We start from the raw sequence: 72,089 nt of genomic DNA on the forward strand, positions 1-72,089 counted from the left end.
CAACTAAAGTACATTGGTTTGTTGATTGTTCAAGTAAGTCACTTCTATTATCTCCCTAACATACCCTTTTTTTTTTTTTTTCCTTTCTAGGAATGCCAATTTACCAAGCCACTTGTGAGCAATTAGTGTTCCGCATGATGATAAGGGCTTGCTCATTTTAGCAAATGACTTAGACTTAAGAATTGCAAATTAGCAAGACTTAAGAATTGCTATACCCACCATGTCCAACTCATTTTTACATAAGCATGTTTGTATATGTAATATGTAATGTCCAATCATCTCTTGATACTATTAAACTACTCTACCATTTTGTTTAGTAAATATAAAAATAAATCTAATGGAGGAATTATTATGTTTGTTACTTCAAATCAAATTTATAGCCGAAGAAAACAACAATAGTCATCGTGAAAGTAATATAAATCATAAAGCTCCTTTACCAACTTGAAATTGTTCTGGACCTCCACCTCATCTTTGGCCGACCAGATCCTGAGATATGGCCAAGATGAGCAAAGGTTGGCTACGACTATCCTGAAAGAATTCAGGAAGCAAGATCTCAATTCAGTTGGTTGTCCCAATTCAACAAGATGACTATTTCAGATGAATAAATATTCTCACAATTACAAAAAAATCGAATGAAGAAGCCTTAACTAATAGGATTCGATCACATCCTATAACAGCAACTATTAGATGATTCAGTATCGCAAACATAGAGTGTGATTCTCATTAGCACGATGTATACATATCTTTCAGGAATAGCCAATGCCCCTAGCGTATACAATTTTTACTCGTCCTCTATAAATAAAGAGAAAAAGGGACATCGGAGGAGTTCTCGAAAGGCTTAAAGGCGCTCTGCTACTTTTTCTCTATGTTTTTCAAGTTTCATTTAATTTGAGCATCGAAGGATCCTCATTAGAAAATCATTCGATCAGAGACTTCTTGTAGGCTCAGCTCTAGCACCCGAAAGGGATCTTCTTCAGTACCTCATCTCCAACCGAAGAGTCCACTATTTTGCCTCCATCTGAAAAGATCAAGTCTAATCTCATTAATTTTAAATTTGACAAAATTATCATTAATCTTGTAATGGAGCCATTATCAAGGAGCCCAAGCTATAAAATTGTGCAAGTTCACGTACAATCTACGTTTGATGTAACCACTCACTTAGGATTTAGCTCAATCATGGCCGTAATCACTATGATTTATAACATTGCATGTTTGCTACCCTAGCTCCTTCGAGGGCATTCCAATGATTAGAGTTTTTGCCCAAATTTGTCCATCTTGATCCTATCTCTCTACAGGAAAAGAGAAATATATGAATCAATTAGAAAAAAATATGTATGGCTTTATGGATCTTCAAGTGCACCTTAAGGCAGATTCTATGGGTCCAGAAGTTCTATTTTGAAAACAGTTTAGCAAAAAAAAAAAAAATCAAAATTTGAGAAAACATAAAAAATTTAAAAAATTATAAAATAATAAAAATATTATTAAAATTCTAATATAGTTATTCATATGAAAATATCTCTCTCTATCTCTTCTCTCAAAAAATTATTTTCCTCTCATACTTATCTATCGTTGGGTTGATCACCACATACCTATTCTTCCTACAATTTTAATCTCTCCCTCTCTCTTTCTCTCCCTCCCCCTCTTTTTCTTTTTTTCTTTCTCGACTATGAAATTACAATTTTTTTTTAACTTCAACATATGATTTTTGAAGGTTTGTGTCCTCTCAATCTTGAAATTGAGTGTGAAAAATCTAGTTTTTGATAATAAAAAATCTGTGCATCATTAAATGATTCAAGATGGATTAAGATCTATTGTTCATAAATTGTGTGAGCAGCGGGTCTTACGCGATTATAGACTATAAGAAAAAAAAAAAAATGAAGGATATAGTATTTAGAGCAAGCCAGGCTTCTCCAACTCAATCTTAAATCGAAGAAAATCTTAATTTTGATATTAATATTAGAAATTTTATCTAGATGTTCTAGAAATCATTTTTTTTATATTTATCATTATTTTTTTGTAAATTTTATAACATAAAATTTTGTATATTCTTTTATAGGTCATTATGGTTTCTGTTCGATATAAATGTGAATATATGTTAGCTGCTAATTCGCCGCCCGGTGCCTCTGGTATCCCGTCGTAGAAAACGGGGGAGGGAGGTAAAAAAACGTTTCCCATTTCACACTAACGCTGCCCCACTCCAGAGTCATTGTCGCGAAACTATTAGCACATTATGTGGATCATACGGCGAGACTCCTCTGTCCTTATAGCTTTTCTCCTCTCCCACCAAACCCCCCGGCTATTATTGTCCCTTTCCCGCCGTGCTCCAAGATCCCCGGATGGAAGCACTCGCCCTCGCCACAGCGGCCGGCGGGAGCAGCCCCACCCTCCGGTTCCTCCTCTCCCGAACGACCAGACCCTCTCGCTATTTCTACCATTCCACTCCACCAAAACGCCGTCCCAACTCCCGCCCAAATCCCCATTCCCTCTCAATTCTCTCCAACAACTCCCTCTCCCCTTCTCTCCGCTCCCGCCGTCTCCTCCCTCCCTGCTGTGTAGCCTGCAAAGCCCATGGCCATGGCGATCACGACGACGATCATCACCACCACGACCACCACCACCACCATGGCCACGGTCACGGCCATGGAGGGGAAGGGGAGCTTAATAGGGCTCAAGAGGGGATCATTCGATTTGCCAAGGCCGTAGGGTGGGCCGACCTGGCAGATCTTTTGAGAGAGCACCTGCAGCTGTGCTGCTGCTCCATGGCGCTGCTGCTTCTCGCCTCCGCCTGCCCGTATGTCCTCCCTGATCGAGCCGCGAAGTCCTTGCAGAATGGTCTCATCGCCATCGCGTTCCCTCTTGTCGGGGTAAGAATTTGCTAATCGTTCTCGTGTTTCTTGATCAAACGAGAAAATAACTAGGATTCTTTGACAACACAGAATCGAAGAGGAATCGAAATTTTTTTCTCTGAAGTTATTAGGGTTTTACGCGTGCATAAACATAAAGGGGTCATTCTTGCTTGAATTATGAGTGCTGACCAGAATTCGAGATATCTCATGAATTTTAATCTGTAATTGGTATATTTCGATGACTTAATGGACATCACTTGCCTAAACATACCTTGTTAGTTCTTCTATGCTGGAATATACTAATATTCGTTATTACTTCTCCTGGAGGCAGACTCCTCAAGTCTATCTTTGTTTTGCTCCTTTGATTTTTCTTTTCCAGAGATCTGAGTCATTTACTTATTTGTAGAACTTTGACCTGTGCCCTTCGAACAAGGATGTGATCTTGTAGACAATAAAATGGTTTGAGTGCACATGTGTTTCGAGAAATTAACAATGTTTGGAATCTTTTATTGACAACATTGGAAACATGCATTAGGGATTAATAAGTGAGACATGCATTAGGAAGCAGTGGTGTGAGAGCCCGTTATATTCACATTTGTAGCTTTATCGATACCAATAGAGTAAACCAAAGGGTGGGCTCAGGCCCTTGTCTCTATTGTCTTTAATAGATGATCTGAAAATTGATGTTTGGTGTGGCTTGTGTCATATGCTGTATTCTGCATATGAGCGATCTGGTATTAATTGAAGATATGAGAATATGGTTGCATGCTGAGGCACTTTGGAGGATATTGTTGAGCTGATCAATTTAACTCTATTATTGCATATTGTTTGCAATTTATAGTGGAAATGTGAATGATATTCAAGGTCTCACATAAATTTAATGGCCTCAATATGTCTTAGCTTATTCTCTTTATCATCTTGAATTCATTATTCAATAGAATGGTTCGTAAGAATTTAAGTGGGGCACATGTCAGGATTGAGCTTCATCAAGTGTTCTTGTGATTCCTAATTGGTAGCCAGACCCTATGAACTACAAAATTGCACGAAACTTGACAAGAAAGCTTGCTACTTCTATTGGTGGTGGATGCCAGGTCTTATGGGAAAAATATCAACTAGAGATGTGCTGTAATTTGACTCAAAGTCTCGCTACTTCTGCTATTCCTTCTAAGGCTTGAAATAGGGTGACAAGGCCTTGACATTGACTCTGCACTGGCTTAACTTGTATTTTCACCGTTCACCCCAAGATGCTACTCTACTTGCAACTTGCAGTTTCTTTCACCAGCTTGTTTCTCATTGACTTTTCCAAGAATGATTCACCATATTAGACTTTATGTATTCTGATACAATGCACACGAATGCATTTCCATTCTAGACTTAGGCATTTTTTTTATCAGTATTCATAGCATTTTGTTTTTTTGGCACCAGTTACAAAATTTGTTATTTTGATTGTTACAGTGGCAGTATTCTGCTAAATACGAGAAAATAAATGCTTTGAAAGTTTCTTAATTGTTATAGGAAATTGAATTGAATTTTCTGGATTGTACTTGCTTTTTAAAAGTCGAGAATGTAAATTAATGACTCTGGAATGGGACAAGGTCCAGCAGTTGCTGTTAACATAGTCTATCAGGTAAAAGAGCCGGTATGCTGGACTGTGTTGTTAACTGCTATAACTTTATTCTGTAGCATTTTGTAAATTCATATGATTACTTCGAGTAGCCTTAATTTCCTTTTCCTGAGTTACAGTCTGTAATGCTTCAATCTGAATCCTTTCTATGCCCATAATCAAAAAAAAATAAAAAATAAAAATTCAACAACCTTTTATATATCAAGGGCTTCTTTTTTGTAAATTGGGAATCTCTGAGTCCATTTTGTTTTCTATATTTTAGGTTTCAGCAGCTCTTGATGCTGTTCTAAATCTTGCTGCTGGGACAGTAAATATCCATGTTCTTATGGCTCTTGCAGCCTTTGCATCAGTGTTCATGGGAAACTCATTGGAAGGTGCCCTGCTTCTTGCAATGTTTAACCTGGCCCACATTGGTAAATGATCAGTAATTAGCATCGAGCTCCGATGTTCTTATTGTCCTCCAAATAATCTAAATATCTGAAGCCTCTGATGTATTAATGAATGGCATTTCTCTCTGCAGCGGAAGAGTATTTCACAAGCCGATCAATGATCGATGTGAAGGAACTCAAGGACAACCACCCAGATTTTGCACTGCTGCTGGAAGTGAATGGCGATAGACTACCTCAATTCTCAAAATTGAATTACACAAAAATTCCAGTGCATGACCTTAAAGTGGGTTCTTATATTCTCGTCAGGGCTGGTGAGGTCCGTGTGCAGAAATCTTTTGCATGTTTGTACTATAACTGGATATTTCTAGTTTATAGTTCTCCGTTTCAGATATGGCACTAATATTGTATGATAGGTTGCTGTCGAGCATCATTATGCACACACCATTATACCAAATGCTAAGTGCAGATACTGTTTCTGTATATTGGTTAATGGTTATTAACACCTTCTTGTATCAACCAATGCTATAGGCCCATATAAATTTGATTATTACCCTCATTAAAAGGTTGTTGCATAACATGCTTATTAGCAGTATAATTTAATTCTTAAATGATATTTGAGTTAATTTGAAGCATTTTCAGCAATGGAGAGAGAGCATTGTCAATGGGTCTTTATTGCCCATTTCACCAGTGCTTTGGGGTGCTGCAGCATTGATGTAGGTTTTTTCTAAATTAGGATTAGTTAATTTGCTAATTTTATTGAGTCTTGAGGAGTAGGTTAATATCTCTTATTTTCTTGCAATTTTCATAATAATTTTCAGAGATATTTTTCTAGTGAATTTCTAGGTCCTTTTATGGGTAGAATTGTCATCTATAGGTCCTACTTTAGGTCTAGGATAAGTTAGAAAAGATTCAAAGTCATCAGAACTGTGATTTGGAAAGATTTGATGATCTTTTCTTTGGGATCCATTGGGACAACAGATGTATTAATATTAGAAAGTCCTTAATTATCGGTTTTTGATTTGATGGAGTTTTGCTTTGATCAGGAGTCCTATTTTGAGTCAAATAATGGAAGTTAGTAACCTAGGTCCATTATAGAAGTTTGAAGTCCTTGTATGACTAGGAAAGTTTGTTGTAGGGCTGTTTGAGTGCTTATAAAAATGGGTCCATGAGGAATGACAATTTATGTATGATTTATGAATTTGATTAAACAAAGTGACTTCTTCATGGAATTTCATCCTCTATTATTGTCTCTCTGCTCTACATTTTTTCTTCTCTTCTATTTGACCCCTTCTTCATCTTTTTCCTTCTACTTTCGCGCCAATTTGTCTATTTAAAAGGATAAATATGGAGATACAATAAAAAAGGGTGTACCTTGTTCATGAGGCTCTCACCTTGGGATGGCAACAGGTAGGGTACCCACAAAATTTGCCCTACTTGTATCTGAATATGTTTAAAATCTTACCACCCAAACTCATCCACAAACTTGATTACAAAATTGAGCAAAAATGCCAAACCCATCCTATTTAAAATTGGGATACCCACCAGGTATCTGAACCCATCCGATTAACCCTCATTCATATTCATATTATCATGGGAATAGAACTCCATAAATTGAATATTTTCTTTCTAGCCAAAGAAGAATCCTTTCGATTAAAAATCCCCCAACCCTACAAAAGATAATGCTTCTACGAAGATTAAGCTCTCAAAACCTCGAGGGACCAACTCACACCACCACAACTCACGCAAAATCCCATATGCTTGAGAAAAAAAATCCCAACCAGAACCTAGGAAACCCCTCCGATCTCCCTTAGGTGCTCTTCTTCCCCATAGATCTCCGAAAAAGAGAATGAAATGAAAAGAAAAAGAATCGAATACAAAATGATCGATTTGTGGCAGAAGGTCTTACCTTTTAATTTTTTCCATCTTTCCTTTGTTGTCATTGATTTTTCCTATGTTTTCCCCTTATTTTTCCTCTATTTTTTTCCATCCTCAAGAATCTCAATCAGGTGTGGAGCATGCAGTGGCAGCCGAATAGGGAAGCTTGGACAATGGCTGGGGTTTTGTATTGGTATTTATATATAAGAGTTCAAATGGTATAAATATATTAACAATCAATTTATAAACATAGCGAAACCTTATCCCGTTTGGTTAAGGTAGTGGTTAGGTTATTCAAGGATTTGGAGTTCAAATCCTCTCATCTTCCTATTGTACATATATTTTATAAAATTTATAAAATATATATAATTGGGTTCGGATAGCGGATACCTAAGGGGCAAATCCCAAACCTGTCCCAAAACTGAACAGGCTTAATTTTAAATTCCAAATCCTATACGGCATGTGAAATATGTACTATTGGGGTTCGGGATGGGTCGGGTATGTTAGGGTTCGGGATGGGTCGGGGCAAATCCCAAACCTGTCCCAAAACTGAACAGGCTTAATTTTAAATTCCAAATCCTATACGGCATGCGCAATATGTACTATTGGGGTTCGGGATGGGTCGGGTATGTTAGGGTTCGGGATGGGTCGGGTATGCGGAAAAACCTGCCCAACTACCATTCCTACTCTCGCTGTTGCAAGGTTTGGGGAGGGTTAGATGTGCACAGCCTTAGCTTGATGTGTGGAGAGTTTGTTTCCGAACCCACACCCAGATCACAATGGAGCAACCTTCCATTGTGCCAAGGCTACCCTCAAATAATCAGATCTAATTAGGTTTAAAATTTGTTTCTGCACATATCTATATTATGCGTAGACCTATCTCTAAGGAGCTGCATCAAGCATACCAGCTATGATTATTTTGTTTCCATGGGCAATTACTGAAATTGTTGGAGTTTGATCTTAGCTCAGCCAGGTGCCATAGTATTCACCAGATAGCAAAAGGTGATTAGGGATTTAAGAAGATATTGTCAAGGTAGGTAGGTATATTTGTTGCTTGTCAATATTGGGGTTCTCTCTTTCTCTGTCTCTCTGTGTTTGCCCTTTTGTCTTGAGTGAACAACAATTGAAGGACAAGAATCTCAAAAAAAATATTCAGAAGTTGAACAATACATCATTAAGCTTAGTTTTGCCACACCTTCGCTGAGTGGCTTTGTGCTTCTCAAGTTTTTAAAAGTGGACATGGTATGTGGGTAGTTGGGGGTACTGCATAGTGCATATGCAGATATTTTTGAAATATTCAAGATAAAAAGGATAAAAATAACAGAAAATTAGCAATCAATAGATAAGTATTGGAAAAAATAAATTGTATATTTCCACCTGCTTATTGAAAGCCAATTTTAATTATGTTACATGGTAACCTAAAGGAATCGACAATATGCTGCTGTTTTTTCTGTGCTCAAATTTCAAGTATGCTAGTGCAATGAACAAACCTACTGATTACAAGTGAAAAGGAGAGAGAGAAGAGAAGTGAATGCACTCACTAGCATAGGGCTCAGGCTGCATGTAAAGGCTACCTGAGCCTATGCGAGCATGTAATGCCCCACGATGTGGTTCAACCACAATGCAGTGTGGTCATTAGACTACATCCATTTATGCAGCCACATGGACGCCATTTTGAAATAGCTAGTGATCCTTATCTTTTGATCGAGTGAAAACAAAAATTTTCTGACTGGTACATTATATTTACTTGGGAAAATCAACATGGCAGTGCTTATTTAAGGATTTAAAAAAAATTTCTCTTTATAAACTTATGGGGATGGTTTTTTTTGACTTGCATCATTTTTACTCTTTTCAGTGCTGTCTTCTCTATTTATTAGAATGATTCCATTTGGCTTAAGCTTGCTTCACGATAGCAACATAAGTTATGGTCCCACAAATTGCTGTCAAGATCTTGCTATCGACAATCCAGATCATACAATCTGGATCAAAATGGCTCTCAGCTATCTGGATTGGATCCCTGGATCAAGATTAGTATGTATTGTAAGATTGAGACTTGGACTATTCAACTAGTGGATCATACGATCCTTTGGATCTTAGGATCCAAATCCAGGTTATGTTTTTACACATTAATGTCCTTAGTTTGTGCACTTAATACCAATCAGTTTCTTTAACTTTTACAGTGATTAATTCACATTCAATCAACTTCCAAAACATCAACTCAGCAATCTCCTTTATATCTTTAACTTTTAAGAATAAAGAGAAAATAAAATTAATGTTTTGGAGCTACACCTATAATTATCTCTTCACCCATTTTGAAAAAAAAAAATAATTCCTTCTAAAATCTCTTACTTTGCAGTAAAATCGAGTTCAATAAGCCTATGGCTATATACATTTCTTTTTGTACTGTTGGGGATCGATAAATCAAATTAAGATATTCTATTGACCTATATGATGAAAAAGAAAAAAGCTAGATTAACTAATTGGACATGGTGCTTGTTTATTGGGCATGGTAAAAAAAATGAGCATGTTGTTTTTGGAAAATCAGGTTTTTATGTTTCTATATGATGGTTTGTTGCTCTTTGTTTTTACTGTTTTAATGTGCTTTTTGGCTTTTCTATTGTTTCAATCTTACTTTTTTTTAATGTTTATAAAAAATAGGAGAGTATTTTGCATTTTACATTTTGCGGTCTGATCCAGAATCCGATCCACTTCAACTCCCTTTATGACTTATGATATGATCCCAACACCCAATCTTGACCAAGTTGATCTCACAACCTAAGAACTTGGTTCCACACTCAAAAAGGGAACTTAATCATCCAATCACAGCACTCAGCCAACCATACTTTGAAAATTAGCAATATAACCCTCTAAAACACGAATAAATAAAATGTGGACATCTAATAAACAGAGCAATGCAATTAATGAGATCATTGAGATGAGATAAAATCAACACATTTCCAGTGCCCAAATCTTCCATTTGCATGTCTCAATAGCTTGGTTGCACAACATTTGTAGATATTCAATAGTATGTTTTGAGAAGGTGTATTTTCTTCTTCTTAGGGACTATCTCAAGAAAAAAGAATGCCTGTTAGATTACAAAAAAAAATGGGAATAAAAAATTCAAAACAAGTTTCTTATTCTTGTTTATCAAATAATGCTGCTTTGACCTCTTATCCGTTTGTTGCATGTATCTGAATACTATTACTTGTGTTTCTTTTTAAATGCCATCCCTTTTTTTCCATCTGTTGTTTGTCAAATACAATGTATGTCACATCGCCTTTCTGTTTGAGAGTGCCATTAATTTTAATTCACATAATTGTTGATGAACTTTCCAATCACAATGACGATAAGATTCTAATATACTAAGCTATTGATATTATATGTGATATTTTCATTGATTAGTATGGAGCATATTATTTTTTCGAAAATCACCATTAAATTAGTGTGCATATATATGCAAAATATAAGCAGAAATCATATTGGATGGTATCTGCAACAGTTTGGACTTTGGACTTTCAGCTTAACATGGCTTGCTTATATCTTGGGGCGCTTTCTTTTTATTCACTTATTATCAGATGGCATGGCTTAGTGTTCATGCATTTTGATCTAGTTTGGTCTACATTATCATTTTGATCAAGTTTCCATGTCTTGGAAGTCTATCATGATAATTTTCTGTCATGGAAATTCGATATAATATGATTATGAATAATCAGCCCCATTGATGCTCTTAATTTTTCTTATAATATTTTTTCTACAAATAAAACAATGCTGGAAAAATTACTCTCTGTCATATGTTGCTTTTATAGTTGTGTGAAGTTGTTGATGCTATTGTTTTGCTTTTGTTATCTTTATCAGCACCAATATGCTTGCTGAAGATAATTCTTGTTTTACATTCGATTTTATTAATTTAACAATTTATTAACCAATTCCATCCTTTGTGCATCATGAAAACAAAATATATTGAATTATTTAATACATACTTCACCATCTTTGTTTTCTTGTTGTACCTAGCATGACACTATTTTTCCTTTTTAGAGGACTGCCATCACAAAACATGACATGTTACGGTATTCTTGTTCATAAATGGCCCATATGGTTAGGAGTTAGGACGCATGGTTCTTTCACACTAGGTGTGTGTTAATGCCTAAGGCATTTGCATTATACCTGAAACACTATAAGTGTTGCTGACTTGCTGTCCTCTCTGGTTATACATTTTAAGAGCCCAAAGTACTCCCTTTAGGATCATTTTAAGCTACATTACCACTCACTGCTGGGTCTATAATCTTGAGGATGCAATTTCACTTAGGGGGGTGTATGTTCATTTAAGCATCACAAGTACTAATGAAGTGATTGATACGAGTCCTGCTGTGAGTATGATACATTATTGAAACTGTAGATGGATTCCCCCTTACTTTGCCTTTGTTACCTTCCTGCGTGCTAGAGTAGAGTTTCTTAATGAGGGTATCATTTTTTCCCATATCATAGAGTATATGTTATTTTGTGGTTCATGTCTCTTGAAGTGTTTTTTGATATACATAGTGCTTATCATATATTCTTACTCAAATTTACTTATTTTGATCAGGCTGTGCCTGTGGATGGGGAGGTCTTTCAAGGTTCATCTACAATTACTACTGAACATTTAACTGGAGAAACTAAACCTCTAGAAAGAAAGGTTGGAGATAGTATTCCTGGGGGTGCTAGGAATTTGGAAGGAATGATGATTGTTAAGGTTTGTTTGAAATTCCATTACAAGTTATATTGTTATATTATTTTCATCTTAATACTTTTTTCTATTGCCTAGGTCGTCAAGCAGATATAGTTCTTCAGTGTGATGTTTTTCTTTTTTCTTTTTTTTTTTTGCTTTTGTATCTTCTAGTATTTTGATTGATTCCTTTTGAGCTCGGGAGCCTTCGGTGGAGAGGTCATTTTAAGAGTTAGCAAGAAGATAATAGATGCAAGTAATGGACATAGATGTAATGTTGCTTAACATATAATTACCATCACGAGGCACTACATTGAAAACATTTTCTCATATGTGCCTAGGTTTGTCAAACATTTATTGTGGTTATATTTGTTGCCTTGCCAAGTTGTCCCTTTTGTATACCTTCTTTATTGATGAAACAATTATATTGTTCACCTGAAAAGACAAAGCAATCATTTTTCTCCTTCAAGTGGTTTTTACAAATACTTAGTATAATTCTGTTGACTAAATGGAATTATAGATATGTTTCTAAAATGCATATAATTTGGTGCAGAGAATTTTAAGGGTTCAATATCTATACTGAAGGATATGCATATTTTCAAATTCTCTGCATGTCTGTACTGAAGGATTTGACTATTATAAGGACCCTCCTTATCTTGGGCAGTATTAGTCAGCATGCTCCCACATTAGTGTATGGCAACCCTCATTATGGTGTATTGAACAATGGTAGTTATTACAGATGTAGCTGATTATCTTTTACATTGATATATTTTTTAAGATGTACTTTCCATGTAAGAGGGTGAGCCTTGGTGCAACAGTAAGTTTGTATTGTGACCTAGGTATCACAAGTTCAAAACATGGAAATAGCCTTGATGCATGCAGGGATAAGGCCGTGTACGCCTGACCGTCCCTAAACCCTGTAGTGGCAAGAGCCTTGTGCGCTAGGTGGCCCTTTTTACTTTTCCATATATTGTTTGTATGATGGTACTTGTGGTTTGGAAACTTGATGTTGTTTAAAATTAACAATAGGCTCTTAATCCAAGTACTTATTAGATTTTCTATGTTATGTGTGTTGTATTATTCTGGATTAATAATCCAAGTACTTATTAGCTTTTCTTTTGATTCCACAACTTCTATATCTACCAGCTTTTGTCTTTAAATGTGTTTTAAACTTGGTAATTTATCTAGCTACCTTTTTCCCTTCTCTTCTGTAGGCAACAAAGTCTTGGAAGGATTCAACATTAAACAGGATTGTGCAGTTGACTGAAGAAGGGAAGCTAAATAAGCCAAAGTTACAAAGGTGGCTGGATGAATTCGGAGAGCACTATAGCAAGGTTGTTGTTGCTTTATCTTTGGTGGTTGCTTTGAGTGGACCATTTCTTTTTAAATGGCCCTTCATTGGAAACTCAGGTACTTCCCTGCTGTATAAAACTATTTTTTTGTTGTTTCTGATACTGCACACATATTTATCTAACCTGCATACTCGTTAGGTCCTATCAAACTTCTATCTCTTTCAAGTGGTTTAGTTGAATCTTTTAAGCATGCTCCATTATAGTTCCATTTACCACAAATTGTTTTAAATTGCAAATGCTACACTTGATCTATAGTGAATTCTTTCAGCACATAGTATTTGTATTTATTTGTCATATATTTTTATATATTGTCATTATATATATTGTCAACCAGGAGTTAGGACCACAAGGTCCTAAATCCTATGTGCATGTGTTATTCTCCCATTGAAAAAGTGAGTGAAATTTAAGGCACTAGAGTTCTATGGAAGTCAAACTACGAGTTTTTATTTTTCTGGATCAACTTTCCACTATTGACAGCTTATTTGCATGATGCTAGATGATAGATACTTCAAAGGCATAGTTTCCTGAGACAAAGTTAAAGGTCCTGCTCCTGCATATATGTAGGGAGGTTGCATTCAAAAGCAAATGAACACTCTAGCAAAGGCATGATACTCAACTTGGCTTAAATAAGGACCCTCCTGCATGGTTCGTTTGTAGTGGTATGCTCTTAGAAGGCCACAAGTGAGACAAAATCACTTAGCCGAGATTTTTACATGCACAAGTTTTCCTAATCTGCATGCAGCATGTGCATTAAACATATGGCATGCAAGCCAAGAAAGGAGTGCACTCGTTTTTTGTGTGGAAAGGTGAAGTGGTTGTTCTGCAAACTAAAACAACATTTAGATCTGACTCATTTCTATACCTGTCAGATTGCTCAAAGCTCTGGTTGAGATTAGGCAGTGCAGTTTCATGGCTGCCATTGCATAGTGTCAGGGCTTCTTCCTGGAACTAGTTTGCTGGTTGGTCATTGGGGCATGGGGGGCATGCAATGACAGGGGTGTGATTTCACATTTAGTGGTAAACAGTTTGTAAATTCATTTTCTGAAACTATACTGTCAAAATGAAATGTTTGATTTACTATTGTACACGCAGTCCATGGTCCACGTCCCTGATGCCACAACTGTTCACTCTTCTCTTAATATATTTGCTTCGAGGCCCCATTGATGTGTGATTATAGCACATTATGTAGAGCTTGTTGGATGATTTTATAACAATGTCTAAACCTGATATACGGGCAGAATGGGATTCACCCGGTACCAAGGCACTAGCCGGTGCCTTGTTAGTCATTTAGGGGTCTAGGTGGCTAACCAAGAAATCATACATAAAAACAAATCCAAAAAATGATATGAGTCCAAGAAATACATTTCAACATCTAAAACATATCAAAGTTGTCTTTGTGGCAATGGAGGCAGTGGTTACTCTTGCTTTCACTGCTCAGAGCATCATCAGCAGTAATGGCCTTGGTCATTTTTTCTGGTGGAGGCAGCAATAGCAATAGAATGAAAAAAGGGAAAGATTGAGGAAAGACAAAGAAGAGGAAAAGGTATAAAAATTAAAAAATTACAAGCATTTGTGCTGTTTGCCTTCACGAGCATTGGCTGAAATTCTTGGCCCTGAGTCCCACAGCCACTAAATTCCACACTGTTGCTCTCATCTTTCTCTCTTTTCCTCTCTTCGTTTTCTTGCTTAACCTAGGGCACAATGCAATAGGGTAACGTGAGGACTGCACAAATCATGCTTTACTTGCCTGACCCAAGCACTCGCCTATGCATCCATAAGATATGTCCAGGATGTCTTGGCATGTTCTAGTGCATGACTTGCCTTGATTTAGCCTGCAGGTTTAAGTGAGGCGCTGGAAAAATATGGCAAATTTTGTTAAGCCAAGTTTTCTAGTGCATCAGAAGTTACTGTTTTGAATAAATTATTAGAAGCCTTCACGGTTCATGGCAAGGCTGAAGCCCATTAAAGGAGTGAAAAAAATTCTAAATTGATTAAATTACAGCAAAATAAAAGAGGAGGCAGTTTAACATCTTGCTGTTCTCTTCAGCAGGGGACATGATACTTCCTAGTCTATCACTCCTCTTTTTCAAGTTCTTTTGCCTCAATACATAAAGCACCGACACATATGGTTCTCTTCCAAATATCTGATACAGAGGGCTTTGAAGTAAATTTTCCATATAGAAAAAAACTGACGGACTTGATAAGAGTTTACACTAACTAGTTACGTCAAAATCTGAGGTGATAATAATTGGACATATGAAAACCTGCTGTGCAAATTCTAATTGCTATCTGAATTTTATCTACTTATGCTTCTTAAGATGTGTATGCATGCCATAACTTAAAAATGTTCCTTTTTGTTGTATGGAGAAGTTCTGTAGATATATCATGGGTGATGCTTTGATCTATCTTTTTTTCTCTGCTCGACTTTGTATCTTTATAACGTTTCTCTGATAGCATTATCTCTTTTAGTTTCCAGGGGTTCAATTTATCGTGCCTTGGGGCTTATGGTAGCAGCATCTCCATGTGCATTAGCCGTAGCCCCTTTAGCATATGCTACTGCAATCAGTGCATGTGCTAAGAAGGTAATATGGTCACTCTTTAGTGCTTTCCATTGGTAGAACTGTACTGACATATTATATTCAAATAATTTATTGATTATTATGGTATTTGCTCGTAATCTTTACAGATGTTTTGTTTCTTTATTGGTATCCACTTGTTCACATATTGCTAGAAGTTCATTCAAAATATATTCTAAAATTTTTATTTCTTATGTCTGATGCATACAATATCCTTTTTCATTTACTTTCAGGCTTAGAAGGGAGGGCCAACCTCTTATAATTGTTCATGATTTTTATGCTCTCGTTCCTGCTTCTTATCTAGGAAATCTATATTGTGCATAGCCTCTCCCATCGATGTAAGTTAACTAGAAAGTAAGATCAAGAAGAATACATATTTTGAAAGAGGAGCCATAAGAAATCATCTAGCAGCTAATTACATTTCACCCTAAGGAAAAGAATACCATCACAGGCAATTTCAGGCATCATCTTGTTGTGTTTGAAATAGCCTATTGTATCAAACATTTAGTTACCACAATTTTTTTACATGGGATTATGGCAAATTTATTTTCTAACAAGGAGCTACAAATCTTGAAAATGCTTTTCCTGGATTCATGAGTTGCCCAGTTATTTGCTCGAGGAAAAAAACCTTGGTTTATGTTTGTGAGGATATGCCCTTATTGTGCTTTAAAATAACCTATAATCTCAATCATTCACACAACAAAATTTCCTTCTAGTGATTTTATCTGATATATATATATAAATTTTCTCCGATCTTATGTCTTATTGCATTCTCTTTAGCAAAGATCTTAGAACAATTAAGCAATATTTCTTCCATAACTTGTGTGACTTCTCATATACATTGTAATACTAAACTTTATTTAAGTATTATTATGCATTTTTCTGGAATTTCTAGATACAATCTGCTTTGCAAGTTGAAATCTAGGTGCTTTTTTCCTAATTTTTTCTTTAATTGTAATCTTCCATTTACCAAGCAGTGTACGGTCCTAACTTTTGGCTGGCCTCATGAACGTCAATAGTCAGGGCACTAAATGAGATGGTCTTAAAACCTGTTCCTCTTCTTTTCTTATTACTATATCACACAAGTGGCCACAAGCTTTTTAACGAACCATTTGTAGCTACAGTTGATAAACAAGGGCAAAATTAGGAATTTTCTGTTGGGGGGGGCATGTCATTGAATGGTACTTGATATTTTATACCAGTATGCTGTGTATTAATGTCACTTAATTTTACTTGAATTCTGAACATCTAATAGATTAACCAAAATTGTTAAATTCATAAATATGATATGATTCCTTAAAAGGCTTTAAATTTCTGAAAATGTACAGGTGTTACTCTCTATTATAACTTTATATTGTGACAGATAAAAATGCAAATCTATGCATTGATTTAAGTGTTAACTAGGCCTGAGCTAATTTAGTTTCAGTAACACCAAAAAAGGGTTAAAATGTGTTAGATCACCTTCCCTGCACCTGTGGAGGACTGGAACCAGCAAGCAATCACCAAAAAGGGGGGTGGCACAATGATGGAGGCGCTAGGATGCAAGGGGCGCCAAGAAACCTTAGGCGCTAGGGTTTCCTTCCTTCCAAACTTGGCAGGTGGAACAAGAGGGGGCGGCTAGGGTTTGCTGGTATTCTTGGCTGTGTGCATGGGGAGAGAGAGGAGATGAAGAGAGAAAATTGAGAGAAAAATGATCTCTATTAATTGGCTTAATCAAAACCCACACACAATGTATACTTATATACAAAGTCAATATGACTTGACTCAAAAAACTCCTATGGCTAACCTAATGTGAGATTGTGCTCATCCAAGCCCATGTACACCCATGACTTGATCCAATCACACCTCCTTTGGACTCAAACTCAGCCCAATACAAGTTAGCTTCTCAAGGCCCAAATCTTCTAGACCTCGAGACTATGAAGGCTGACAGCCTTTCACCCTAGGGCCCAAATTAGCCTTAGAACTTCCATGAATGCCTCATGGGTCATGAATCTTAGCCTTTCCCTTGGCCACCTGAGACTGGGAGCACCACACCAGGTCTTACAAAATGGCCTTAATGATTGGGGAAAACAAAACAGAAGGCCTCAATAACTTGGTCACTTGAATGGCCTTATTGCTACCCCAAACCTTTTTATCTCAATCTAAATGGAGGTGTCTTCATTATGAAATTTAAATGAATCCTCAAAATGAGAATTTTATTTGACTAAATTAAGCTAAGGTAACGTCTTCGTATTGATGTTTGATTTCATATTATTATCTAGAGTTTGCATTTATATAAGCTATCTTCTATAGAATTTGACATAGAAGTGCTGAAAAGTGACAATATATGCCGAAGTTTGTGAAATTGCTATTCAAGCTCTATCAAATGGGACCATCTTTTAACCAAAAAAACATAGAGGAACATTTCTCCATGTACTCGTACATGTACATACATACATACATATATATGGAGAGAGAGAGAGGGAGATTGGGCTACTCTCAACAGTATTTAACTCCTAATACTTCTTTTTAGCCACAAATCTGCTTTAAGATAAATGCCATGATAAAAATATGCCCACATTATACCATTTTTACTAATGCTTGCTTTCTTCCTCACCTCGTCCAATTATCTCTCCCTCATGTCCCTCGGAATGGCAATGGGTAGGGTACTCGCAAAATTTGCCTTATTAGTATCTGAACCTGTTTAAAGTCTTACTACCCAAACCTGATTACAAAATTATCCAAAAATCCCAAATCCATCCCATTAAAAAATGGCAAACACATTGGGTACCCGAACCCGCTTGATTGACCTTTATTTGGGTAAGGTTATTCAGGTACTTGAATCTGCCTGATCAACCCGAATAACTAGTGGTTAGGCTTTCTAAAGATATAGAGTTCAAATCCTCTCACCCATATAATACGTATATATTTCTATAAAAAATTATAAAATATACATATGTTAGAATTATGTTTATTTAATAAGTCCTTATATAGGAAGGACATATTTAGTATGTCTCTAAATTTAGTATACTCTAAACGTGGTATGTACTTGCTTTCCAAATATGTACTTCTTTTCTTACGTACTTGTTTCTCATCTATTTAAAGAGATGGGATCTCATTAATGAATTGAATTTCTTTTAAACTTTTCATTTCAACATGGTATCGGAGCAGGTCGCTGCACCCTCTCCACAACCCTAGCCCTCCGTCGCCCCTCCTTTCACAATAGGCTACAGCAGCCCTGGTCGTAGTAGCCCTCCCACATCATCCCTAGCCACAACAACCCATGTCGCAGCCCCTCCTCTTTGTCAGCAACCTTCAAAGCCCTCCTGCATCACCCCTAGTTGCACCAAAGTTCCAACTCCCTTCTCAAAAATTCTACTTGTCTCTACCTTTCTCAAAGCCTTTTAAACCACCGTCGTCTCCACTTTCCATCTCCTCGTCAGCCTTCTTCATTGTCTTCCATCGTCACTGTTAGAGATCTCTGGTCACAGTTGTCTTTGGTTCTTGCTGGATTCCTAGCCGTCATCTAGGACTTTGGATTTTTGTCTTTGCTAGATCCTTACTACTGCAGTCCTAAAATCAAGTTGTTCACGCAATAGCAGTTTATCCTTTGCCATCTTGGAGGTCTGATTAATACTTGCTGTTTGCTGAAATTTGCTTGTGATTCTATAAGATTGGCTTAGGGACTTCCTGTGCATCTCGAGAAGCAATCTATTCTTGGATAAATCAACATAGGTTCCTTTCCTATGCCATGCAAAAGTCTTTTGGTTGTCTTTTTGGCTGTTTACTAATCACGGAAGTGGTACATTGCCCAGGATTTCTCTGACTGTCGTATAAAGGTATCCTTCCCTCTTTTACTGTCTGGTTGTCTGATTATTTTTGTCCTCCTCTCTGACTACTAGGGCATCCTTAAATCGCAACAACAAACAACTCTCGACACCTTTGACTCTCAGTTCTGATGCTGCGACGAGGGACCTAACGGCGACTATGGTAAAGCTCAATGACACTAACTACCTTTTGTGAGTTCAATCGTTCGAACTATTTATTGGTGCCCAACGAAAGACGTGACACCTGATTGAAGATTCTCTAAATTTCAAAGATCCTACCTATGACAACTGGCTAGCTAGTGACGTTGTGTTATGTTGTGGTTGTTGAATGGCATGGAGGAAAAGGTTAGTGCTGGTGTCATATTCCTGAAGACAGCTAAAAAATCTGGGACACCCTCAAGGAGATGTATGGCCATAAGAAGAATATTTCAAGAGTTTTTGAACTCTGTGAGCAACTCTTCATATTGCAGCAAGGTGATCAACCTGAAAGTACTCCTGTTACATTGGTCTAGAGTTTTGTGTTGAAGATGCAAAATTATTTAAAGATGTTACACGATGGATGAGGTTGATAGGTAAACTCATCTATCTCACTATCATTAGACCAGACATAGCCTTTGCAGTGGGGGTTGTAAGTCAGTTTATGCAAAAGTCAAAGATAGTTCACTGGAAAGCAGTCTTGAGAATATTAACCTATGTTAAGAGTTCATTAGGAAAAGGTCTACTGTACAAGAAATATGGACATCTTAGAATTGAAGCCTACTCGGACTCTGGATATGTAGGAGATAAAGGGGACAGGAAATCTACGTCAGGTAATCCTATATTCTGGAGAAGTAAAAAGCAGAATGTTGTTGCCAGATCTAGTGCCGAAGCTGAGTGTAGAGCTATGGCACATACTACTTACGAGATGATGTGAATAAAGTCTCTGATATCTGAGCTTGATTTTGATCATTCTGATCCTATACAAGGTTTAAGGTTCCGGTGGAACGTCTCGTGGGACACTAAGATGAGGTGCCATCCTATGTATCGGGACAAGACCATCCCGTTAGTATCCCAGCATGCTGATTGGGACATTGGGACATCTCTTATCCTAAGTGTCGGGATTGGGCGGGACGGCGGTGCGTCCCTTTTCATAGAAAAATCGGAACGGTCCTATCTCATGGGATTTAAAAGCTTGATCCTATGCATATATATTGTGATAATCGGACAGCCATCTATATAGCCAGCAATCCTGTGTTCTATGAGAGGACCAAACACATTAAAGTAGATTGTCATTTTGTAAGAGATGCTATGATGAACAAGACTATCATAACATCATTCACTCTATTATCTAAGCAATTAGCTGATATTTTGACTAAGCCTCTGTCTTTGGTATTTTCAACTGTATGTGTAACAAGCTGGATATGTTTGATATATATGCTCCAGCTTGAAAGGGAATGTTAGAATTATGCTTATTTAATAAATCCTTATATAGAAAGAACATATTTAGTATGTTTTTAAACTTAGTATATCTCTAAACGTGATATGTACGTGCTTTCCAAGTATGTACTTCTTTCTTGAATTTCTTTTGAGCTTTTTCTTTCAACAATATGTTATCGTGTTCAGGTAGCAAGGAACCGAGAGTCAAATCCCAAACCAGTGCCAAAACTTGGATTTTAATTTTAAATCCTTAACCCTTCTCAAATCCTATAGGGTGTTGTTAAATGGTTTTATTAGGATTCGGGATGGGTCAGGTATCCCAAAAAAACCCATCTGACTGCCATCCCTACATGTTCCATCCCGATTCTTCTGCCTCATGATGTCTTGCAATCACCCCAAACCTACATTGCCTATATTTCTGTCTAGAGCTAGTTTGCTCCTAGATCCACTACTAGATGAACAATTGATGGGAGTGCAGGTCGGCGGCCTTTGTTATGAGCCTCCGAAGATCTCCTTTTTTTTTGTGATGATCATCAATGTAGATCATGTTTGATTTAGTACCTGTATCCAATCTATCAATGAAAATAAGGAGGGAGCAGCATCCAGCATTGAACGAAACATCAAGGGTGGGTAGGGGAGGGAAGAATGTGATGGGGTAGAGGTGGTCGAGCTTGTCCATGGCATAGGTGAGGGCATAATGGTAGTAAGGGAAGGAATAGGTAGGAAGAGCGATGACAATGTGGTCATGGATAGGGTTGCATAGGCTAAATTTGTTATGGTAGTGGCATAAGGACAAAATGGATAGGCAGCGTAGCCATGGCGACCGTCAACCAGCAAGGATGGGATTAGGGGCAGTCAGTGGGTGGTGCATAGGGGAGGACTAGAGGAGATGAACAAGAGATTGGGAAGCAGGGGGGGGTTAACGGTGTTGAGAAGCTAAAGCATGGTTCCTTTTCCCCCTTTATCATACACAAAGCTTCAAGTCTCTATCCCATGGGTGAAAAGTTAGAAATGCTATGAGCTAAATACTATTGAGCGGAGCGCCCTTACTCTCTCTCTCTCTCTCTCTCTTTCTTTATCTATCTATTTATTAAGCGCGCGCGCGCATGCACATATGTATATTATGCGTGTGTGTGTGTGTTACCTAAAAAATTCTGAATATTCCTGAATCATACCTAGATACCATAAGTTTCTTATACTCTTTTTATATCTTATTTACCTTTCTCGCATGCGCACACACACATATGTATATTGTGTGGGTGTGTGTGTGTGTGTTAAAAATTTGTGAATATTCCTGAATCATACCTAGATGCCATAAGTTTCTTACACTCTTTTTATATCTTATTTACCTTTCTCTACTCCCTAATGGTTTTGAACTTCATCAAGGTGTTTTTTAATACTTTTAATGCTTTGTATTGCATATGTTTGTCCTTGCAAGATATACCTGTAACTCAAAGCTTGATCATCTGACCATGGACGTGATATTGATGATCCATGTATTTTGGAGTTGTTGGGTCTGAAGGCTTGATTTCTTCTAGCACTGCATGTTTACATCAATTATTATATCAATGATCATAATTTAAACTGATTACAAAAAGAAGTATTGTGCTCAAGTGGAGCAGCTAGATTCTTGATTGGAAAATATTTGCAACTCTTTGGGAACTCCAAGGAAAATTGCTAGAATTGCTGTATGCATTTTGTAGTTTTCCTGGATTGCACTACATTGAGTTTTTCTTTTATTTTCCACATAATACTTAAAATGTCAATATATTGATAATGTGATTGCTTCTGTTTTTATCTTCTTATTTTCGTCTTATGAGTATAATCAATACAATTTTATTAGTGTCTGATTTTGTTCCTTTGTTTTTGTAGGGAATTTTGCTTAAAGGTGGGCATGTATTAGATGCCCTTGCAGCTTGTCAGTCTATTGCATTTGATAAAACTGGGACCCTGACAACAGGGAAGCTTATGTGCAAGGCAATTGAGCCCATTCATGGGCATTTGGGAGGAAGAAGATACGAGGTTCCATCGTGTTGTATTCCAAATTGTGAAAGTGAAGCTCTAGCGGTAGCTGCAGCAATGGAAAAGGGAACTACTCATCCTATTGGAAGGTAAAATAATAAAAATGAAGATCAATAGCAGGGGAAGTTATAGTATGTCTTTGTGTTATTGTCATTGTAATTATGTTTGTCAAAAAAATTGATGCTCGTCAGAAAGGACAATTCAAATAATTTTCTGCTAGCTGTCTTTCAATTTCTCTTTGGTGGGTAAAAGCTTTCCTATCTCTGTTTGATGGGGTAAAAGCTCAAAAATATACTTACCAGAATTTAAAGAACACATTATAAGAGTACGAGCAGCATTTTACTGGAGGAAACAGATACAAGCTAAAGTCATAGGAAGTTACCTAAACCACATTCAAGTATGCTTTCCTATTCTGAAATCTTAAAGTGTAGCTGGTGATTCTCATTGTAGTTTTCCATCCATAATATGATCTAAGGAAAGTGATTGCAACAGTTGCAATGGTGTATTAGCCTCTTTGATCTAAGTAGGATTGTTGAACCTTTTGTAATTGTTTGATTTCCTCATCATATGAAGTAATGATTAAAAATTAAGCAAAAATATCTGTTCATTCAGTCCAGAGGTCCCATGACCAGCAAAATTGAGGGGACATAGTTATGAATCACCCCCTTTCCCCCTCTCCCCAAACCCGCTTCTTTGGAAAAACTCAAGATTTGTACTACATTGAAGAAACATAATGTTGAGTTTTGGCGCACTAAAAGATTCCATCTGTCAACTTTTCAACCAAAAATTTGCCTAGAAAACTCATCTATACCTATAATACCATATTGGAATCTCATGCAAATTCTATTCAAAAAATACCATATCTTTTTCTATGCAAACTTTATGCTATTATATGATTTTTTTTGTAAATTACCTCATACCAAATTGGGAACTTCTCATTCATATACAATTTGTTGGCTTTCTTTTCTCTCCTAAATTTTCCTAATTTCTGCTAAATCATGACCATAAATCAGTCTTGTTCAACTTGACTCCTTTTTTTTTGTGTAATAAGGGAAAAAGGGTAACAAGTGAATTATATTTCCAACTTTTTTTATGTTTTTTAATCATCAGAGTCTGGCCCATAATCCCTTCCAGACTTGGAGTTTAAAATAAGTAAGCTCTTTTGAACCTCACTGCCTTGCTCGCTTTCCTCTCTTTCTCGTAATCTTCCTAATTTCTTATAACTCCCAACCATCGAATCACTCCTAAGTTTTTGACATGGATTGGCCTTTTCTATTTTTGTATGATAAAAGAGGTGAACACTATTGCACATAATATTTTCTACTTACAGATTTGAATTGTCAACCTTGTTCCAAACCATGGATTTCTTAGTCAATTCTAATTTGCCAGCTCCATTCTGTTTTTCTTAAATCTCTACTAAATACCATACCGTAGGTCACTCCTAAATTTATGGCATGGGGGTTCTTCTCCTTGATAATATATGGTATACTAGATATGCTTGTCTTTAACATGCATTGCACATGTATAGTTGCAAGTAAATAAAGTAAAAAAGGAGGGATCTGACATGAAAGTATGTGTTTATCACTTTCATGATGAACAATGTGTACCAATTTCATATTTTAGACTTATATTTTTCTTTCATTCTCTTCCATTTGATAGTACTATAGTGAATCTATCATTTGTCTAGTGCTGCCTTGGTCTGATTCTATATTCTTAATCCATTTTAAATGTTGATGGTTGTGTTATTGCTGCATTACTTCTTTCTTTGTTAAGGGAGAGTGGATTCTTGTTGATATGGAGAACTATTGTGACCTACATGGAAGATATGCACACATCGTAACCATGAGTGACAGGTTTTAGCCAACTATCACAGCTGTCTAAATTATCTTCTGTTAATTTCGGTTGAGGATTCAAAATCTCGCATAATTTCTACCATTGTTACCTGCCAGCTATCTCAGCTATCTAAATTATCTTCGGTTAATTTTGGTTGAGGATTCATAATGTTGCATAATTTCTATCATTGTTACGTCTGGTCTTCTTCACATCTTCCTAGTTCTTCTAGACAACTCCATCCTTCCATTATCAGGGCAACACCTAAATGGTGCAACTTCTATGCATCCTCCAATATGCACATATTATTAATTTCCTATAATTTTTAGATTTGCCGCATTTGTTCCTGAAGATTTTCATTTCCATGATTCTTATCTTGTCTTCCTAGACACATTTTGTTTTTTGATATTCTGATCCATGCGACTCTGGCAGCATTCCTGCTTTCATAATCTAATGACATGTCTTAAAAGCATGCGGTAGTCTCAGGCTATGTCAGAAACTTCTCTCAAGTTCAGTTATTGTTTTCTTTTTTCTGTAACTATACCTTGTTTATTTTATCTGTCTTATGGATGGAATGCAGAAAAAATGATTGCATGGTGTTTCCATTGGTAATCAATATTAATCATGGTCATTCCATTAAACTTTTGCTTCATATATTCTGGTTTTGTTCTAATGATTACTGATACATCCTCTACTTGTTTACTTTGTTATTTAGAAGCATTCAACCCAATTCTACTAAGATAAGGATTCATACATCATGCATTAAGAACATGTAACATGGAGCCTTATCTTAAAAGTCATTTCATGTATAACAAATGCAAAAGATAGCAAGTGTAAATGTGCAGTCAGAATATCCCATATCTTTTTCACAACCAAATCTAGAACCTATTAGTCCTCTGATAAATGCTTAGACACTCCAACATCCCGACTTGCAATTATCAGTATCTCATTTGGAGGTAAACATTTATATGTGTATAATGTTTTATTTAGCATGATTTCAGTGTATCTTTCGTACCAGTACTGTTACTTAAAAATGTTCTTTTACTGGTTGGCTTGAACTCAGTTAAGTTGGAATTTTCTTTTAATTTGCCTTGATGTATGGAACCATGATAGCTTATTCCTGATTGTTTACCTGCATAAGTGGTCGATATTTGTTTCACAGAAAAAGGTTTTTCAAGTTATATATGCCCATTGAAAAGCTTTATTCTCATATAGCCCTATGCCTGCTTGCTCTGCAGAGCAGTTGTAGATCATAGTCGAGGGAAAGACCTTCCAGACATTTCTGTTGAAAGCTTTGAGTCTGTACCTGGCAGAGGTCTTTTTGCAACATTGACTGGTATCAAGGTAGTAGGCTGCATCTTAACTCAGTTTAGTTAATATCAGCTATCATATTTATCTATCCAAGCATGCTCCATTTGGTTACATGCTGCATTAGCTCAGCATTTCCAGTGAAATGATTCAAGTTTAGGCTATTTATTTTAAATTTTGACATAGATCCTCAAGAAACGAAAAGTATTGCCAGTAATAAGCTACTACGAATTATCAAGTGTGGCAGGCCTGTGTGGAACAACTCTGTAGACTTTTGCATTGCAAGTCTTTGTTTCTATGCTTCAAAAGTTTTTCAAAATGCAATGTCTTGTGTAGTCTCTTATCTTTTCCTATTATGTAGCTATGGTGATTATTTTTTCTTCCACATGTAAATGTCTCAAATTTGATAATTTCTTTGCAAGCTTATGCTCATGTCCTAACTGGGCGATGATGGAAAGTTATGTCCTTTATTGCTAATGTGAATCAGGTGAAAAACTACATATGAACAGTATAATGTGGTCAGAAGAGCAGGGACTAGTGGGATTTTGCTGTACTTTAGTATAATATTTTTATTTTAAAATTTAACAGATCAGGTTTTAACAAGTTATTATTAGGATAACGTGCAATTGCTAGACATGGATCCGATGGATGGATGAGAGCAGTCATCTTATACAGTCTGGGAAGTCTAGTTGGTATTTATCTAAAATTCATGACGGCCGGTGTCCTATGATAATCAAGGTTCACCATCTTAGTATCGGACCCCATATCGATGAAATCCCACTATAGTGTTGGTACGCGGTGTGGTATGGTATGGATGTATTGATATGGATGGTTCAGTATATCGGTACGGTACCAATATGGTATGATACGCCCCATACCGCTCAATATGGCCTGATACAGCGAACCATGATGATAATGCTTACTTGATTTGGAGACCCACCTAGGGTAGAGCAAATAACTGAAATTCGAAGAAACCCATCCAATCCGACCTAATAAACATCGGTTTCGGTCGGTCGAAAGACAAATCGAGTAGAATCGGGTTGGAGTTTGTAAAAAATCGATTATTTACGGTCAGATTCAGTTCCTACACTTTTAACCCCTATGAAACTGAACACAACTGATGTAATTATTCACCAAACTCACTTTTATTTTAAGACGGCGTCGTTTAGACTTCAATACTTTATTCTAAAAAATACCCTATCATCCATTTGGATTCATGGGAATATTAATGTTGAATTGTTGATGGAAGCATATCAATTTGAGACAATTCTAAAGTGAAAGCTTTCAGATGTGGTTGCTTTTAGATGAGTAAATCTTTTTTTTTCTATTTTATTTTGTACAAGTTCAAAATAAGTCCAAAATTTGTAACTTATAACATTTGGGTTTTTTTGTATTAAATTGACAAAAAAATAAACAAATAAGCTTAAGTGGGCCAACAGACTTAAAATCAACATTGGATCAACATTGAAGTCCAAACCGATACAATCTATTTGAACCCACTACAAATCATTTACTTCGGTTTCAAACGGTTTATACATGATAAACGGTCGGCAGTGGATTGAATTTTCTTCAACCCGATTAGGTTCGGTCGGGTGAAATTTTTTTTTCTCAACCCGGCCGAATCCAACCCGTGCTCAGCCCTAGACCCACCTATTCATTGAGAAGCAGCTGCCGCTACATAAGGGCCTCATCTAATAAAATGAATTGGTTTTGAATATTGAAATTACTATGACATTGTGACAAAAAAGGGGGGGAGATGAACACTTTTGAAGACCGGGGGAGTCCAACTTTTCCCATCATTCTTTTTTTCTTGTGGGACCATCTATGCTGGCCTAACGCCCTATTTGATTTGTTGTTGTTGTTGTTGTTTTCTTTTGGCTAAGGCCCATGTTATGGATAATAGTTTTCCTTTGTCCCATGTTATGCATCATAGTTTTTCCTCTTTCTTAGGAGAAAGTCTATTAGGAGTTTGCTTCAGTAAAAATCTTAATGGGGGACATTATGGTTTTACACAGGGTACCATGCTGCTACATCTCAGACGACAAGCCTGGATACTGAGGCATTTGAGTTGACTTTGAAAATAGTTTATTGGAACTAAATGACTACACTCCATGTGTTAGCTTTTAAAGTATTTTGCTCTCTCTTCACAAGGAACTTTTGTAGATGTTTATATGATAAACATGACTAAAGAAATGGTCGATTATTAAAAAGTTGTTAATAGAAAAATGTAATAGGAAGTTCTTATACTAAATTATCATAAACTAATTGCAAAATATTGTTGAGCCATATGTTACGTATACACTCCAATTTCAATGTTTCTAGAAGTGCCAATAATTTTCAACACTTGGATGATGACCCAACATGGCTAGGGAGTAAACTTTGAAACATCCTGTTGATATTTGCAAGAAGTTCCAACTTTGCCTCTTTTTGTTTCTAGTGTTGATTTCACAAAGTATCATTATGCTTATAATATAAAGTAGTCACAATTTTTTGTTAGCTTAAGTGTCTTTGGGATTGTAAGTGACCTTGATATCTAGGGAACAACTAGAACAACAAGCAAACTCATGGCTTATAAATTATTTTATTTGTTAGATAGCTCATCTCTTTTTTTTCAGTTAAATTTTGTTTTATTTAGCTAAAGAAAGTTATTTGATACATTTTTCTTGGCAAAAAGCTTGCAGAATTTTCCTCAGAGTCTCATTTGGACATGATAAAGATAACTGCAACTAAGTGGGCTTAAGAGAATTTTTGAAGAATAATTTTCGTAACTAGTATTGTGGTTGCATCTTGCATCTGTTAATTAGTGTTCGAAAGGTGGAAAGAGTCATTATGTAAATACAGAATTATACATCTGTTAGTCTTGGCCAACTGCAACAGTATATAAAATATTGTTTGTGGAGTCAATGATGCTTTCTTGCCACCATTCAAGGTTTTAAATCCCATCCGACGGGGGCATTCCAGTTTTTTCATAGAACCGGATGCCCCAGTCTCCCACTGTGTCCCTATGCCAATCCCGATGGAGAGTCCTAGAGGTACCCTCTGTCTCTCTCTCTCTCTCCCTTTCTTTCCTTTTCTTTCTTTTTCTTTTATTTCTTTCCTTTTTTTCTTCATTCCTGCCTTTCTTCCTTCTTTCCTTGCCTCCCTTCCTTTCTTTTTTGTTCTTTTTTTTCTTTCTTTCCTTCCTTTTCTTCTTCTTTCTCTTTCCTTTCTTCCTTCTTTCTTTCCTTTCATTCCTTTCTTCTCCTTCCTAACTTTCTTTCTGTTTTTTTCTTCTTTCCTTTCACTTTTCTTTTTCTCCATCTTTCATTTCTTTATTCTTCTTCTTTCCCTGCTTGGATGTGTTCTGGAGTCCCAACACATCTTAATGATCTCATTTTTTATCAGGAATGGGAGAGGACAGCCGAGACACAACCCCCCCCCCCCCCACACCCTTCCCGTCCCATCGGGACTTTAAAACCTTGCCACCATCGCTATGTGCTTCTTTGCATGACTTTATAGACCACTTTTAGCTCTTCGTGGATATGAATGAGAAGGTTGCATTTGGAGCTCCTTATGCTGCCTACTAATTTAACACTACATTCTCTGTCTTTGATATAGTCACTAACTGGAGATAAAGAGCTTTTAAAGGCATCGCTTGGTTCTGTCGAGTACATTGCCTCATTGTGTAAATCTAGTGATGAGTCTGCAAAAATAAAGGAAGCGGTGAGGACATCTGCTTACGGTAATGATTTTGTTCAAGCTGCTCTCTCTGTTGATAAGAAGGTAAGTCATCCTTTGTCATGTACTTGTCTAAGTTTGCAAATTTATGAAGGATTTATTCCTAAGATAGCACAATAAAGCTTTCATGTGTGGATAACTTGCATCTGAGGTAATTTGTGATAGGATATGCTTTATTCCTCTATTTTCATGGTCCCTTCTCCCTTAATAAAAATAAAAAGCATGCCTCAACCATTTCTGAAACATATTTTAGCTGATGTAAGTTCCAAGGGATAACTTCTATTTTATTGCTTCATAAGATATCTATAGTTGGTAACTAGGGGTTTGGCATTTTAAAATAGCTTCCAACATTTAACAATCTGTCATGTGAAATGAACAACGTTGTCAAAATCCTTGCATAGGGCAAAATCAGGGAGCAAAATGTAAATTGAGAATAATATCATTTGCTAATTTAATCATGACGTGATATTGTCCTTTTTCAACATAAAAGTGTGTGGCTTTCAGAAAGAGATAGTAGTGTAGAGACAAGTGGCCATCCAACAACTGCCTGAAAGTTCCTTCAAAGTAAGAAAAAGCAGTGAAAAGAGCATTCTCAATATAAGCTTTCATCCTGCAGCAACATCACAGGTTTCAGCAAACATAAGATTAACAACTTACTATAATGAATGGTGGGAAAAGGCTAGCTTTCTATCTATAAATGACAAAAAAATCAGCAACTATATTTTTCTTTCATTTATGAGGAAAATTGAAAATTTGGGATTTTTCTTAAAAGTCATCAGAATAAATATATCTGGTGTGTGAACAAGTTCAATCTGCCTTATGGGTGGATCCAGGATTTTTTTTTTTTTTTTTTAACTCTGGGGGCAGTAATACAAAGCATAAAAACATTTGTTACTATGTGAGAGTAGTCAAAACAACCAACAAACAGTTTGTTGTACAACCTAATTATGTGTTTTTTTTCACTCATAACTTTTTTTGTTATAGATTGTAGGTATGAATAATTTCAAGAAATTATACATTATTATCTATGGTTTAACACAAACATCGAAATTATACTTTTGTTCAAATTATACATTTTATTCAAATAAATTTCTTCTGAATGTATGGTGTCATATGATAGACTAAAGAACTAAAAAATCCAATACACATTTTAAATAAGGTCATCTTTGGCACTGTGGGTAGGATGTGAGGTATGAGGGGGGGGGGGTGGGGTGGGAGGGGCTGGCCAGGAAGAGGGGGCTCAAGGGGAGGATGGAGGGACTGGGAGAAGGAAGGAGTGCATAGGGATCAAGAGAGGTCTTTTATTAATCCTACCAGACCCTGGTCCACAATCCCCACATTCTCCCTCGCCCTTCTCGCGCTACCTCCCTTCCTCCATGCTCTCTTTCTCTCTCTGCCTAATTCCATTGGGTTTGACAGAATTCTGTCAGACAGGCCCTAAAAGTAAGGGTGAATAGACAAGTTACCTCTACATTCTTGGAATGGGAGAAGAGTTTGAGAAATTAAGAGTCAAGACTTGGACTTTTGTCCCTTTAGCCACAGTTTTTATCCATGTAGAGAGAGAGAGAGAGAAAGAGAGTGAGAGAGAGAGAGAGATTGTGCTGTGGGTTATGGTTCTTTTTTCAAAAAAAAAAAGGCTGGTTCTATACCAGTGCTAGAAATATGAATACATAACTTAAAATTGTTTGAATCTCATCAATCATCTTTTTTTGCATAAATTGTGTATTAAGAAATGTGAATCCTTTTTTTAGGAAAAAAAATAAGCACGGTTTGTAGTAGATTAGTGAGGCATCCTCGTGTATATTGAACCATAAAATGTGGAGAGGGGCGAGGGTGTTTTGTGGGTGTTGTTAGTTGGTGTTTTGTGGGGGGGTTGGGGGGGGTGTTCTTTGAGAAAATCTACAAGTTATAGTTTGGGTGGTTAAAATGAGTTTGAATTTTGATGGAATCACAAAAATAAGAACATCTGATCTCTACTTCAATTAGATGAAATTATAATTACTAAAATTTGCAGAGGTGGCACAGTGTTTATTGAGCAGCACATTAGGAGAGGAAAGCATTTTTTTATTAGAGAAATAATAGGAGCTGCCATATATTATTGTCTGAGTTGGGGGTGTGCCTAGCATTTTCCTTGAAACAAATGAAAAGAAATTGCCAATTTTGGGGGAGCCATGTCTCCTGCATCCCCCGGTCCTCCTGGACCCCCCTCGAATCTGCCAACAATGAAGAATGTTTTGTACTTTGATACTTAAATATTATTAATTCATATGTCATGAATGAGTTGATATTTGCTTCTTGATGAGTTTGTGAATCATATCTTCTATCATCATTCTTAACTAACCCTAGCCATTCTCTTGCTACTATTGTTGTAATTTTTAGTACTTCGAATGGTCAATATAGAACAAAAGACATGAAATATTTAGCTTTATCCCAATTGCACCATTATTACTTGTTGCCAAACAATGACCTCCAAAATGGACATTAAAAATCCTTTTCTAAACTTCTTTTTTTTTTTTTTTTTCCCTTACATTTTTACTTTCTTTTGATTTTTTTAAAATCTTATTCTAAGCCTCTTCAAAATTTTGGTCCTTAACCACTGAAACTGAAAATTTGAAATTTATCAAATATGATGCAGTTTTTTGGATCTAACTCAGATCAAAAGTGAAGTTTGACATTAGGTGATTATTATGGATTATTTTTGCATTGACTTGTAAGGGGAAGTCTCTATTTTAGGTAACGCTTTTCCATTTTGAGGATGAGCCCCGACCTGGTGTTGCAGAAGTAATATCTACTTTAAAAGATCGAGCAAAGCTTCGTATAATGATGCTAACTGGTGACCATGAGTCAAGTGCAAGAAGAGTTGCTAATACTGTAGGCATTAATGAAGTGCATTGCTGCTTGAAGCCTGAAGATAAGCTCAACCAAGTAAAAAGTGCTTCTAGAGATAGAGGTATCCTAGTGCTGGTATTGTTGAGATAAGCTTATTCTCATCATAACATTATGGTGTAATTATTATTATGTTTTCAGTAGCTGTTTAGTCATCTGATAATTAGTATATTTGGTATATTTTCATGATGAGTTTTTTCAGAAATCCTGGGAGTAGCATGCAATTGCAGGAAACTTCTTTTGTAAATAAATAGACTTTCAGATTTGATTTGTTCGTGACTTCAGCCTAGTTTTGTACTGATAGATGATGGGTTGCATCAGAACATAGGCTAGTTATCCAAATAATGTTTATTCCAGTGCATGCAATGATATTGTTGATTTTGAATTTTCATTATTGAAGAAGTTGAATAATCATGTTAGGATTTGCCAAAATAAAACCATAGACTATGTAGCATGTATACAAATAAACACTAACCATCCACCAAGTGTTTGAAAACATTATACCTTTAGGATCATGTAGAATGCAAGGAAAAAAGGAACATGATGACAAAGAAGATGAAACTAAGATCATCTATTAAGGCAAAAGTCATCGAAGAATAACTACTAGTCTCTCTCCTCCATTCTCTTTTTTCTCTCCTTATTTTTTCTCTTTAGGTACTCTCTGGTGCCAATTCAGCTACCTAGTTTTCTGAAGTCATAGCAACACAACAACTAACCATGGAAATCTGAAGTCCCTTTGGGCTTCTGGAGGGAGGCCAAAAATGAGGGAGAAGATAGGCCTCCAACTTAAAATTAAGCCTGTTCTCCGCCATCTCATGCACCCATTTCACCAGGTGCACCTTAATCATAATCTAAGAGTAAAGTTGAAACAACCTTGTATGGTTAATTTAGGTCCCTAATTGTGTGAGCAGGGTACTCTCCTCATCACCATTTTCATACTTGGATTCATTGACCTAATCAGCTCCCCGCATATCATAAAATAGTAAATATATTATTAGTCGGGCCCCTAGATAAATATACCATTACCACAGTAAGTAGTTGCTTCCTAGAATCTGAGAACTGCTGTCTTGTTGTACATTTAGAGTCCTCCAAAATACATAATTGGATATATTGACTTAATCAGCTTCCTGCATACCATACGAAGTAAGATCTCACTCCCAAAATGACTAAAACATAACTACAGTGAGTAGTAGTTTCCTCTCACAGGACCAAATTCATCTTGTATATTTTTGGAGTCATCCAAAGCACATAGTTTTCAATTTATAGGTAATTTAGGCAATGTGGATGAGGGTCAGCGATGTTCTTTTCATTTTAGAAGCTTGGTTATGGTCATCTAATGGGAATGTATTTTTACCAGCCCAGCTTTAACTTACCGTTGGTAGTTATTTGAGATGCTCCTATACTTTTCGTTGCAGGTGGAGGATTGATAATGGTAGGAGATGGTATCAATGATGCACCTGCACTTGCTGCTGCAACTGTAGGTATCGTGTTGGCTCAACGTGCTAGTGCAACTGCAATAGCTGTTGCAGATGTGCTGTTGTTGCAGGATAACATTTCTGGTGTTCCATTTGTTATAGCCAAAGCTCGCCAGACAACATCATTGGTAATGTCCTTGTTTGGTTCAGAATCATCCTGTCATTTTAACATGGATCTATTTCTATAATTCTTTCAAAGTTTTGGGTACTTGCAGGTCAAGCAAAGTGTTGCACTTGCTTTAACTTGCATTTTTTTCGCTTCTCTTCCTTCAGTGTTGGGTTTTCTTCCTCTTTGGTTGACGGTATGTCATTACATCTACATTTCCTTGACATTTAAACATAGCTTCACTTCCTCTTGTATCATTAATTCCATATATGGTATTCTTTTTCTTGTCTGTTAACGTCACTGTGAATTGATGCCTCCAAATAGTTGGGCTATGCCCCTTATTATTCCTGTGTGCTTCTCAAGAGTCTGTTGCGGTGATACAACAGACTTCATTACTAAACTGGTGTTTGTATTCACAACACTTTACCAAATTGTTTAGGGTGCATTTTTCATTTGTGGTTGAAATGCAGGTTCTTCTTCATGAAGGAGGGACCCTTCTTGTCTGCTTGAACTCAATTCGTGCCCTTAATAACCCAACATGGTCTTGGCTACAAGATCTACGGCAGCTCGTGGATGGACTAAGAAAGGCTGTAGCTGATCTCCTCAATAAGAGGCCTCCGAGGAGTCACATAATTCAGGCAGCTCCATTGTAATTATATACCACAATTTCTCAGCTCCTGTGGCAACAGAATCAATTTTTGAGAGATGATTCTAAATTACATATGGAGGATGAATGTATGCACAAAATTTTATCTTTTGTCTATATCATCAGCAATTAGATTCTGAAGTGAAAACTAGGACTGCAGTGACTTAGTTCTCTGGTGTTTGTTCCTGCCTTGTCATTTGTAGGCTCTTTAAAATGTGGAAGAATGTTGAATGCTAAGTAAATAGATTCCTGAGTCTGAGTCATTCATCTGCATTAATGTTGTGCGTTGAAGGTTTCATTTTGTAAAGTATACTCATAGTGGCCAGATGTAATTGAATCCTCGCATAAGCAGATGTACGCTTGTTGAAAACATCTCAAATAGCTTTTATGCAATGAAATTATGTATTTTTTCATTGTTTGCTTGAATCTTGACCCCACATCTTTCTCAGAACTGGCTTTCATTGTTTTGCAGTCTTTTGTTTGTAAACAATGGCATACAGTTCCTGTTTCTTTTGTAATGCCTGAATCCTATGTGTTTAGAAACAATGAATTGTTTAATAATTGTGGTTAAAATTGTAAGCAGGAAACTCTACCGGTCAATATGGATTATGTATCATGTATATTTTGTGTCTTTGAAGCAATATCGATTAAATGATCTGCTAGCAATTTATGGTATTTGTAACTCACTTATTTGAGTTAAATTAGGAAACTTAATTGCTGAATGGGTGGCTAAGTTGGGGATCTGTGCATTGTCTGATAATTATAACTTCCACATTTAGAGTTTTCTTATGCAGTTCCTCTCCAAATTCTTGATTTGCTCCGAGAGTATTTATGGATGTTTGCCCTCAGAGAGTATTTATGGATGTTTGCCCTTAAATCTGAAAATTCTCGCTTATGGGGAACGTGGCTTTTGTTTTTTATAAAACAAAAAATCTATAGTAACTGTTATGGTGTAAAAAGGAGGGTATCATTAGTTTCATATTGATTGTGAGTCAAGGGAGGTTTGGAGACTATCCTTATATAAGGTATTTTTTGAAAAATAAAATCGTGAAGTCCATGAAACAGAGTGGACAATACTTCATATACCGAGTCATGAGTCTTTGATCTCCATGGCACATCAGGAAGGAGACCATTCTTACAATTGCGGGGCTCCTCCTATTTGTATACTAGTATGTGATAAAAATAAGGAGGAGAGCACTTTCGGTCCATACACATACTCTTCCTTAACTTGGGTGCTAAATATTGCAGTTTGCGGTCAAGGGGTGAGATGGTTTGGATGGTTGGGTTGATTTCGCACTTGCATACGTGAGGTATTGTTTGCTTTGGTTTTGACCATCTTGGGGCTTCAGTGGATCTTGGCCATTTGGAGCTCATGATTTTGTCTTTTAAAAAGTATCTCATGTGAGAGAGAATGTTCTAATCTATGTAAGTCATATTCTCTCTTGATTTATAACTGATATGGAGCTACAACATTAGTCTCCCCAGTCAAGAGGGAGTATGTGTGTAGGGGCAGGAAACGTTCTCATAGACGGCATCAATGTTACAGTTTGTGATCAAGGGGTCGGATGGTTGGATGGACTTCGTATTTGTATATGTGAGATATTGTCTGCTTTGGCTCTAACCATTTTTAGATTTCAGTAGGTTTTGGCCATTTATAGCTTCATGATTTTGTCCTTTAAAAAATATTTCACATGAATGAGAATATTTCAATACATATAAATCATACTCTTTCTTGACTTACAATCAATGTGATACTAAAAATGCCATCCTTCCATAACAGTAACCATTATGCATAGTGGTCTTTTGCCTAAGAGAAGGCTTTGTGAAGAGCATAGAGTCGCAATGCAGCAGGACATCTCATCTGACACTTGTTTGTGCTCATATAATACAGGTTTTTTTAAAATATATTATTTTTTAATATTTATTTTCAAATCTACCTTTCTTCTCATCTTATTTTTTAGAATACGGTATTTGGCCTGAGATGGCACAGACATGACGAAACAATATGTTAGACATGTAATTTTAGATTTAAAATTGCACGTTGAATATGCAATTTCAAATAACGTAGCCTACCATCATAAAAAAATTAAATTAAATTTAAAATTTAAAATTAAAATTGCATATTGAACATACAGTTTTAATTTTTATTCGAAATGAAATCTTATTTTTAAGATGCATTTTTTTTCCATTCCGAGGGACACATTTCTTTTTATTTTTTTTATTCCCGACTTCATTTTTTTTTGCATTCACGGACAAATGGGGGGTGCGGGTGGGGGCTTCGTCGGGATTAGGGAGGGAAGGGGGGCGCCGGGCGACTGGGGCGGTGGCCGGATGGTGGAGGGCGGTGGAGTGCGGAGGGTGGAAGGGGTTGGGGGTGGTTTTGTGTTTGTGCAGAATGGTAAGGGGCACGGGTGCGGGCTTCACTGGAGTCGAAGGGTGGAGGGGGTGGGGACGTCGGGTGGCTGGGGCCATGGGGTGCGGGCACAAGGGCCGAGGGGGTGTGAGGTGCGGGGGACCCGCAAGGGGGCATGGAGGGCCGTGGATGAATGATGGGCGAGGGGGCTGCAATGGTGCGGTACCGACGGCGGTGGCTTGGGCCTCGCAAGGGGAGAGGGAGGCGGCCATGATGGCGGGGAGAAATGGGCATGGGATCTGGGAGGGACAATGCAGACGAGTGGCGATCGAACAAAGATGTCGTAGGTGGCGTGCCGGAGGGGAGTGGGTGCGGGTCGACCACCGACAGATAAAGGCGGAGGATCGCCCGGGGGGTGGGGGGCAAAGAAGGTGGAAACAAAACGAAAAGAAAAAAAATATAATTAATAATAAAACATTATTATTTACTTAATAATAAAATATTATTATTTGATTAATAATAAAATATCATTATTTGATTAATAATAGAATATCATTATTTGATTAATAATAAAATATCATTATTATTATTAGAAATAGAAATAGAAGGTATTATTAATATTATTTTATTGTGAAAATTTATGTTGAGGATCTTTTTGTAATTTAAAAATAGAAAGTATTTATGTAATATGATATTAATGTATTAAAATTAATAAAAAATAATATATTAATAAAATAAAATATATATTGATAAAAAATATATTAATGTATTAATAATATGATATTTTATTAAAAATCAATAAATATATTTATCATTAAAATAAAAATTTTATAAATAATAAATTTGCTCATCTGCGCCACTTCGTGCGAACACAAAACTATCCCCCCACCCCCTCCGCTCGCACCCCACGCCCTTGTGACCCACCCCCTCCTCCAGCCCCTGTACCTGGCACCCCAACAACTCTTACATCGCACCCCATCACCCTTTGTCACTCGACGGGCCCCCTCCCCTTCGGACTTGGCGAAGCCTGCTTCCGCGCCCCCTACTTACCCTTTGGTACGAAGCCGGAAATACAAAAAAAAAAATTGAGATGCAGAAACAAAAAAAAAAAAAGAATGAAATTGCATGGTCAGCAAGCAGTTTTAGTTTTAAATTCAAAAATAATTTTAAATTTTTTACTATAATAAATACATCAAATAATAATATTTTATTATTCATCAAATAATATTTAATTATTAATAAAATAATAATATTTGATTATGAATAAAATAATAATATTTTATTATTAAATAAATAATAATATTTTATTATCAAGCAAATAATAATATTTTATTATTAAACAAATAATAATATTTTATTATTAATCAAATAATAATATTTTATTATTTATTAAATAATAATATTTTATTATTATATATATATATATATATTTTTTTTTTCCTCTTTTCGTTTCTACCTCCCGCATCCACACCACCTGCGCCCCACGCCCCCGCCCCCCTCCCCCCCGGGCGGGCGAAGTCCCCACCGACGTCCCCCATTTGTCTTTGAACGGAAAAAAAAAAAAAAGAACAAAGTGAGGAATAGAAAAAAATGAGATGCGCACCTGGGAAACAAAAAAAAAAAAAAAAAAAAAAAAGAAAAAAAAAAGAAAAAAGAATGGATTCATCATGTGCGCATGTGTATTAAAATGAAGTTTCCGTATTGGTGTGTCTCCATTTGATATATGGATAAAAAAATTTTTATTATATAAAATGAATAAAAATTGAAATCTCATATTCAATATAGGAGTTCGTCACGTCCCTGTTATCTCAGGTCAAGTATCTTATTTTTCAAAATAAGATAAAAAAGAGAATAGATTTGGAAATAAATATTAAAAAAATAATATTTTAAAAAAATTCTCATATAATGCAGGCAACACTGGGGTAGGGACACCATTCAAGAAAGTTGGTCGTGGAAGTACTCTGAGCCAAGCACTTCCATCAATGATATAGAGCTGCCCAACGCGAATCTCTCACCATTCTGTCAACAAAGTGGATTGTCGCTAGCTTATGGTGCCCGGCCACCCAGAGCCCACTCGTGAGGAAAGATTGTTAACTTGTGTGCAACTGTTGACCCATTGGTTGCAGGTATAGCACCCAGTCATCTAAAATTTAGTTTATGGTACATTTGTTGTACTTCGTGTATGATGGAAAAATGTGCAGAGATAAGGCTTGAGTGCGTCGCAGAGCATGGTAGCCCCCCTCCGTTCCTGAAAGGTGACTGCAGGTGGTGACTAGATGTTAGGTCAGTGATTGCTGCCTGTTTCGTGGGCTTTTAAGCAGAACTTGGTCTTGAGATAAGTCTCACATTAGGTGAGAAGAATAGATCTCTGCCTTCAAACTGATGGGTTAGAGCTTGATTAATTACCTCTTTGATTATCAGAAGCATTCCTTCATCAAAACAAAGCCCCCTCTTCTCTTGCCAAACGCATGAGAACATCTTCGCCTGCAGCACGATCCCAGAATGGCCAGGTCTCAAGAGGGGTTGAATGATTCACTGAGGATTAGCTTCATTGGTGCTGGAGTTTGGAGGAAGCACAGAGGAAGGATGCATGTCAGTGAATGGAGCAAATGCTTATGAACTACATGAAATTAAGAGGGTAGGTGACGTTGTTGTTTTCAGAATAATAAATCATGGATGATTATTATGCCCTCCTCATCATCTTTGAAACAACAAAACCAGCTGTTGACACTTTGACAGCATGACCATCCAAGCAAGAACAAAATTTTACAACTGGTAGCTTCGACAGTGATTAAACTACACGAGCCTGCCACAATAAAAAAAATAAAGAAAACCACCATCAAGAACTAATCCGTGTCTGGCGACGAAGAAAAATATCATGAAGGACCGCCGGTGGGGTTGGTCTGTGTGGAAACAATAATTCTCAGTAAGTGACGTTCTAACAAACCAAATAATTCAAAGTGGAATTCTTATCAGTCCCTTTCAGACGACCTCTTTTTCCAACCAAAGTCTCCTCCAGCTCACTACCTCCTTCCTGCTGAAGCCGCACGCTCACTTTCCCTGACCCCACCCCACTTGCTCCATCTTTCCTCTCTCAAAGCTTCCACCAAACAGTTGGCGGAAATGCGCTACAGTTTGTCTTTCCAAAATAATAATTTAAAAAAAAAAATAGAATATTGAAAAGAAATCCAAAGAGAGAATTTCTATAAAGTAAGAGCATTTGTAAAAAGAAAATATTGCAAAGCTTGTGACATAACCTAAAAAAAATGATAAGTATCCATTTTAAATTTGAATCTTTCCAAAACTTAAATTTCCAGCACAAATGAAAGCCTAGCGTTTTCTATGTTATAATTTTATATTATCAAAATAATGATATTAAAAAAATCTATAAAAGCAAAATTAGTAGTAAAACTTAAATTTTTCCCAAATTAAGATTGTCAAGATAAATAAAAGCCCTGCAACTTTATATATACGGTGTTTCTACCAATAAAAACTTTAAATGTAGTGCCACATCATAGAAGTAGAGGACTCACCGCGTCACTCGGTCCTCCACTCTTATATTTCAAACTACCGGCTCGGAGGAAAAGGGTGCATACACCATGGCCATCCTTCTCCACTTACTCTTCTTGTGGGTAGGTTCACTCGCCCCTGCGGGTGCGGTCACCGCCCCGTCGGACGTCGCAGCTTTGGCCGCCTTCAAGGCGGCCATCTCCCCGGCCTCCATTACTCCCTTCTCTTGCCTCGCTTCCTGGAATTTCTCCTCCGACCCCTGCCGCCCCGGCCCCTCCCACTTCCTCTGCGGCCTCACCTGCACTACCACCGGCGGCGGCGCCGCCACCGCCACCGCCACCGACCGCGTCACCGCCATCGCCCTCGACCCTGCCGGCTACTCCGGCACCCTCACCCCGCTCCTCTCCCAACTATCCCTCCTCGCCCACCTCGAGCTCCCTAACAACGCCTTCCACGGTCCCATCCCCACCTCCCTCCCCTCCCTCCAAACCCTCATCCTCTCCTCCAACTCCTTCTCCGGCCCCATTCCGTCCTCCGTCTCCAAGCTTACCTCACTTCAAATCCTCGACCTTTCTCGCAATCCTCTCGCCGGCCCGATCCCCCAATTCTGGGGCTCCATGTCCGGTTTGAGAAGGCTCGATCTCAGCTTCACTCGACTGTACGGGAATCTCCCCCGGGCGTTGCCTCCCAACCTGGTGAACCTGGCTCTGAGAGGGAATTCCCTCTCGGGAACCATCAAAAGAGCCACCTTTGCGCCGCTCCGGGCATTGGAGGTGGTGGAATTGGCGGCCAACCGACTCGAAGGGAAGGTGGAGGGGTGGTTCTTTCTTCTCCCTTCGTTGCAGCAGGTGGACCTCGCGAATAATAGCTTGTCGGGCGTCGAGGTGGGCCCGCCGTCGGAAGGGCAGCAGCTTGTGGCGGTGGACCTGGGGTTCAATCGGATCGAGGGGCAGCTGCCGGCGGCGCTGGCGGGGTTCCCGTCTCTGGTCGCACTGACGTTGCGGCACAACAGGCTGAGGGGAACCATCCCCTCGGAGTACGCAGGAGCCAAGAAGGGGGTCCCCTTCCGGCGGCTGTTCCTCGACGGGAACTTCCTCACCGGGACGGTGCCGGCGGGGTTGCTCAGCAGCGGGGAGCTGGTGGGGAGCTTGGGGGACAACTGCCTTGAGGGATGCCCATCCGCGGCGGCGCTGTGCTCGCCGCCGCAGAAGACGGAGGCGGTCTGCAAGCAGGGATACGGCGTCGACGGGAGAACGCGGCGGCCCCACCCTTATTTGGATCGATAGAGAGATTGCCGTTGGGGAGGACGCTTCGCCGGCGGTGGCGCCGGGGGCGCTTTTGGTCACTGGCTTTGGGTTTCTTGGCGGGTGAAATTCTGCGCTGTAACAATAATTATATATAATTTTCTGTAATATGTTATATAGAATAAGCTTTTAACGCCCCCTTCTTGTCGGTCGTTACCGTTGTACGGTAAATAACATGTCACTACGTTGGAAAGGAAAGGGAGGGGGTTTTGGAGTATCAAAAATACTCTTAGCATACATCAAATACCCGAGTATTTTCATGCTTCAATCTAACATCTGGAAATAAAAATTTACGGTTTATCAGGCCCTTGGCGTTCTCCTTCTCGTGCATTAATCACCTCTCCTTGGTTCCCTTTCAACCATTCTCTTGGGCTCCATATTGCCCATGCTAATGATTCCGACCTAAGCCGATGATCTCGATCATATCCGACAAACATCGATATCCTTTTTATTGTCCTTGTCGGCAATCCAGACCCTCTTTGGTGACCTCTACAACTTTAATTTTTTTCCTATTTTTCACTCCGATGAGCCTTACTAATTTTGATCTTCTATCTATATTCCTTGCAAGCAACCTAATTGGTTCCAATATTTTCATCATCACTGTCATCTCTATCACCATAATCACTTCTGTCACTACAGTCTCTTTTGCCTCATTGTCAACTAAATCCAAATTGATTTTGGACTATTTCAATCTATCTTCTTTTTTTTCAAAGACAACGTCAATAAGAAAGGGTAGAAATCTCAAAGGAACTAGAAATGGAAGGGATTAGTGGTGAAAGAGAAAAAGAATCTTTTAAAAATTATTGGGAGAAGCCAAATAACTAATGTCAATATACTCCAAAGAGAATCTCATGTAGCACCCATTGATGGGTCACTTAATCACCATAGTTTAATATTATTGTATTTAAATGAATAGAAAATTTTCAATCCGTAGTTGTTATTACATGAAGATCATTTGATATAATAATAATAATAAATAATATTTATTATATAATTATTATTTTTAATCAGTACAATTATAAAGCAAATTATTTTCAACTTTTTTTTCTTTTTTGTGGAAAGAAACTACTCTAAACCTTAACCTTACCATGCCAATATCAGGAAGCTATCTTAATGTTTCAACAACTTTCGTTTTTTTTAGCGGCTGTGGCAGATGATGTGTGGTGATTGGTGAAACGTTGTTCATGTTTGCTTGTCTTTAAAGTCAAGCTGAAGTGGAGCCGGCCTGCTGTGTCACAAATGTGTCGGTGGTCACTGAAGATTTGTGATACCCATTCACTTCCAGAAGGTGTGGAGAATATACCATAATTGTTGGGGCCCATCGTACACGTTCCCTTGTCTCAATTTAGGAACTTTTATTTGTTCAAAGGCAAGAAGAATCAATTGCCAAGGAACCAAAAAAAAAAAGACAAGGAGAATCCCTTATAAAACCTACTCATTTTGGTTTCTTATGTCTCTCCCTGTGAATTTCTATATTTTATTTCCTTTCCGAACAATTGATTGATTGGTAGGATTTAAGAAATAAGTTTTATATGCTGGGGACATCAAGTACATTCCATTCTGCCACTTTACAGCTGCTGGCGAACGCTAGATTTTTGCTGACCGGTGGTAAACTAGCAAGAAAAATTGAGCAGTCTTTCTGTTCTTTTTCTTTTCTTTTCCATTTCAAAGTTGAAGAGATCATGAGTCATTTGTTAATATATTCTCTACATGCAATAATAATAACAATAATATATTTTCTTGCTAATGGTTGGACTATGGTGGGGCATATCAGCTTACTAGGATTACATATCTTGCCAACAACAATAATTCTTGCAAGAACCATTCTTACAAGCATTTATTTTTTATTCTATTCTTATTAATTTTTTATTTTAATAAACTAATTCTATTTTTCATAAAAGAATTTGGTTTTTGCATGAATCACGGTATCTCTAGTCCATATGGTTTATTGTCAGGAGAAATTCTTTATGCACCGCAGGCGATACAGAAAATCTGATATAGAATGTACCATCTTGTCCGATTGATCTATGTAGTCACCGCTTTTCAATATACATTTAATGCCAGTAGATTGATTTTTTCGTTTAAAAATTTTATATGATAAAAATATTCTTATCTTTTAGAAAAAAATTATGACATTCTGTGGCGTATTATAGTCCAAGATGTTATAATATGGCTCAGGATATCATAATATGGAAGAAAAATTTTTGTCCAATCATTTTTCAATGCACATTTAATGTCTCCAAATCGATTTTTTCGTTTGAAAATTTTGAATGACGAAAATACTCCTTTTCTTCAAAAAAAATTATGACATCCCGTGCATAGTATGATATTATGTATTATATTATGACATTCAGTGGACAAAAATTATAACTTTCTGGATGCAGAATATCATGATATGGATATAGGATGCCATAATTTTATCAAAAAACATGGATATTTTCGTCATACAAAATTTTTAAACTAAAAAGATGATCTGCAGATATTAAATGGATATTGAAAAACGGTAACTATATGGATTAATTGAACAAGACGGTGTGTTTCATATCAATTTTCTATACCGTCCATACAAAAAATTTGCCTTATTGTCGGGGATGGTTTTGTATTGCCCAAACCAACCCACGGCATTGTGCCATCACAACGATTTTTTGCACAAATTCTCCAAGTTGGCCCATTGGCTGCACCCCCATGTGAAGATGCAATTTGCTAGTCCTTTGGAAGTACACAAGGTATTAAAAAATTATAAAATTTTTTGTATACCGCTCGCGATGTAAAAAATCTAATTTAGAATACACTACCTCATTTAATTGGGCAATTGACAATTAATGCATGTAGTTCTATTTTTTTATTTAAAATTTTAAATGACGAAATATTTTTTTTCTTCTGAAAAAATTATGACATCTTATATCAATATTACTACGACATACTACGTTGAAATTATGACTTTCTGCATAGGATTTCATAAAGAAAAAAAGATATTTTCATCATTAAAAATTTATAAATTTTTAAATGACGAAAATATTTCTATCAAAATTATGATATTTTATGAAAAAATTATAGTATCCTATGCAGAAAGTCATAACTTCAACGCAGGATGTCATAATATTGACGCAAGATATCTTAATTTTTTCAAAAAAAATATTTTTGTATTCAAAATTTTAAATAAATAAATAAAACTGTGGGCATTAAATACGCGTTGGAAAGTAGTCACTACATGGCTCAATCGGGTGAGATGATGCGCTCCACATCAGATTTTCTACACGGACGGTGTACAAAGAATTTCTTTAACATATATATATATATATATATATATATATATATATATATATATATATATATATATATATATATATATATATATATTCCGCATAGCACTGTTTGGGCCAATCTCAAGGACTCGAGCTTGGAGGAATAACCATAAACAAGTTGGAAGCTACCTTTTAGCTTTTGATTGCTCTTTTTAGCCGTTAACAGTTGTTGTGAGAGATCAATCAGGTTTAAGATTATTTCTTCTAGGGTTCTGAATTCTTGGCAAAGTTGATTCCCAAGCAAAAGAGCTTATTGCTACTCAGAAGCTTTTTAGAAGACATACCATTTTTGCTGGAAACGGGATCACATAAACGCTCTTCTTCATTACCATAACATGTGGTGTATAGCACGAAAGGTGCCTCAACATATTTTCAAAATATGAGAGCTTCCCCTCTGCGAGATAGATGACATGATAGCTATTCACGAGAGCATCGCATCATGCAGTGCAAAAATTGCATTGCAGAGGATCTGAACTCCTTTTGCTAAAATATTGCATGGCAGATTTCATTAATGTACTTAGCATGCAACCTGCTTATCATGTTATATAACTTGGCTATAAATAACCAAATTTGGGAGTTCCCATCCAACAAGGCTAAGGCTTTCTGATGGCTAAATTTCCTTGCGACCATTCCTACCACGTTAAAAGTCGACATCTGCGACAACGTATCCAGAGTAAAATCTTTATTCACACCGTTCCCAGCATTTCAAATGATTGTATAATACAAGTTTAATATACAAATACATGCTCGAGATTTGCGCGTGGATCAAACGTTCAATTTGTCATGCACAGCACTCACTCACCAGTGGCTGTACTCTTGATTCATAAGGAGGTAACGCATCACCAATATCAGCAAAATTCCCTTCCCAATCATAATAAACAAAACAGAATTGGAATAACAACATAATAAACAAACTTTCCTGGTGACACTTGAAAACTGATGAAGGAACCAGTGAGTGGAAGTGGTGAAGAGGTACAGAGGATGTCACCGGCAGAAGAACGATGAGCAGCAAGCCCGGCGTTCATGGCCAGGCAGCTGCTCCTGGTCCTCCAGCACCACCCAGGATCCCTCACCGGCACGGCCGGGTTCGCTAGGAATATCGAGTTCAACGATCAAGTTCCCAACAAATTCATCAACCCTGGTGACCACGCCTCATTGGAATGTTGTTGGTTCCCCGGCTGTCTCAACAGTTTGCCGACTGTGGACTTCAGCTCAAATGGAAACTTGAGAATGACTTCTAGGCCCTCGAAGGTCCAGATGAGGTCTATGGCTCTTGTATCAAACGTCAAAATCAAGGATTTCAGAATTACAAAAGCATTCTGTATGAAAATATGATGAAGTACCCTAGGATTGAATGATACATGCGCATTCAATTAACAGAAAACACAATCAAAATGAAGGTTTGCATCTAACACCACCAAGAAAAGCCCGAGAATGTAACTAATTTATTCCGAGTTCTCTGAAATACTCTAGATTACTACCATGAGTTGCTGAGCATCAAAATTGGGGGTTGGAATTGCTGGAGATGGCAATGACTTTGCTAAAGCTTGAGGAAAACAAATTCTTCAATGGCTGATATCTCCCCAATCTTATTTAGAGTTCCTTTGTCTGGCTCCTCATCAACACCGATTGCCATAACTGCATGCTTCCGAGGGGCAATCCTTCCAACACTCATAAAACTAACATTTATATTCTGCTCGCCCAAGATGGTCCCCACTGTCCCAATCATCCCTGGCTGATCAACCTGCCTGCAGAGAATCAGGCTTCCTTCCAAGCTTACATCCACTTGGAATGATCCAACCTTGGTTAGATGAGGTATCCCATCCTTTACTCTCCCTTCCACCCTTATTTCTCCAGTCTCAGACATTGCACTTGCAAACTTCGACTCCACATTGGCAATCTGAACCTGTATGAATTCTAGAGGGTTCTCAGGTGAGCCATCCAACACAATTCTCTCTTCTGCAATGCGGACCCCTCTTTGTTTGGCTGTGAAATCAGCATTCACAAGATTTACAAACACACTAGAGATAGGCTCAATCAGACCCTTTGTGATCATGGCACGAAGTACCCTAGTGTCAAGATCATCAGGACCTCTGGCAGATGCATAGGTCACCTTCACTGATTTTACTCCACTACCTCCAGCCACAAGCTGGACGGCAAGCCTGCCTAGCTTTTCTGCCAATACAACAAATGGTGCCAGCTCTGAGAGGACCTACAAAAACAAAAACCATCGTATAAATCTCTATGGAAATGCCAGGAAAAGGTAAAGATAGCGCCATACCAGTTTCACAGGCTCAGCAACTAGTTTCATGAACGGATGATATTTTACTGCTCTCAGAAAATAGGCAGGGCTTTCAGAAGTGCAACATGGTCAGAGATGATTTCTTTTTAAACACTAGATGGTGATGGCTTTGCAGACATTGTACAAAAGATAGACAACGAGGGTCTTGTACATGCACTGGCTCCTTTTACATGTTATTAAGATGTACAAGTTGTATGGAAGCAGTTCCCTGATATGTGGCCTGATGACTATATGGTTGCTTCCAATATCAGTCCAGCAGAGGTTTGTGCAGCATTGCTCAAAACAAAAGAAGCTTGGCAAAACTTCTTCCTAAAGAAGGCTACTTGACCTTTTTATGTGGTAAAGCCCCATTAGGCGGAATTCTATTCTGGAATTTGACTTTTCAGTTGCAGGTGAGTATAAAGGGTCAGGTGACTACAACAAACAATTCATGGTAAGGTATCTCCTGCCGGAAGGAGAGCTCACTTAAACAACATGCCTAACTTACATATTTGGGGTTGGAATAAGAGCCCCTACTTCACCACCAATCAAGTAGAAAGATAAGACATGATATTTCTTGGTAAATAGTAATATGCTTGTTGACTGATTGGAGTTGGCATGCTCTTATGTTATTATTTTCCTTTAAAAACTTAACATTTCTTGGCATGAGTGAAGGGCAAAAGGGCTAAATCATGAATATAATTTTAGGACCATCATACCTCAGCAGGAACCATTGGTGCATTTACTGCAGTAGCAGCAAGTTCCCCTTTCAAGGCACCCACAACAGCTTCAGCTATTTCGATGGCTACTCCTTCCTGGACATCACAACCAAAAGAAAATGAAACAATCAAAAGATTACTATTTAATTCAATAAACAAATCAAATTATGCTTGAAAATTAGAACAGAACATTCACAGTACCTGCGCTTCCATTGTGCTGGCACCAAGATGTGGTGTTACAGTTACATTTTCATGCAGCACTAATTTGTTGTCAGCAGATGGAGGCTCTTCGGTGAAGACATCAAGAGCAGCCTGATTGATTCACATTCATGATTATAAGACAGAAAATCATTACATTCTTAAAAGTCAAATATGACAGCCAGAGCTGAGAGAATGTGATTGAAACAGAACCTGTGCCACAATGCCCGAATCAAGGGCTCTGACTAGAGCTTCTTCATCAATAACACCACCCCGAGCAACATTTACAATTCGTACTCCTTTCTTCATTTTTGCAAAAGCTTCATCATTGAGAATCTTGGATGTGGAAGGAGTAAGAGGCATATGCAGTGAAATGAAGTCGGCAGTTGAAATGGCTTCATCAAAGGTTACCAACTCCACTCCGATAGCACGAGCACGGTCTGCAGCGGCATATGGATCGTGTGCAATCACATGCATCCCTAGCCCTTTAGCACGCCGTGCAACTTCGGATCCAACCTTTCCAAATCCCAACACAGCAAGTGTTTTCCCAACAAGTGATACACCAACATATTTGCTGCGCTGCCACTTACCTGTGAAAAGAAAATTCATCAGAACAAGGTTGGACAACATGAAGATCTAATGACTTCCAAAATAATAAAACTGACATAAAAAAGTAGGTATAGCTTGTGGGAACGAACAAAATAGAATTCATTGAGGTAGCAGGAACAGGTTAATCAAAGTAAATGAAAATCAACCTTACAGCATTCCACAATATGTTCAAAAAATACCGAGAAAATTACTTCAACTAATATATCCTCAAGGAACAAGTAGATGTAGATGATTTTCTAAACTTGAAACCCCAGAATTCTCCATATTGGGGAAACCCTAAAGACACAAGATACCAAACTCATCTGCGAAATGAGATTGCACTTAAAAAAATTAAAGGAGAATAGTTCATAGCTGTCACTACCATGGCAATTGGGTTTTTGGTAGAGGCTCCACGTGAATGAGAGTCTATTGATTAGAAATCATGTGTAATTGTAGCTCATCCAAAACCCTATATGACATCATATAATATGTTACAACTACTTGATGAAAGGTGCCCCCCCCCCCCAACAACCCAAACCAAAAAAAGAAAAAAAAAACTCTCCTCATTGTTTTATATACCAAGGTATGAAAAACTTCTCATTTATTGGAGCAAGCAATTACCAAAGAAAGCAAGAAGAAAAAAAAAGGATTCAGACAACTCCTTGGAGGATTCTAGCATCTAAGAGGGAACTGCTTCATGAAATTTTATGCAATATGTAATAATTCATTTCCCAGAAAATCATTAAAGAACTGATTTTGTTTCCATGAATATAAATGTAGTCAGAAAGTTGGAGACAATTTAAGAAAAATGTTTTTCTAAAATTAAGTGATAGACGGTTAACTCCATGTTTATTAATTTTAAGAAAGGAAAGTAAACGGGAAACTTAAACAAAAACTGTGCCATAAAAAGTTGGAAGAATTGAAACATAGTTGAAAATACAGAATCTTTGACTAAAGGAAACATTTTTTTTCAGTCCCATTATAAGGGTGGCAAGGTCCATGGAATGTACAAACGCAGCAGCAGAAATGCAGATTCTTAGTAAATAGGACCATTTTTATTGTTTGCTTAGGCAAAGATGAGGTTGGTAATGAAGTAGACAACCTCTTAATGGTGGAGAAGATCAACCTATCATAGTTTGGCACCGGCGATACAGCTATGGGACATGGATACAACATGATACGGATATGCTGAGACAACAACCTTAAAAAAACAGGAAACAATACATGTAAAATACAGATATGAATATGCTAAATAACATGTTCATATTTTATATACTAACATCAACTTTTCTAAGCTCTTCAATAGTTATCATTCAAATCCAAAGACCCCAATATATAATTTATATTTTAATACTCACATCAAAGACAATAAAATTGAACATTCATCATTAAAAGGTTAATATTAGAAAAAGAAAGAAAATGCCCTCCCTCTCATTTTTGGAGGTCTCAAGGAAGTATCTTGAGTATATCCAAGAATATCTTGAGTATTTTTTTTGAAATTTTGAAAACACCTATCCAGGAAGTATCTAATGAGTATCGATATGTGATATGTATCTGATATGGACATGGCATGTGATTTGAAGTATTCATGCTTTCTCATTGGATGGTTTAAATCACTGGATAGTTTTGGGCACCATGACTAAGGCATTTCTCATGCATCATAAGATCCAAGAACATAGGTCAACTGAGGACTTTTCAAATCAATTTTTCGAATGTTGTACAACAACGTTATTGTTTCTTTTTTTTTTCTTTTTTTTTTATAAAAAGAACACATGCCCTGAAGCTCTAGTATATGAAGCTTAAGTCTCACCACCACAAGGGTTTCAGGATAGAGGTTCTGGCTCTGATTTATCTACCAGTTAACAATATCGAACAGTTTTACTATTGAATAGATCATTTGAAAGAAAAAACAGATGAAAAATGACAATACATCAACCTAAAAGGTGCGACAAAAATAGGTATTCAAATAAAATATACTAATAATTCTTTTGATTACAAACTTTTCAATGAGAGGATATAAGGACTGAGTGAGATGTTTGTTTGCCTGAAAGAAGGAAAAATGGTAATATATCCTTACTAGTTCGATCCAGTTAGTAGTAGTTTATGAAAATTAGTGCAGAATGTTGGGCCTCATGTGGTGCTCCCAAGGCTCAGGGGACCAAGGCTAAAGCCAAGGTTCAAAGTCCATGAGGTGGTCATGGGGTTTCTAGGGCTAGTTTGAGCCCTAAGCCGAAAGACTATCAACCTTTCGGATCTTGAGGTTCAGGGGTCTTGGGCCTCAAGAGGCTAATTTATTTTTGGGCTAGGTTTGAGTCTAAGGTGTGAGAACACATAAGACCATGGGTGTACATAGGGTTTGGGCGTGTGGTTTCATGTATTAAGTTAGCTAGGGGAGTTTTTGGATTGGATCCCATTGACCCTGTATATATATACATTGTATTGTGTTTCTGATTGAACCAAGCTGAATACAAAACCATTTTCTCCCTAATTTTCTCTCTCCTCCTCCTCTCTCTCTCTCTCTCTCTCCCTTTCTTCTCCATGCCACCAACAGCAAACCCTAAGGTTTCTAGGGTTTTCTTGGTCACCACACCCAGATAAGGAAAGTTTGGAGGCGTCCTTTGTTTGCTGCCCCTTGTGCCCTCCTTCTTGGCCGCCCAAGGGTTGTTCTACGCCCCCATCTTTTGTTTGTTGGAGGCCTCAACAAGGGTGCTTCCAGATCTGAAAAGGAGGATTTTAGATCGGGAAGAAAAAGAATTCGAATCGGAGAAGAAAATCCTGCCGACAGGATTTACAAGACTGATGAAATCTATAAGGCATATTTTGTGTTGCTGATCTTGGCCATCCAAAAGCCCAATCCTCATTGATTCCTACTGGTTCCAGAAGTCCACGACCTAGGAAAGGTGCCCCAACACAGGGATCTTCAAGAAAGCACAAAGTTTGTTGCTTATACAGAGAGTGATAAAGTTCAAGCATATGATTTCATAAAAGTGGTTCAGCATAAATTTAAAACATGCCAGCTTAAATGTCATGACCATGCACAGCAAATATAAGGAACTAAACAAACCAAACCAGGTTAGAGAGTGCACAAATTTGTATAGAAGGCCAACAAATTGAAGAACCACATTTATGAAAACATAAGCAGAGGTCATGAAAAGGATTGAAAACTCACTGGAACACAGATTAAGCTCCTTATCAGGAATAAATGGAAAACAAGATCCATAAGGCATAAACCAATCTGGGAATTTCAGCTTTAAAGGTCTAGAAGGATAAGGTACATCACATATTAGTCAATTTTAAGAAATAAAATAGATTCTATGGTAAAATATGATTCAATGGCATATAGATTTGTCTATACAAAGAGCTAACCTCTACAGACATGACATAGAATAGAGTAAATTAATTTTGTTATCTGGAGTTGCCTACAAATATAAGAGAGATGGTAAAATCTACAAGGATCATTGATGGACTCTTCCAACAAGGGGATGACATCACGAGTCATGCAGCACTAACATTTGCTGCACCTGCCTGCCAACTTCTATCATTAAAATAATATATTATGAAGAGCACCATGATGAATCATCATCCTTAATGGTAGATATTTGGCATCCACAAATTCAATTTTATGAGTTGGCAAAAATCCTTAGGTTGCATTTGGTAGCTAGCAATCTATCCAGATTGCTGGAAATTTAAAAGGACCCCACCAGATTATTATGTTTGGTATGCTTTTTAGGCTGGTAATCCAGATTACCCCTGATGAGGTAATCTGGATTACCAAGGAGAGGGGTGGCTATCCAGATTACCTCCCATGAGGTAATCTTGTAATAAAATTTTTTAACGAAACTGCCCTCCTCCCCTCCCCCCTGCCGGCGCGGCGCTACCCATACCTCCCCCCAACTCCTCCTTCGGCGGCCCCTGCCACCTCCTACGTCGCCTTCGTGGGCCTCGCCGAAAGCAGCGTGATAGGCGGTCGGGGGGCAGCAAGCGGTGGCCAGGGCAGCTCGGGCGGCCGGGGGCCTGGAGAGGGATGGCCAGGGCAGCGCAACGAGCGGCCGAGGGGCCGAGGTGCAGTGGCCAGGGCAGCATGGGCGGTCGAGGGGCCGAGGAGGTGTGGCAGTGCGACGGGTGGCCTGGGGGCCAGATTGCGATAGCTAGGGCAGCACGGGGGGCCGGGGAGGGGTGGCAGCGCAATGGGCAGTTAGGAAGTCGGGATGCGGTGGCCAGGGCAGCACGGGCGGCCGGAGGGTCAGGGTGCGGTTCCGGAGGCACGACGGATGAGGGGGCAGGGGGAGGGGGTAGTGTGGCGTGCGGGGAAAGGAGAAGGAGAAAAAAATTAAAAATAATTTAAAAATAATAATTTTTATAATAATAATAATAAGTATTAAAAAATAATAATTTTTTTCATACAATAATTTTTATTATTAAAAAGATTAAATAAATAATTTAAAAATATTAAACTAATAATTTGATTTAAGGATATTTTGAAAATTTGATATTACATTACCAGTAATCTGATTGTCATACCAAATATGTCAATCAAAATTTTCAGTAATTTTTCTGCAATATTACCTGCGTGTACCAAATACAGTAATCAACATTACTGACAATCTATCCAGATTGCAGATAATCCAGATTATCACTGCCTGGCAATGCACCAAATGCAACCTTATAGCAAAATTTTCCAAAATATGTCCCAGATTTTTTTTCTCTGGAATCCAATTTTCCTTTAATCCCCTGGGCCTCACTACACCGCCTCTTTTTTTAGTCTTTTAAGTTCTTTAAGAATAAGTTCAAAATTTAACATGAGTAAGGACTTTGCCGACACATGCATCTTCCTAGCAACTGCCTCCTATTGCCCAGAAAATAGCCACACATGGACAATGTGGCAGATTGGTTACGAGTGGTCTGAACTGAAGGGATGCCAGGACTGACAGATCAAAACGCCAGAATTTTGGTCTCTAGTGAAAAGAAAAAAGATTTCCTGCCTACTAATTGAAGGAACTCTAAGAATTTAGAGTACATCCTCAGTCAAATACTCCTTGCATTGGCAAATAAAGCATGTTTCTCTGGCTGTATAGTCTAACCATAACCATCAAATATGGTCCCAAGTAGCAGTGGTTTATTGCACCATACTAAAAAAATGTGTACCACTAGTTGACTAGCCAAACCATCGCATCAAGTTTCAAATTTTGAAACACTTCAAGTGGGGAAAGACAAAATTCAAACTTTGAAAGAAAGTAGAGATGTAGTGGACTTCGAAAGAGACAACAATAAAATAAATGAAAAGCATTGAAAATAAATGCATTAACTAAAGATCAAGTACTACAAAAATGACAATTAAAACATTGCAGGAACTGAAAAACAGTCCACAAATCCAATTTTATGAGTTGGAAAAAATCCTTTATGGCAAAATTTCCCAAAATATGTCCCAGATTTTTTTTCTCTGGAATCCAATTTTCCTTTAATCCCCTGGGCCTCACCACACCGCCTCTTTCTTTAGTATTTTAAGTTCTTTAAGAATAAGTTCAAAATTTAACATAAGGACTTTGCCGACACATGCATCTTCCAAGCAACTGCCTCCTATTGCCCAGAAAATAGCCACACATGGACAATGTGGCAGATTGGTTAAGAGTGGTCTGAACTGAAGGGATGCCAGGACTGACAGATCAGAACGCAAGAATTTTGGTTTCTAGTGAAAAGAAAAAAAATTTCCTGCCTACTAATTGAAGGAACTCTAAGAATTTAGAGTATGTCCTCAGTCAAATATTCCTTGCATTGGCGAATAAAGCATGCTTCTCTGGCTGTATAGTCTAACCATAACCATCAAATATGGTACCAAGCAGCAGTGGTTTATTGCACCATACAAAAAAAATGTATACCACTAGTTGACTAGTCAAACCATCGCATCAAGTTTCAAATTTTGAAACACTTGAAGTGGGGAAACACAAAATTCAAACTTCGAAAGAAAGCAGAGATGTAGTGGACTTCGAAAGAGACAACAATAAAATAAATGAAAAGCATTGAAGTAAATGCATTAGCTAAAGATCAAGTACTACAAAAATGACAATCAAAACATTGGAGGAACCGAAAAACAGTCCACAAATCCAATTTTATGAGTTGGAAAAAATTTCGTATGGCAAAATTTCACAAAATATGTCCCAGATTTTTTTTTTTCCCCTGGAATCTAATCTTCCTTTAATCCCCTGGGCCTCACCACACCACCTCTTTTTTAGTCTTTTAAGTTCTTTAAGAATAAGTTCAAAATTTAACATGAGCAAGGACTTTGCCGACACATGCATCTTCCTAGCAACTGCCTCCCATTGCCCAGAAAATAGCCACACATGGACAATGTGGCAGATTGGTTAAGAGTGGTCTGAACTGAAGGGATGCAGGACTGACAGATCAGAACGCAAGAGTTTTGGTCTCTAGTGAAAAGAAAAAAAATTTCCTGCCTACTAATTGAAGGAACTCTAAGAATTTAGAGTACATCCTCAGTCAAATATTCCTTGAATTGGCAAATAAAGCATGTTTCTCTAGCTGTATAGTCTAACCATAACCATCAAATATGGTCCCAAGCAGCAGTGATTTATTGCACCATACTAAAAAAATGTATACCACTAGTTGACTAGTCAAACCATCACATCAAGTCTCAAATTTTGAAACACTTCAAGTGGGGAAAGACAAAATTCAAACTTCAAAAGAAAGTAAAGATGTAGTGGACTTTGAAAGAGACAACAATAAAATAAATGAAGAGTATTGAACTAAATGTGTTAGCTAAAGATCAAGTACCACAAAAATGACAATCAAAATATTGCAGGAACTGAAAAACAGTCCAATACACACACACACATATACATACAAGCAGTACCTACATTTGGTCAAAGTCATGTTCTGATGGGCAACAAGATGTTGCACACAATAACCTAAAAACATGTAGGGCACATGCAGGCAGGCAAAGCAACACTCTGAAGGCATAAAGAATCAAGGACATATTATAGGAAATACTTTATAAGTTAAATATGAGTAAAAAAAATATCAAGATAATGAATAAAGCTATATGAAATCACAGTGAAAAAAAGAAGCATGCAAGTTCCCAAAGCAATCTTGAAATCATTGACAGAAAAGAAAAAAGAGATGAGTGAGAGAGAGAGAGAGAGAGAGAGAGAGATTAGAAGTATTACTGTAGATGCTAAAGAAATCAACCAAAGGTAAGAATACCACACGTCAAAACAATAAAGAACTTCAAAAGAGAAACATCAAATTTGTGAGAAGTGGACTACAAACTTAAAGGAATAGTAATTGGATGGCCTGGATCAGAATCAGATATGCTAAGTGAATGTTAAGCTGGCATCCTATTGATAATAAACACGGCTGTATCTTGTCTTTTAACAAAGTGGATTCTAATCATTTAATATGTCCCAAAAAAAAAAAAGCTTTAGCAAGAATATGTTCGACTTATGACACCATATCTATTGCTTCTGCTTATATTCAGACAACGGGCATCCAATCGATGATAAACTGGCCATTATAGTTAACTATCTATCCCGACTCACTAGGATAGAATAGATAAAACACTACTTTCCTTATAAACATACATGATAGAGTGGAAACATGATCACGTCTGAAGCACAAATATGATGATCAGTTCAATAATTAGACTTTCCAATACCAAGAAAAAAAACCTAGCATTGCAGAGTGAACTTACCGTGAGACAGAACATAGAAAGCTCCTGCAAGAAAGATATAACTGAATCAAATCTGACTTCCTGTCAAAGAAGAAAGACAGGAAGCCACTAGATTTATGGGCAAGTTTCAATCACCAGAAGAAAAGACTGCAAGATGATATACAGCATACGGCCACTTATAAATTAAGCACAAAGATCAACACTTTTGCCAGCATATAACATCCCTAGATGTTCTGCATCAGAAATTCAATAAACTTCCAATAGAACAAGCCACAAAATGCTGGGAAGTGATCTCCAGCTATCATCTGACTACCATTACTTTTACAAATATTTTATTATAGATTTCGTATTTTATTATAGATTTGGTCAAAAACATGTTTTTTGAAGTGTAACACACTGATATCAAATATTGTTTGATCAAGAACTAGACTAGAGATTCCCTTCAACAGAAGTACCATATAGATTCAAGGAATTTTATCACCACTACCTACTTATTTACTCATGAAAGAATACGATGATATAGACAAAATCAAAATGCAAATGGAAATAGAACATTCGATTATCCTTTTAAAGTAAATAAGAGCGTAAAAGAACCGCTGCTCAAGCATAAATATACAAATAAATAAACTTTCCAATCGACAACTTGTATGTTGTTGTTAAGGGAGGCATTTTTAAATCACACAGGGCCCCCAAAACGACATCCAGATCTATCCTCTCCACCCTTTTGATGCAAGACATCCAAATCTATCATAACAAAAGAAAGCAACTATGTATGGAGAGATAGGGAGGGAAGGATACCGGCTTTAAGGGAGGCATCAGCCTGAGCAATGTTGCGGGCCATGGCAGCGAGCAGAGCAATCCCATGCTCGGCAGCAGCGACGGTGTTAGCCGTGGGGGCGTTCACAACAAGACACCCATGCTCGGTGGCGGCGGCGAGATCGACGTTGTCGATGCCGACCCCGGCGCGGCCGACGACCCGGAGGCGGCCGCCGGAGGACTCGAAGACCTCGCGGCCGACCTTAGTCCCGCTGCGGACGATCAGGGCGTCACAAAGCGAGATCTTGGTGCAGAGCTCCTCGGGGCTGAGGTTGTAGGAGCAGTCGACGTTGGCGAAATCCTTAAGCAGCTCGAGCCCGGCCTCACCGAGCTTCTCCGCGACCAGCACCGTGGGCTTCGCGCCCACGCCACCGGTCTGGGCGGCGACCACGACGAGGCGGCCGCGGCGGCGGAGGGGGAGGGCGGCGGCGGAAGGGAGGAGGGGGCGGTGGAAGAGGGATGAGCGGGGGTGGAGGGAGGGCGAGGAAAGGAGATTGAAGGGAGAGGTGGAGGCCGCCATTCTTTTCCGTACGCTCTTTTCGCGGTGTCAAAGTTTGTGAGCAGAGCACGAGAGGTTTGCCGGGTATTTATAGAGAGGGAGAAAGAGAAAATGAGGAAGTGGGTTTAGAGGTTTAGGGAGTCCGGTTTCGTGAAGAGGTGGGCGGGTGGGGCTGAGGGCTTGGGATGTCCTTTTCCATTTAGTCGTTAAGGTGGAGTTTGATGTATTACATAAATAATATTATTATAATAATATAATTATAAAAAATATAATTATCAGATAAAATTATAAAAAATTTTATATTATAGTGTTTGATATGTACAGTAATATTATTGTAAAATTATAGAGAATCCTACGTTTGGTATACAATTTAGATCACATGAAATATATGATAATTTTTCAAAGTATCTTCATCCTTACTTATTGATTATTATCTATTTTTTAGAGGGACAACTTAATTTTGAGACAATCCATTTTTCGTGATATCACCCATTATATTTTTTTTCTATTTTCACCAACTGAAACTATTCATAATTTATTTTGATTTATTTTGATGGAGATATTTTAGTCCTGAAATTATCTTGTTGCAAGATTGCAGGATTGTCAGATTATATATAATCATATAGCCACCTCTCTTTAGATAATCAGATTATCTTTTTTTGAGATAATGCTGTATTACATGTAATGCAGTATTACCTGTGAAAGTAATGAAACAAACAGTGTAATCTGATTACTTATTGCAAAATTATATGTAACCCTGTCAGAATTATATGCTACCAGATGCCCTCTAATAAAAGTAAAAGAAACTTTTTGTCTCATTTTAAAAGGTTATCTAGTTCTCGATCCAGTGCCATTTTGGAGACGCTTGTTTCATGACCATATTGGAAATTAAAACGAATTGGAATAGCCACATCTACTGTTGTTGCTGAATTCTAAGGTTGGGTTGAGATAAGTGTGACTATAATTGCTTCTTGATTGATTGCTGTTGCGGTCAATCCCCTCATCGTCTGGTCGTCGGGAACGAGCGTCTGCAAAAGAAAGTCCGCACTGACCGGAGGCGGCTCCAGTGGGGATCCTCCGACGGTCAAGTCAGAGAGGAGACTAGGCAACAGTGAGAAGAAAGCAAAGAACTCAATGAGAGAGTGAGGGAGCGAGCCTGTCGCTTCGAATCCCCTCGTCGCCTGGTCGTCGGAAACGAGCGCCTGCAAAAAAAAGTCCGCACTGACCGGAGGCGGCTCCGGCGGGGACTCTCCGACGGTCAAGTCAGAGAGGAGACTAGACAACAGTGAGAAGAAAGCAAAGAACTCAACGAGAGAGAGAGGGAGCAAGCCCAAAAGTTTCGAAGGGACCTGCAGCACTGTAGCCTTCCCCGATATATATAGTGGAGCGTAGTATGGCGTCGCCATTAATGGCGCAGACAATTGAAGAATTGTCAACTCACTGTAGACTGTCAGAGTCACCGTGAAAGTGTCACATCGCCGTGGGGCTGTCAAATCACTAGGGTTGACAATGCCCTAGGTGGGATAATGCCCTTAGGCGGCAGTGCCGCATGCTGCTGTCAGGGCTGACAGTCTCTGGCAGCCGTACGGCGATCGGAGGAGTCGACCGACCTTAGGTCGGTGGCCAGCTGTGTGGCGTCGGGTGGAGATTCGGACCCCTCCAACGGTCAGTCGGGCATGTTGCGAGAGTCGGCCATCGGACTCCCTGGTGCAGTCGGTCGGGAGAGTGGAAAAGGTCTGCCCGACCGACATATCCTCAGTCGGCAGAGAGCCATCGATCGGTCGGTCGATCGGTGAAGTCGGGCGTCGAGGACGGGTCGGCGTCGTGACCCGTCGGTGGTGGGCGTTGGTGAGTCGGCATTAGGGTCGGTCGGTATATCCCAACAATTGCTAAACTTGAAAAGAAGTTTATTTATCAAAGTTTTTTCGATAGGAGACCCTCTAATGCTCTAAAGAGTGATGGAAGGAGAATATGAGTATAGGAGCAGTGAAATAGACTTTTTCTTTTTATAAATTTCTTAGAGGATCCTCGCGTCTCCCTGTTCATAAAAGCGGTCGATGGTCTTTTGCATTACGAGCGCCATACATTGTAATGCATAGTAGTAATAGCTATTTTATAGTTTAAGTAGGTTGTAATGGTCAGCTAATGGATCTAGAAATTTTACTTTATGGGATCAATATAATAAAAAAAGTGGAAGAGCTGCGAAGAAAGAAAGAAGAAAGAAAAAAATAATAACAAAATATTACTTTTTAAAAAATAATAAAATATATAAAATAATAATATGTAATATCTCAAATATCTTTTATAATAAAAAAATAAATTGATGTGATCTTTTTAGGATATAAAAAATAAATTGATATGGGATTTAAATATAAAAGGTGGATAGATGAGGTTGGGGTGGGATATTAAAAGCTAAATAAAAAAATAATTAATAAAAAAAGAAGGAGAGAGAGAGGACGAGATGTCAAAGTGGTGTAAAAGAACGAAAGAGAAAAAAAGAGATAGGATATGTGAGTCATTAAAGAAAAAAATAGAGATCATAATCACTCTTTTAATATAAACTTTTTGTTCTTTATTTTTTCAAAATTTTATATGAGATATAGAGTCAATTCTTAAAATTAGTGGAGTTGATTTTGATTTTTTGTTATGTTGTGAAGCCAATTTTGACTTTTTCTATAGTTTTTTCTATTAGTAATTTAGTATATAAATATATAGATTAAATTTTTTATAGGGTCCATTGACCCCATATTTTCTCTCTCGCATCCGTCATTGTGGCCAGCCATGTCCTTTTGTAATCAGGGGCACCTCAATTGCATGATAGTAAATGTAAGCATAACTATTGCCAGCATTCTTGGATTGATGTGATCATACCTTCAAATCATCCATCTCCAGTGAAGTAATTATGTCAATATGGCTTAACCTCGGACAATATTGAGATCAGTTAAAATATCATCCATATCATCAATAATATATTTAATTCATTATTTTATAATTTAAATTGAAATAAAATTTGAATATTAAGAAAAACAAGGGTTGGATTTTAGAGGATTTAGTCGTTCTTATTCTCTCATAAAATCGAAATGACAATAAGACTCTCTCCAATGAAATGATTGAAATAAAAATTATTTATTTTTATTTTTATTTCATAATCCAATCTTCTTCGACCAAACATGCCTTCATGCCATGGAATGACTATCGGTGACGACCAAAAACATATATCTGTTTTTTTAAGGGAGTTTATCGTTAGTGACGGAGCTGATGCGCTTCACCAGGGCCTGTCTAAATTGAGCCGTGCCAACAGAAACTTTAAACCATGTCCGTACCCCTGAAGACAAAAATTAAAAGATAAATTATTGGGAACAAGATCATGGGATGGAGACTCTGCCAAGGTTGTTCCCAAAGACGTTCACCGTTCTACTCGGATTATTATATAACAACTTAGAACGGAATCCGATTAATCTATTATAAAGTTGCCCAATATTCTAAAACATAAGTTGTCAAAAAAATCGTTTTCTAATCAAGCTAAGTGTCCTCTTCGGAGCTTGTTGGAGAAACGAATGCAATTAGTTTCCCTTCTAACTGGAAACATGCTCGTGAACGTGAAGTGGTTAGACAATTAGGAGTCCGACTTGTTAACTCAAGATGGCCAAGCCGAATCATAGCCCACTTAGCACTTGATGGGCCAGCTTCATCTGGCTTCCCCAGCCCATGGATTGATTTAAGAAAGAAAGGTTGACAGACTGAGACCCAATCCATGGATCTGAAACTACTTTGGGGGGATATCAAATTCTTGATGGGTCGACCTGTTCATGACTAATGATATCGGATTGGCTGGAAGAATGCTGAACAGGAGAAATTAGACCTCCTGCCAACCTAGTTTTGATCCAGCTGACCTGACTGAAACATAACAGAGTCAAGCCAAGGATATGGGCCTGTCCGTCCCAAGAAACTACACAATTAGGAGAAAAATTGTTTTGCCTATTTAGAATCAGATTCTATAGTGAGTTCCTTAGGCTATACATAAGAGAGTTCTAATTTTAGTATATTGGTTTCATAAAATTATGCTCTTTGTTCTCTAAAAATTCAGTCACAGCATAAAATTTTGAGACAATACACAGGAGCTTAATAAAGGAAATGACAATAGGATCCCTTTTAAAGTTTTTTTTTTTTTTGGGTGATTAAAGACAGGAATTTCACAAAAAATAAATGGAAACTCAATATATTAAGATAAATTGGACACCAAGAAGACTTCTTGTTCCTATATAAATAAATTTAGCCGTCTAAATCCTTACATGTTTTGTAATGCAATATGTTTAACAATATATGTAATGGTATTAAGTAGTGTTGGTACGGATTTTCGTCAAGCACTGGAGCGATTGGAGTCAGTGGAGCATCAGATCATTGGGAGTGAGATCTATAAGAAAAAGTCCCTATCGGAGGTGGCTTTGACGAGGACTCTCCGACGCTCAAATCAGTCATCTGGCCAACAGGTGGAAAAGGGAGAACGTTTGTGAGAGAGATGTTGCATACATGAGATTTCTTTTTTTCTCTTTCTTATGGGCAGAAACTGGAGGCTGATAGGCCTGAGCTCGTAGGCTATCGGGATAGGCTGTCAGCCTACTAACAGTTTATTAGTCGTGGCCACCTGCGGTCCGCTGCTTGCCATCCTGGCCACTAGCCAGGTTGTTAGTCATGGGAAAGCACAGAGCTGTCAGAGATTTTTGTCTCCCATTAGATGTCCTTGAGAATCACTCCTAGTATAGTTACCTCATGACATGTGGGGGGCCCTACTTATTGATGGTATGGGCTGACAAGCAAAAGCTGAGGGTATGGGAGGGGCTTGCGTTACTCATGGTTACTCCTATGATGATATGACAGCACCATAAAAGTGCCTTTTGGGAGCTAATGGCCAAAGAGTGGAGCTGAGCAGAGGCCGATGCCAGGTCGAAGGACGAGGCGGGGTCGGACGCCTGTGGAGAATGGGCATCTGCGGACTGAAGCCGGATGCATCCTCTTCCTTCTTTTCCTCTCCCACCATCTTTTCTCTCTCCTCTTTTTGTCTTGTTATAATGCTCCTGGGAGGATGGGATGAGGAGAGGTAATTAATGCTTTGTCAGGTGGTACATGTGGAGCATATTGTCCCTGTTTGAGAACGTCAAGCTTGTTGGGGGAGGGGACCATCCACTATATCTCCTAGGTAGAAGAGAATCTTTACAATTAATTGTGATGATATCATCAGTATAAGTTCAAATGACCCACGGCCACTCTCATAGCACATGCATAGAAGACCACGTGCGATCGGGAATCAACAGGATACATGGGGTAGTGTAGCCGATGAAGATCTTTTAGCACTGGTAGTAGGCTGGTTAGACTGAGGATATGCTAGGCCCTCGATCTCTTTTTATCTTCGATCCAGATGAAAATTCTCCCAACACATATCCCCTCACTTCCGAGTTTGAGCCTTGGCTTGAGCGAAGGGAGTACCGTAGACAGGACGGGCCGAAGATGCAGGAATTTGGTGCTTTTCAATCAAGATATGCGGCACCATATCAGGGAACGTGGATTCATATGCAGCTTATAGTCGAGATGTACACATCTGAATTGGGCTTTGAAGAACTTGTGGTAGGTTTTCTTGAAGAAGATGATACCAGAAGTTTTGTTGCATGTTTCTTGTTATCGGAGTTGGTAAGGTAGTGAAACTAAGTACAAAGGTGAGCTGGTGACTTTGGTGTTGCCTGAAGTCATGTACGCATGGGCGACATCGATATCATGGGAGACGAGTGTAAAAGTAAAAAGGGTTCAGCACCGCTGGTGGTAGGGTGAAAGAGAGGGAAGCTCAAATATGCTTGTGGACGAGCTTCCGGCACCGTCTAAGGTGAAGCACGATATGAGAGAGTTCGGATCTCAAAGAGGACCCCAGACCTGCCCATGTCGGCGTAGGTAGTGGGCTTTGTTCATCTTTTTTTCGAAGGGGAAGCACGAATCTGCGAAAAACCTCAGATCCATTTAGGGATGGGGTCCCCCTCACCATCGACAACGAGGCTAGGGAATAGGATGGCCTCAAATTCATCTGCATGCGGACTCCTTGGCACTATGGGGAATGAGGCAGGGTCGGAGAAGACTTCTGATCGGTCTACAGACAATTTTCTTGGTGCTAGGACCTCGGACCCATCTACAGATGAGGTTAGCAGCAACGAGCTTGCGGCCGCAACGGGATCACGGCTATGGAGGATGAGGCCGTGGTAGGCTCGCGGCCATTGCAGGCAAGATTGGCAACGATGACCTTGCAGAAAGGAGGATGACCATGATGAGGCCGCGGGAGCGAGGTCGGATGCAGCAAGCCCACATGGGTGAGAATGGTCACGATGAACCTACAGGGGTGAGGCCAGTCACAGTGAGCTCATAAAAGTGAGGCTGGAGCTGCTTGCTGGCAACCCTGGGGCCGTCGGAGGCGAGATAGGCACGTGAAGGGAAGTCTGGTGCTTCTCGTCGGTGACTTCGGGGCCACTGGAGGTAGAATACATGCATGAGAATCCGATGGGGCACAGCACTGAGCGTGAGGAGGCAGAATACATGCACGAGAATCTGGAGGAGCACAGTCAGAAAGGAGGTGCACGGAGTCGATGGGGGCTCAGCCAGAAAGGAGGCGCACAGAGCTGACGGGGGCTCAGTCTGAAGGGAGATGCATGCAGAGGAGATGTCGGTCGGGAGCGACACTCGTGCCGAGGGGATCATGGCCAAAGGACACATGCAGAGGCATCGATGGCCGAAGGAGATGTGCAGACATCGTTGCGATGCACGAAGGTGTTGGCCAAAAAGATTCTCGGACCCATAGGAGCACACAGAGGAGGCCTTGAGGACATCGTGTGGGCCCTGGCCATGCGAGGGGCCCCGAACACATCGGAGCATGGGGATGCACGGGGGGCCTACGGCTTCACCTTCTTCCTTCTTCGATGGTGGCTGGTTTTGGTGCTGGCCGAGCGTGCGATAGGCACGAGAGGGAGCTCGTGGCCTCCTCTTCCCTTCTTTCTTCTCTTGGTCCTTCCACCATCTGTCTTTTTCTTTCCCTCTTTCTTGTTTATCACAGTGATGAGGCGGGACAGAAGGGAAGAAGTTGTTGTGCATGCCAGGTTAAGTGATACGGGGTGGACTCTGAGGCATATGCATTGCGAATAACATGCGTTTGAAAATTCGTGGAGCACAGTACTTTATATATTGATGTCTTCTTGGTACAGAAGGGATGCAGGTAATAAAAAAGTTTGGGATGTCTCGAGATCTTTTCTCGTCATGAGATATGGCCTCCTTCAACCTCGGCCTTCCAATCAAAGGTCATTTCTTGCTGAGCAATCAAAGACCGTTCACTTAAAGCCGATTAAAGGCCGCTTACTTAAAGGCTCTTGCTGGGCTGATCACAGGCCGTTCGTGTAATGCCTATTAAAGGCTAGGCTAATCAAGGACCATTCACATTATGCCGATTAAAGGCTCCTTCGAATATTGGGTCGATCAAAGGCTCCTTCGAATATTGGGCCGATCAAAGACCGTTAATTTTAAAACCGATCAAAAGCTCTTTCAAACATTAGACCGATCAAAGGCCATTAATTGAAAGCCGATCAAAGGCTCCTTCAAATATTAGGCTGATCAAAGACCATTAATTTTAAAGCCGATGAAAGGCTCCTTCAAATATTGGATGGATCAAAGATCATTAATTTTAAAATCAATTAAAGGCTCCTTCAAATATTAGGCCGATCAAAGGCCAGTGATTTTAAGCCGATCAAAGGTTACTTCAACATTAGACCGATCAAAAGCTATTGATTTCGAGCTGATCAAAGACTCCTTCAAACATTGGGCCGATCAAAGGTCATTAATTTTAAAGTCCATCAAAAGCTCCTTCAACATTGGATCGATTAAAAAATGTTGATTTAAAGCCGATCAAAGGTTCCTTCGACATTGGATTGATCAAAAGATATTGATTTCAAGCTGATCAAAGGCTCCTTCAACATTGGATCGATTAAAGATCATTGATTTCAAATCGATCAAAGACTCCTTCTACGTTGGGCCGATCGAAGGCTGTCTCTCACTGGAGTGCTTGGGCCAAAAAGGCCTTCCCCATTTGGGCTGTGTTGGAAGAGCCTTTCTCACTTTTTTTATGAATTGATGAATAGACAAGGTCCGTAGGCTTAAAATAAAAATTTTTTATTGAAAAATATTTTTAGAAAACGTTACTGATGGTAGGTGTAGGGGGTCTTCTTCCTCCATAAAGATTTCCTCGGTGGCCCTCTGGGGTCGGTCTTGTTTTGGTCGACCTCCTTTTGATTGGCCTCATCAGGTCAGCTTCTTCGGTCATCTGGGGTTGGTCTCCCTCTGCTTGGATTTAAAATTTTACTGCATCTGCTTTAGCCAAGCCCCAAAAGCCATATGACTCGATCAGTCCAATCGAATGTCTCAATCATTAGCATCGATTGTCCTTCCACGATGACTTGCCAAAGCATCCATCTTATTTTTGTCTTCTAGCTCCCATGGGTCCACCAATAAAGGTACTTGAGAGACACTAAGCTTCTTGCCTCCAGACCTACCCAGATTGTACATCAATGTTCATTATCTTTATCTACCCTTCTACTCTTCTGGCAACTCACTTGATTGCCTAGAAGTAGACACCAATATCCATGGTAGTGTGGATAGCCTTTTCAGTCATAAATCTGCTTCCAAAAAAAAAAACACTTCTTCTTCTTCTTCTTCTTCTTTTTTGACTTTGGACCAACCGGCACCATTGGAGGCCTTGGCGCGCAGGAAGCACACGGGGAGGAGTTGGAGATTGATAGGCTTGCCGATCTAACCTCGGTGCTATCGGAGGGGCATACGAATGCATAGGGGATATGGAGCCGCTTGCGGTGACTGACGATCTGACCTCGGTGCTGCCAAAGGGGTGTGCAAGTGCACGAGAGGTGTCATCCAGTAGGGGGGTGTGTGAAGGCGAAGTCGATTGAAGGATGCATGCCGAGGATGCATCGACCGAGGGAGGGATGATAGAGAAACTGACAGAGTTCGATGTGTGGAAATGCATGAGAGGCACGGGCTACTGACCTGGGCACTAGCGAAGATCAAGGTGCGTGTGCGTGAGCTGAGGGGCATGGGAGAGCTCCATAGCCGCCGATCCAGCCTCGATGCATGATGGAAGGGTGCTTATGGGTGCGGGGGAGGCCGAAGGCTGCCGACCAGCCCCCGACGCATGACAAAGAAGCTTGGGGGCACCGACCTGGTGGGACCTAAAGTCGAAGATGCGCAGGACCGCCAACCAGCCCCTAGGGCGCAACGGAGAAGCCCGAGACCACCAGATCTGATAGTGAAGCCAAGAGAGGATGCGTGGGGGCGGTGACGTCGGGAGAGGTTGCGCAAGGGCAGCGATGCTAAGAGAGGCTGTATGGGGGCAGCAAAATCAGGAAAGGCCGCATGGGGAGGCGAAACCAGCCTCGATGCCGACGAGGGTGTGTGGGCATGTGGGGAAGCTGATGGTCGTCGGTTTCCTTCCCTTCTTCCCCACATCCCTTCTCCTTCTTTCTTCTCCCCTTCTTCTCTTCTTTCTATTTTTTTTTTTATTTTCATCATCTGTCATTTGTGATATATGGAGGCGCAACGGAGAAGTCCGGGACCGCCAGATCTGACGGTGAAGCCAGGAGAGGATGTGTGGGGGCGGTGACATTGGGAGATGCTGCGCAAGGGCGGCAACGCTAGGAGAGGCTGCATGGGGGCAGCAAAATTAGGAAAGGCCGCATGGGGGAGGCGAAACCAGCCCCGATGCCGATGAGGGTGTGTGGGCATGTGGGGAAGCTAATGGTCGTCGGTTTCCTTCCCTTCTTCCCCACATCCCTTCTCCTTCTTTCTTCTCCCCTTCTTCTCTTCTTTCTATTTTTTTTTTTCATCATCTGTCATTTGTGATATATGGGACAAAAGGCGCGGAGGAAATGCCAGGCACCAGTGGCCAGTGGCAATTTCCATAACATGCACCAATTGGAAATAAGCAAATAACGTGGTACCTTTTTTCTGCAAGGAGCAAGGGTGACTATACATGGGGGACTCTGGCCAGGGTCGAGGCTGCATGCGCATGAGGTCTTTCTTCCTCCTTTTCTCAATCGCTGGATGGTGTGGGCTGCCACAGTTAGTGCTCACATTTGGTTGGCATGAGTACTAAACTGATGCTGGTTCTTCTCGAAAGCTGGTAGAGAGGGCGGTGGAGATGCCTCCAGTGGTTAGCATAGAGCACGACTTTCGATTGAAGTTTTCATTGGACGGTGTGTCTCGAATGATGTGTCCTTTTCCAAAAGTGGACACAAGCTCCTTCCTCTAGCGTCAATCTGTTGGTGTGAATTTTCATCAAATGCCAGAGCAGCTAGAGTTAGTGGAGCACCAAGTCGTCGGGAGCGAGATCTGCAAGAAAAAGTCCTCATCGGATATGGCTCTAACAGGGATCCTTCGATGCTTAAATCAGTCATCTGACCAATAGGCGAAAAAGGAGGAACGTTCGTAAGAGAGATGTTGCGTACATGGGGTCCCTCTTTTTCTCCTTATGGGCGGAGATCGGAGGCTGGTAGGCCTAAGTTCGTAGGCTGTCGGGGTAGGTTGTCTACCTTCTAACAATTTGTTAGTCGTGGCCATCTGTGGTCCGTTACTTACTGTCCTAGCCACTAGCCAGGTTGTTAGTCATGGAAGAGCACAGAACTGTCAGAAATTTTTATCTCTCATTAAATATCCTTGATAATCACTCTTGGTGTAGTCACCTTATGGCATGTGGGGGGCCTCACTTATTAATAGTATGGGCTGACAAGCAAAAATTAAGAGTATGGGAGGGGCTTGCATTACTCATGGTTACTCCAATGGTGACGTAATAGTGCCATAAAGATGCCTCTTGGTGGCTAATGGCCAAAGAGTGGAGTTAAGCGAAGGCCGATGCCAGGTTGGAGGATGAGGAAGGATCGGACATGCGTGGAGAATGGGCATCTGTGGGCTGAAGCCGGATGCATCCTCTTCCTTCTTTTCCTCTCCCACCATCTTTTTTCTCTCCTTCTTTTGTCTTGTTATAATGCTCTTGGGAGGATGGGATGAGGAGAGGTAATTAATGCCTTGTCAGGTGGTGCATGTGGATCACATTATCCCGGCTTGAGAATGTCAAGCTTGTTGGGGGACCATCTACTATATCTCCTAGATAGAGGAGAATCTTTGCAATTAATTGTGATGATGTCACCAATATAAGTTTAAATGACCCATGGCCACCCTCATAGCACATGCATAGAGGACGATGTGTGATCGAGAATCAACGAGATACATGAGGCAGTGTAGTCGATGACGATCTTTAAGCACTGGTAATGGGCTGGTTAGACTAAGGATATGCTGGGCCCTCGATCTTTTCTTATCTTTGATCCCGACAAAATTTTTTTCAACACATGCCCTCCTACTCTCGAATGCAAGCCTTGGCTTGGGCGAAGAGAGTACTGCAGACAGGATGGTCTAAAGTTGCAGGAATTTGATGCTTTTCAGCCAAGATGTGCGGCACCATATTAGAGAGCATGGATTCATATGCAGCTTATAGTCGAGATGTATGCATCTGAATTAGGCTTTGAAGAACTTATGGCAGGTTTCCTTGAAGAGGGTGGTATCAGAAGTTTTATAGCATGCTCCTTATTGTCGGGGTTGGTAAGGCAGTGAAACTGAGTACGGAGGTGAGCTAGTAACTTTTGTGTTGCCCAAAGTCTTGTACGCATGGGCGACCTCGGCAGCATAGAAGATAAGTGTAAAAGTAGGAAGGGTTTGGCATCACTGGCGGTAGGTGTGTAATACCCGATCCATTTGGGCCTTGGATCAGGCCCAAAATCTTAGAAGCCCAACGAAAAAAAAAATTGAAGGGAGTCTCCTTCTTCCTCCCGATTGGCTCCTAATCGAAGTCGAAATGCTGCCGGGGAGGAGTCAAACTCCTCCCTCCGACTCTATTTAAGGGGGAGAATCTTTCTCTCTTCTTCCCACTAAGGAACCTGGAGCGAAACGGAGAGGATCGTCGAAATTTGCTCACAAAAATCGTCACTGTGCTCGCCTCAATTTCTCACCAGAGATATCACCGGAGCTCGAGGTAAGCCCCGATTTCTCTCCCTCTCTCCTTCCCTTTCCTTCCCATGCCAGTGTGCATGATCGTCGGTGATCGGAGTCGTCGAATTTTGTTAGAAAAAAGTCTCCTGTTTCGCCCCTTTTTTCTTGGCTTTCCGGCACCGGTGGTCACCACCGACCATCGATTTGGTCCCTCCAGACCACGGGATCATCGTCTCCTTGCCGTCGGCCATCGCCGTGCCAGCTGCAGCCCCTGATTGACTGATCAAAGGGGGGACCACACGGTCTCTTGTTTTTGCCCAAGTGAGCCACGGGAAGAAGGAAGAAAAGAAAAAGAAAAAGAAAAAGAAAAGAAAAAAAAAGAAAAGAAAATGAAAGAAAAAGAGAGAGGATTTTCTCTCTCCTCTCTCCCTCCCAGAGGATTTTCTCTCTCCTCTCTCCCTCCCTCTTTTCCTCTATCTCTCCTCTTCCTCCTTCTTTTTCTCTCTTCTCACTCTACTTTCTCTCTCTAAATTTTTTTCTCTCCTCTTTTCTCTCTCTAAAAAGACCTATGGATCCCATATCAAGCCATCTTTTCTCCTTTTAGGGACCTATGACCCCGAATCGATTTAGTACCTAGGAGGTTTATCTGACTGGTGACCCAATCAACCACTTTCTATTATTATTAAATTTTATTGAATATATGAAATAAAAATTGATCTTGATTTAATATTTTAAATAGGATTATCTGATTCATTTAAGAAAGACTAAAGATCTAGGATAATTGAGGTAAGTAAATCTTACGCTCCTTATTTATTTTTAAATCTCCATGATTTTCATGCATATGATTTTTTATTGATGAAATCATATTTTTCATAAAATAAGGATCAGCATATGTGATATGAAAAAATATGTTTTATTATGAGCATTAATTTCATGAATATGTTTTATGAAAATAGCATGATTATGAAGTATAAATTTTATGGTTTTACCACCTATGTATATGTATATTTTAAAAAAAAAGATATAATGATTTCAAAGGCTCTCAGATAGCTATGAACGAATCTCTTTGGAAAGGTCAACATCCGAAGCTAGCATCTATAAGAACATAGGTCCTGCCAGCAGGTATAAAGTTGGCATACGAAACATAAATTTATCGATTAAGAACACTAGCCCTGTCATGGGTATAAAGTGACCATAGCATGAATATCTGTGAGTAAGATTTGAAAACATGACATAGTCACATGACAAGAATGATTTTCAAAATATGTTTATGAAATGTTCATGATTTATGCATGCATGATTGATTTATCACTTATTTTATTATATACTCTATGAAATATTTTATTTTATATTATTTATTATTTTTTAAATATTATATTATCATGAAAAATTTATGATGGATCCGATAAGGAAGTGTAGGTTCTACTTACTGGATAAGTGTAGCTCATATTCTTTTTATTTTCTTTTTATTTGTACAGAGAAATAAAGTTAGGACCGACAAAGAAAATTTAGATTTGGAGATCTACGATACAAGCTTGAAAATTTTGTAGATGAAGTTTAGTTATATGATGATCACGAACTTATAGTAAATAATTATAGATTTTGAGATATGAATTTATTTTTGATTTTGGATTTAGATGCTCTGAACCAATATTGGTTTAATTATTTGATGAATAATAGAATTGAATCTTTTATTTGATGGATTTTAGATGATTTTGATGGATTGACTTCATGTTATCGTGGGCACTATCCCTCGATAGCATGACCGTTTAATATCTCGAATTTGGGACGTGACATTTAATGATATCAGAGCTTACGTTATGATCATTGGAGATTATGATATAAGTGATTAGGATATGGTAGAATAGTATCAGAGCTTAGGTTATGATCATTGGAGATTATGGTATAAGTGATTAGGATATGATAGAATAATATCAGAACTTAGGTTTAAGATCATTGAGATTATGAAGTGATATCAAAACTTTATATATGTTCAATAGGATATAACAGAGTGGAGTATGATGGATAATATCAGAACTTAAGATTATGATCATTAAGGACATGATAGAATGATATAAAGTTTAGGTTATGATCACTAAAGAATATGACTTAAGTGGTATTTGAGCTTAAGGTTATCATTATTCGGGATTGTGACTTTAGTGATATTTGAACTTGAGGCTAAGATCA

The 72,089-nt window shown here is 38.7% G+C and overlaps 3 protein-coding genes across 4 annotated transcripts; 2 read left to right on the forward strand and 1 right to left on the reverse strand.

Moving 5' to 3' along the window:
- Positions 1 to 2,266: 2,266 nt before the first annotated feature.
- On the forward strand, positions 2,267 to 34,989 carry LOC105049539 (probable cadmium/zinc-transporting ATPase HMA1, chloroplastic). 2 transcript variants are annotated; one of them, XM_010929210.4, is made up of 13 exons: positions 2,269 to 2,864; positions 4,733 to 4,883; positions 4,991 to 5,175; positions 11,317 to 11,463; positions 12,651 to 12,846; positions 15,258 to 15,370; positions 22,459 to 22,697; positions 25,677 to 25,782; positions 29,344 to 29,508; positions 32,197 to 32,413; positions 33,765 to 33,952; positions 34,040 to 34,126; positions 34,401 to 34,989. In XM_010929210.4, exons 1-13 carry the CDS (start codon positions 2,337 to 2,339, stop codon positions 34,581 to 34,583), a joined length of 2,505 nt encoding a protein of 834 aa, XP_010927512.2. In that variant the 5' UTR covers positions 2,269 to 2,336; the 3' UTR covers positions 34,584 to 34,989. The 2 variants fall into 2 exon arrangements, with proteins under 2 accessions (XP_073117769.1, XP_010927512.2); XM_073261668.1 differs by lacking the exons at positions 34,040 to 34,126; positions 34,401 to 34,989 and having other exon boundaries at positions 2,267 to 2,864; positions 32,197 to 32,427; positions 33,765 to 33,926.
- A 5,467-nt stretch (positions 34,990 to 40,456) lies between these two features.
- On the forward strand, positions 40,457 to 42,046 carry LOC105049538 (uncharacterized). Its single transcript, XM_010929209.4, has one exon. The coding sequence runs from the start codon at positions 40,529 to 40,531 to the stop codon at positions 41,723 to 41,725; it is 1,197 nt and encodes a 398-aa protein (XP_010927511.2). The 5' UTR covers positions 40,457 to 40,528; the 3' UTR covers positions 41,726 to 42,046.
- A 3,874-nt stretch (positions 42,047 to 45,920) lies between these two features.
- On the reverse strand, positions 45,921 to 57,896 carry LOC105049537 (D-3-phosphoglycerate dehydrogenase 1, chloroplastic). Its single transcript, XM_010929208.4, has 5 exons — positions 57,314 to 57,896; positions 48,460 to 48,836; positions 48,250 to 48,360; positions 48,049 to 48,144; positions 45,921 to 47,260 (listed from the first exon to the last, which is right to left on the reverse strand). The coding sequence occupies exons 1-5, from the start codon at positions 57,849 to 57,851 to the stop codon at positions 46,589 to 46,591; spliced, it is 1,794 nt and encodes a 597-aa protein (XP_010927510.1). The 5' UTR covers positions 57,852 to 57,896; the 3' UTR covers positions 45,921 to 46,588.
- Positions 57,897 to 72,089: the final 14,193 nt, after the last annotated feature.

This window comes from Elaeis guineensis, chromosome 8 (genome assembly GCF_000442705.2).
Source record: "Elaeis guineensis isolate ETL-2024a chromosome 8, EG11, whole genome shotgun sequence".
Lineage (NCBI taxonomy): Eukaryota > Viridiplantae > Streptophyta > Magnoliopsida > Arecales > Arecaceae > Elaeis > Elaeis guineensis.

What these genes read in the sequence shown, in the direction of transcription:
- LOC105049539 (XM_010929210.4), top strand. Translation starts at nt 2,337, where the DNA reads ATGGAAGCACTCGCCCTCGCCACAGCGGCCGGCGGGAGCAGCCCCACC. An exon ending in TCAGTGCATGTGCTAAGAAG is followed by an intron (nt 15,371 to 22,458) that starts GTAATATGGTCA and finishes TTGTTTTTGTAG; the next exon opens with GGAATTTTGCTTAAAGGTGG. An exon ending in AAGTGCTTCTAGAGATAGAG is followed by an intron (nt 32,414 to 33,764) that starts GTATCCTAGTGC and finishes TTTTCGTTGCAG; the next exon opens with GTGGAGGATTGATAATGGTA.
- LOC105049537 (XM_010929208.4), bottom strand. Translation starts at nt 57,851, where the DNA reads ATGGCGGCCTCCACCTCTCCCTTCAATCTCCTTTCCTCGCCCTCCCTC. An exon ending in ATTCGGGCATTGTGGCACAG is followed by an intron (nt 48,361 to 48,459) that starts GTTCTGTTTCAA and finishes TGAATCAATCAG; the next exon opens with GCTGCTCTTGATGTCTTCAC. An exon ending in CACCAATGGTTCCTGCTGAG is followed by an intron (nt 47,261 to 48,048) that starts GTATGATGGTCC and finishes TTGTTTTTGTAG; the next exon opens with GTCCTCTCAGAGCTGGCACC.
- LOC105049538 (XM_010929209.4), top strand. Translation starts at nt 40,529, where the DNA reads ATGGCCATCCTTCTCCACTTACTCTTCTTGTGGGTAGGTTCACTCGCC.